Below are 70,742 nucleotides of genomic sequence, written 5' to 3'. Positions count from 1 at the left end.
ATGGCTCCCCCCGGTTTGTGCCCTCTCCCTCTCTATGTGTGGGTAGACCTCACTAGATGAAATATAGGGCATACTCTAGGCAAAGCTATGGTTGATATCCTCTAGATGCCTTCCCTCTACTAGATTGTGCTTAGGATGTCGTGGTAATGCGGTTCACTTAGCCATTGCCTCAGATCTGGTGAGAAACTGCCGCTGTTTTCGAACAGCCGGAAGTTCCGGCTACACTCGCCGGAACTTCCGCCCGGGGGCGGAACTTCCGCCGGTTCTCACCGGAACTTCCGGCCTGGCGATTTTTTCTGCTGTTACCCGATATCCTGTGCATGCTCTGGTTTTTGGCTTCCTTGCTTATGTGCACTCATTCATCATTCCTATCATATTGATTCCTTCTCCAGGTGGTTCCAAGAAGAGAGGCAAGGGTCATGTGGATGAGATCGAGGAAGAGTTTGAGCAAACTAGACCATCCAAGCTCACCGCTCGTCAGCAATCCGCTCAAAGGCAAAAGACACCCGCAGTGAGAGGCAAGAACATCCATGTATCCGTGAAGTCCATGCAATATCTTGACTACAAGGAGCTCCGTGACGTTAACCCTTACCTCACCCCTCGGAACAATAGGGTTGGGGATAAGCGGTTCCACAACAAGACCCAAGAGGAGATATTCTATGAGGTGTATGTGCCATTCAAGAAGGGGGTAGCCCCTCAACATGCCATTGACATCGGCAAGATGGCCGGTGCTAGCTACTTTCGAGAAGCCTATGCTTTGTGTGGAGAGTTTGGGCTCTATCCCATTATGGGGCTCAACAAGGATTATGATGTCGGATTGGTTCACCAATTCTATGCCACCGTCCACTTTGAGCAAGATGAAGCTAGGACATTCCGGTGGATGTCTCATGAGAGGCTCCTTGAGTCTAACTTGGCAAAGTTTGGAGCCGCCCTTGGTTACCCTCGCTTCCCGGGGGTTGATGCAAATGGTTGGAGGTGCCATGATAGCTCATGGGCTCAAACAAGGGAACTCTTGGAGCCCCTTTACATCAAAGGTTGGGGTATTCCCGGCAAGAGTGCGGATCTTCTCCCTACTTGGGACATTTTGCTTAGGGTCTACCGGGAAACCATTGGACCAAAGGGTGGCAATCTTGATGAGATACATCTTTATGAAGTGGATCTTATGGCAAACTCTTTTGCTAAGAAGGGCACCGGTGAGAAGCTTGATGTGATGGACTACATCTACCATGAGATGTGGTCATGTGTGTATGAGAAGAAGCTTCCCGCGTTTGCTCCGTACATTATGAAGCTCATTGAGGATACTTGGGTTGATACTTTTGAGAGCACCCTCATTCACTCTATTCCTCTCAATATCACATCCCATGAAGTGAAGGTTTTGAGGACCAAGCGCCACAACTCACCTATTGAAGATGTTATCCCCACGGATGAGAAGCCACCTAGCTGGGCTTCTAAGCTTGCACGCCGCATGAGACAGATTTTTTGCCTCACCTCTGCAGTCAATCACCGCCAGTATCAGTAGCATGTAGAAGCCAAGAAGTCTCGGGTTCGTCAGAAGAGCATCATGAGGGCTCTTGCGGTGGAAGTTTCTCCTCCCGGTTCCGAGGAAAGCATTACTCCGGAAGCTGAATGGGTCTCTCAGCATGGCATGCCTCTCCCTCCGGATGGTCTTGAGATTGAGTCTCCTCCTCGCACTCCTCCCTACCCCGGCGCTACATCGAACCTCCCTCCCGGCTGGGCTAACGCCGACCCTTGGGACGTGTAGTTTCTCCTTTCCCTTTTTGGTGCCTTGGTGCCAAAGGGGGAGAGTGAGATCATATTAGGTTGCTCTCGTTGGGTATTTGCATGGGGGAGTCACAAGCTCGTGTTAGCCTTGATTTTTATCGCTTGTGATTCTAGTGTGATGTTGAACTATGTTCTAGTTTATTTGCCTTGTAAACTCTATCTATGTGTATGGTAAACTCCGTTTGTGAGTCTTCCATGGTTATTTATGTGTGCATGATCCTTATATCCTTATGCCTATCACTATATTGTATTGTGCATGTTCTTATTGCTAACCCATGGAAGTTGGTTGCAAGATATAGGGGGAGCTTCTTATGTACCAATGCACATATCTAGGGGGAGCTCCTATACATCTTGCAAATTGTTGATTTACATGATTCATTCCTTGCAAATACATGTGTTGTCATCAAACACCAAAAAGGGGGAGATTGAAAGAACATTTCCCGCCCTTTTGGGTTTTGTGTGTTTGATGTCAACACTAGGTATATATTTTTGTATGTTGATGTAGACAGGTACAAGCTATCAAAAATCATGTTGGATCGGTGAATTGGTATTGCTGTTCTGAAGTTCTGCAGGTTTTCTGTGTCTGGCGGAAGTTCCGGCCCTATCAGGCGGAAGTTCCGCCCTGGCTTGCTCAGCAGATACTTCTCAGCGCAGTTCTGGCCCTGTTCTTTTCTTCCTGACCGGAAGTTCCGGTGAAGTTGGCCGGAAGTTCCGCCCGCCCAACTTCCGGGCAAGTTCCGGAAATCGGTATTTGTGGCTCAGTATAGTCCCGTAACGTTTTCTCGTTTTTCCGGAACTTGACCGGAACTTGGCCGGAACTTCCGGTCACCGGAAGTTCCGCCCAAGTTCCGCCCCTTCTTTTGCTTTGCAGGTATTTTATGAAGGGCGGAAGTTCCGGTCCGAGTGGGCGGTACTTCCGGTGGAAGCCGGAACTTCCGGCCATCATGGCCGGAACTTTCGGTGTAAGTGAATTTCGTCCCCAACGGTCAGATCTGAAAGCTTCACCCATATAAATAGCTTTCTCCTCCAAAGGGAAAGGTTGCTCAATCATTGCAAGAAAAATCTGCCAAGCTTCACCACCATTAGAGCCACTTCAAGAACTCAAGACTTGCAAGATCTCCTTCCTCCCCCAACCAAAGCTCTTGATCTTTGGGGATTCGAAGGAGAAGACACCGATCTACATCCTCACCGAAGCGTTTTCATTTCCCCCTCACTTGTTTGAGGGATCTCATGCTAGTGTTCCTATTTGGTTCCCTAGTTGATTTGTGTTGATGTGTTGTTGTTGATTGTTGTATTGTTACAGATTTGGGAGCCTCCAATTCAGTTGTGGATGTGTGCCCCAAGAACCTTGTAAAGGCCCGGTTTCCGCCTCGAGGAAATCCCTTAGTGGAAGTGGGCTAGGCCTTCGTGGCGGTGCTCTCAGGAGATCTGAGTGAAGCCTTTGTGGCTATTGGTTTGGCTTGCGTAGCAACCACACTCCTCCAAACGTAGACGTACCTTCTTGCAAAGGAAGGGAACTACGGGAATCATCTCCGTGTCATCGCGTGCTTCACTCTCGGTTACCTCTATCCCATTCTATCTCCTTTATATTGCGTAGCTATATCTTGCGTAGTTGATAATCTTGTCATATAGGTAAATTCACTTAGTTGCATATCTAGAGAATTTACCTTTGTGTCAAGCCTAAATTGAAAAAGAACTAAAAATTGGTTAGCACCTATTCACCCCCCCTAGGTGCGGCATACGATCCTTTCAGTAATGGTGTGTCCGAACGTCGTAATCGAACTCTGTTAGATATGGTTCGGTCTATGATGTCTCTTACCGATTTGCCGTTATCGTTTTGGGGTTTTGCATTAGAGACAGCCACATTCACTTTAAATAGGGCTCCATCTAAATCCGTTGAAACGACACCGTATGAACTATGGTTTGGAAAGAAACCTAAGCTGTCGTTCCTTAAAGTTTGGGGTTGCGAAGCTTATGTAAAGAAGTTACAGCCTGACAAGCTAGAACCCAAAGCGGAGAAATGCGTCTTCATAGGATATCCTAAAGAAACAATTGGGTACACTTTCTATCACAGATCCGAAGGCAAAATCTTTGTTGCCAAGAACGGATCCTTTCTTGAGAAGGACTTTCTCACTAAAGAAGTGACTGGAAGGAAAGTAGAACTCGACGAGGTTAATGAACCTTCTCTCATAGATCAGAGTAGCGCAGTGCCGGAAGAAGTTCCTGCGCAGCCTACACCGATAGGAGAGGAAGCCAATGATGATGATCATGAAACTTCGAACGAGGAAGCTACTGAACCTCGCAGATCGACGAGGGAACGTACCACTCCTGATTGGTATGATCCCTGTCTAAATGTCATGATTGTGGACAACAATGATGAGGACCCTGCGACGTATGAAGAAGCAATGATGAGCCCAGATTCCAACAAATGGCAAGAAGCCATGAAATCCGAAATGGGATCCATGTATGATAACAAAGTATGGACTTTGGTAGACTTACCTGATAGCCGCAAGGCTATCGAGAATAAATGGATCTTTAAGAGAAAAACAGATGCTGATGGTAATATTACTGTCTATAAGGCTCGACTTGTCGCAAAGGGTTTCCGACAAATTCAAGGAGTTGACTACGATGAGACTTTCTCACCTGTAGCGAAGCTAAAGTCTGTGAGGATTTTGTTAGCAATAGCTGCATTTTTCGATTATGAAATCTGGCAGATGGATGTTAAAACGGCGTTCCTTAATGGTGATATTGAGGAAGAGTTGTATATGGTACAACCCAAGGGTTTTGTCGATCCTGAAAATGCTGACAAGGTATGCAAACTTCAGCGTTCCATTTATGGACTGAAGCAAGCATCCCGGAGTTGGAATTTACGCTTTGATAGAGTGATCAAAGACTTCGGTTTTATACGGACTCATGGTGAGGCCTGTATTTACAAGAAAGTGAGTGGGAGCTCTGTAGCGTTCCTGATATTATATGTAGATGACATATTATTGATTGGGAATGACATAGAACTATTAAGCAGTGTTAAAGGTTATTTGAATAAATGTTTTTCAATGAAAGACCTTGGTGAAGCAGCATACATTTTAGGCATCAAGATTTATAGAGATAGATCAAGACGCCTAATAGGCCTTTCACAGAGTACATACTTGGACAAGATTCTAAAGAAGTTTAGAATGGATGAAAGCAAGAAAGGGTTCTTGCCTATGTTGCCAGGTAAGGTCTTGAGTAAGACTCAAGGTCCAGCTACAGCAGAAGAAAGAGAAAGGATGAGCAAGATCCCCTATGCTTCGGCAGTAGGCTCTCTCATGTATGCCATGCTGTGTACTAGACCAGATATCGCACATGCTGTTAGTTTGACCAGCAGATATCAAAGTGATCCAGGAATGGAACACTGGACAGCGGTCAAGAATATCCTGAAGTACTTGAAAAGGACTAAGGATATGTTTCTTTGTTATGGCGGTGACCAAGAGCTTGTTGTAACTAGTTACACCGACGCAAGTTGGAACACCGATCCTGATGACTCTAAGTCTCAGTCTGGGTACGTGTTTATATTGAATGGTGCGGCGATGGGTGGAGCAGTTCCAAACGGTGCACGGTGGCGAAATCTTCAACGAGAATCTGAATATATAGCGGCTTCAGAGGCTTCATCGGAAGCGGTATGGATGAAGAGGTTCATTGTTGAGCTTGGTGTGGTTCCTAGTGCATTGGACCCGTTAGTCATTTATTGTGACAACACGGGTGCCATCGCCAATGCAAAGGAACCAAGGTCACACAAGAAGCTGAAGCATATCAAGCTGCGTTTCCATTCGATTCGCGAGTACATCGAAGATGGTGAAGTAGAGATTTGCAAAGTACACACGGATCTGAATGTTGCAGATCCGTTGACTAAAGCTCTCCCAAGGGCAAAGCATGACCAACACCAGAATGCCATGGGTGTTAGGTACCTTACAATGTAATCTAGATTATTGACTCTAGTGCAAGTGGGAGACTGTTGGAGATATGCCCAAGAGGCAATAATAAAGTGGTTATTATAATATCTTTATGTTTATGATAAATGTTTATATACCATGCTATAATTGTATTAACCGAAACATTGATACATGTGTGTTATGTAAACAACAAGGAGTCCCTAGTAAACCTCTTGTATAACTAGCTTGTTGATTAATAGATGATCATGGTTTCGTGATCATGAACATTGGATGTTATTAATAACAAGGTTGTGTCATTAATTGAATGATATAATGGACACACACCCAAATGAGCGTAGCATAAGATCAAGTCATCAAGTTCATTTGCTATAAGCTTTCAATACATAGTTGTCTTAATCCTTCGACCATGAGATCATGTAAATCACTTACACCGAAAGGGTACTTTGATTACATCAAACGCCATTGCGTAAATGGGTGGCAATAAAGGTGGGATTAAGTATCTGGAAAGTGTAAGTTGAGGCATATGGATCAACAGTGGGATTTGTCCATCCCGATGACGGATAGATATACTCTGGGCCCTCTCGGTGGAATGTCATCTGATTAGCTTGCAAGCATATGAATAGTTCATAAGAGATCACATACCATGGTACGAGTAAAGAGTACTTGTCGGTAACGAGGTTGAACAAGGTATGGAGATACCGATGATCAAACCTCGGACAAGTAAAATATCGCGAGACAAAGGGAATTGGCATCGTATGTAAATGGTTCAATCGATCACTAAGTCATCGTTGAATATGTGGGAGCCATTATGGATCTCCAGATCCCACTATTGGTTATTGCTCGGAGAGGAGTCTCGACCATGTCTGCATAGTTCGCGAACCGTAGGGTGACGCGCTTAAGGTTCGATGTCGCATAAGTAGATTTGAATATGGTATGGAGACGAAGTTTGTTCGGAGTCTCGGATGTGATCCAGGATGTCACGAGGAGGTCCGGAATAGTCCGGAGAATAAGATTCATATAAGGGAAGTTGATTTCTGGGTTTTCGGAAATGTTCGGAATTATTCCGGTGTTGACTGGAAGGTTCTAGAAGGTTCCGGAAGGGTCCACCATGGGGCCCACGACCTAGGAGGCCCACCGTGGGCCGAGGGGATGCTTCCTGGCCTAATGGGCCAGGGGCACTTGGCCCCCAAGGCCCAGGCCGGCCAACCCCCTAGGGTTTCCCTGGGGGGGATCAACTTGGGGGAGGGGAAAGCCCCTCTTCCCCCCTTGGCCGCCGCCCCCCAACCCTAGATGGGAAGGGGGGCCACCTTGGCCGGCCAGCCCCCTATATAAAGAGGGGAGGGGGTGGCCGGCCACACCACCCCATCATTGCCTCCTCCTCTGGCCGCCTCTCCCTCCACCATACGCTGTCCGGGCTTAGGCGAAGCCCTGCAGTTTTCTTCCTCCACCACCACCACCACGCCGTCGTGCTGCTGGACGTTGGAGGAGATCTACCACACCTCCGCTGCCCGCTGGAACGGGAGAGGAAGGAGCTTCATCGACACCGTACGCGCGACCGAGTACGGAAGTGCTGCCGGATTGCGATGCAGGGACGATCGTCTACACCAACAACGAGATTAATCTCGTATGCTTTGGAATCTTCGAGGGTTAGTCTCATCTCCATCTCGTTGCTTCGATCTTGTAGATTAGATCTTGGGTGTTCCATAGATTAGATCTTGGATTTATTCGTCTTTGCGATAGGAAATTTTTTGTTTTCTATGCTACGAACCCCTTCAGACGGACGACGAGATGGCGAAGCTCAGCGTCCTCGTCTCCGAGAACGACGCGTCTGTGCAGCCGCCGCTGCCCCGGTACGCCACCGGCGTTATGCCGCCGGGCCTGTCGGAGGATGAAGACCTTCGACTGGCACTACAGGACTCGGCGGCGCCACAACCGCAGCCCTGGGCGCCTCCTCCACCGCCGCCGCAGCCGCAGCCCTGGGCGCCTCCACCGCCACCACAGCCGCAGCTCTGGCGCCTCCACCGCCGCAGCCCTGGGCGCCTCCTCCACCTCCAGCACCGCCGGCGCGCCCAGCGTACGCTCCCCCGCAACTGGCCGTGGGTGATACCGGAGCTCATCGTGCTCGACAGCGACGAGGAGCAGCAGTACTAGGTTTTCTTTTCATGTTTTAACTATGTAAATTATGTTTCATGTATTAAAAAAATGATCCAGCTCAAAAATGCCGCTGGAGCCACCCCGACGCAAAACGGACGCGCGGTCGATTTCGACTATTTCGGCCGACGCAAAAGGACACGCGCGGATGCCAAAATGCGTCGCGCCGCTGGAGATGCCCTTACTATATAAATTGTTTGCAGAGAATTGCAGCGTGCTCAAAATATTTTCGTACAAACTCCAAGTACTACTGTGCCGTTCGAGGGCCAACTGGCTAAGCCAAAAGGAAGCACTTGACTTTCCCAAAACTCCCAAGCTGCTCCCCAACACACACGTCAGAATAGAATACGCGAGGCGAGCCCGAGAGGGAGGAACACGGAGACGCGGAGCCAGAGTGAACCGTCCCAACTACCGACGGTACCGCCGGCATGAGGAGCACCGAGATGTTGACCGCGGCGGGGGGCGCCGCCGCCGCCGCCGGGTCGACGACGCCGTCCACCGCGACGGTGGCCGACCTGGCCGGGGGAGTCCCTCCCGCTGGCGCCGGCGGGAACTTCCCCCTCGGCGCCGCCATCCTCGCCTTCGCCATCGCCAACTTCGTCAACGTCCTCTCCATCTGGTGCGCCCCCCTTCCTCCCCTCCATCTCTAGATCCAACGCGCGACTCAGACTCGGTCCGGTCCCCCGTTGCGGTTGCCCCTCTCGTTTAGGTGTCGGTGCGAGTAGGTTGTTGCGATCGGGTTTCGTGTTCGTGAAAAGTCGGATCGAAACTTTGCGGGAGGGTTTCCTCCCGTGATGTTGAAGCAAAGGAGTTCCAGGAACCGTGATGGTGGTGATGAATTTTGCTTTCGGTAGGAGGAGGATTTATTTATTGGTCAATATATACGCGATTTGTGATATGCCATTGCAAACCAGTGACACGATCTTATTCATTGCGCGATCGATTGGGGGTTACTTAGCTAGTTAATTTGTTTGATTGTCCATCTGTGGGGGGCTGAGGTATGGCGCAACTGTAAACCTAGTGACTCCACTATTTCCACTGCACAAATTCGAGACCATTAGTACCTGAACGAATACTATACTGCTCGAATGACCAGACTGATCAAACGAAAGTCTATGACTGTATCTTCAAAATCATTGTAGTTGAGTTGAAAGTTGGATAGTTTGCTCCGCTGTTCCTTAAGCTGTACTTTGTTTCGTCCTAGACTTGCAGGTTAAAGGAGAAGAGATGGGATGCAAGGAAGTTTCTCATTTCCTCTGGAGTTATCTCGTCCCTTTCTGCTACGGTTGCAAGTTTGGCCGTGGCAGTTGGCCAACAAGAAGGCGCGGATAGCTCTGTTTTCGCCCTTGCCTTGGTTTTTTCTGCCGTCGTATGTACTTGACCCAATCAGCTTACATGCATTTCCTTTTTCAAGCAAGTGAATGTCGCAATCGAGAGAGTGCCTTTTCTCTCTGAACTTGGTATACTCGTGAATAGTTGCATCTCCATAAACAACAGTAGCATGCTTTTCCCTTTTTGGTATTGTATGTCACTTTTAAATGCACATGTTTGTCAATGCCAATTCAGAAGGCATTTGATTTCTTCTTGCTTTGCTGGGGGTGGAAATGGGTTTTGCCCCAAAAAGACACCTTGCTAAAAGATTGTCTTGTCTACTAGCTTGATATAGTGATGGATTTGGCCTTTTAGTTCAAGTTTGTGACAAATCATAAATGCACACATGCTTTCATGAGGTGGTTAACTACTTTTATGGCCAACTTGTATTCTACTGTTCTCATCTCCAGCCTGACACCATTCATTTAAAACTCTATAAAGCTGTTGGTATCAAAGTAATAAGAGCTACAAGGCAGTATTTTTTTTAAACTCTATAAAGCTTGCAAAATTAATGATGAGTATTTGTGAGTTCACAAGCTGGTTAGTAACTTCGTGTACTTTAATTTTGCAATGTAAAGTCTGCAACTCTGCCTCAAATGGTCTTCTTCAATATTACTTCTTAGTTTCCTTTTCTCAATTGTTATTTGATTTTAGAAGATCAGATATGTGTGTATCAACATAAGCTCTTTTAAGAATGGTTTTCTAAGCTTATTTATGTCTTTACAGGTTATGTATGATGCATCAGGAGTTAGGTTTCACACAGGTCGCCAAGCTGCGGTAAGCTTGTGGATTTATATGCACTATGTGAACATTGGTGACTGTCTTGTACTACTCCCTCCGATCCATAATAAGTGCTGTTGTTTTAGTTCATTTTTAGTCAATTTCGAACTAAAACCATGACACTTATTATGTATCGGAGGGAGTATTGCTTGTGTTATTACTTTCTGATTTAGTTTGCATGTTAGCAATGATCTATAATTTTCTTTCCATCCTCTAATGTAGTCTATTATTTCTGTTGCAGTTGTTAAATCAAATAGTTTCTGATTTATCACCAGAACATCCAATTATCTCTACCTTTAGGCCGCTTCGGGAATTTCTGGGACACAGTCCATTTCAGGTAGCTCTTTTCATGTCTCTTCTATTGTGTGGACACATTAAATGTAATCCATGCCCTCATGTTATTGTCATCATCAGAAAAACAAGATGGGAATAATCAGCTAACTATAGTTGGGGGTCAAATTTATTTGTTGCCTTTGGATGGCTGATGATGAAATTGACTTGAACGTGTATCAAACGTGGGTTTGACTATTTAGCAGCCTCTTTACATGCTAGGAGTACATGTATAATGATTTCCCAGTTGTCACTTTGTTAGTATTAGTGTATCGGTGACACCTGTTTGCGCCACTGCTAATTTATGCCGATTTTTGGTTCTGTGCAGGTTTTTGCGGGAGCACTTGTTGGTTGTACAGTAGCATATTTAATGGGAAAATCTGTATGAGAAATAGTTGGCATTTGCCTTGTGCTCAAATATACCACATTACTTATATAAGGGACTTCTTTTTTGTGTGCACAGTTTCATTCGTATCAGTATCAAAGTGCCACTGTCCTTGTGTTGAATTCGTTGCATAGATTGTTCTTTGCTGGGTACGGCATATATCTTGTGCTTTGTAGACGGCTGATGATCTCTCGAGAGAATCATCACTCTACTAGGGCTTAAAGTAAAACCCACTGTTCAAAAAATCGGCCGAGTAGACGATTAATCGCTCGATTAATCGCTACTCATGAGGTGACCGTGTAGATTAGTGAGATTCGGCTGGATTACTCGCCAGAGACGATTAATCGCTCCGACGGACGATTAAACGGGATGGTCCGTCCGATTAAATTGTCCGGCCCAAATGTCAAAATAAGTCCATCCGCTCGACCCACCGCCTCCCGCACAATTCCTGTGGCGTGATTAAATGTGAGCAACTAACTCGACGTTTCCGTTCCTCTAGAAATACTGCTATGATTCCACTCGCCGCCGCCCCCATTGCTTGCCTCCGGCGGCGCATCTAGCAGGCCATCACCAGGGGCAGACGTGCAGCAGCTTCTGCCTCTCCTCATCGCCTTCGCGTCGTCCAGGAACACAAGCCCGACGCGCCCAGTCGCTCCCCGTCAACCGTCGGGTTCCGGCGCCAGGACGGCAGGACCTGCTTCTCTACTCGGTCGCCTGCTTCAAGAACATCTCCGGCCCCTTGAATGCAATACACGGTATCATGTCCATCTTATTCTCCTCTGTTTCCCTGGTCAGCTATATTGGTTCAATCTCGAGAATCTTCCAATTCTCACTTACACGGTTGTGTGGTAGACCATCAGATTTTGATCCTTCTTGAAATAATTATGATGCTCATCTTATTTTTATCATTCTCATATAAGTAATCTCCAATCCACGCAGCATTATACATAACCAAGATGCCGTAGCTATTTTAATCGGAACCAAGAACCAGTACCGGATGGTATGATAATATTACTCAGAGTCGTAGCTAGTTTCAGGACAAAGATGCAAGATGCTAGATAGTCTCAGATCCGTAGCTACTATTCAGGACGTAGCTAGTATAATCTGTGTCTAGTACAGAGCATGGTTCTCATTTGAAGTGTTGTACAGAGCATCGTGTTTTACGTTTAATATGCTGCCAATCTTTGCAATACATGATGACACCAATTTACCGTTTGTAGATGGCTGCTTCGTGCTAAAGAGGTGGCAAGTTCCCGTGCCCTTAAGAGGAATTCAGATGATATGGGATGGGAGTTTGCAATATTGTTTGATCCAGATGACTTGCAAAGCATCAGATGCAAGTTGTGTGGAAAAGAGATGTCGGGAGGATGTGATGCAGCCTTCAATCTTGGGATCTAACAATCCCATTCCTATCTATTTTATCTTGCTTGTGAGAGAACTCTTTATTTTCTAGACATGATTATATAATATGGACTATTCGTGATGTTGCTGCTATATGTATCTTTGGACCTGGTTATGTAATAGTAATATGTACTGCCGTATTGGTATTTTGTATTGATTTTCTAATATGTTCAGCTACCATGATGTTCTGTATTTATCTATTTGTTGTATGGCTGCCAAGGGTCGGCCAGTGGATTAGTGGATTTGCATGTGTGGTCGATTGTCTAAGTTTGGTCAAACATTAAAGGTAATATTTCGAATATTGCTCTTATCAAGTACTGATGTTGTGCTCTTTTACAGGTTTTACTTGTTCAATATATCATATTTTAGTGCTCTGAACCTGCAATTTTGAAAAAACCTCGCCGATTAATAGTCGACCGATTAAATCAGTTAATAGGCCGATTTCCGATTAATCCCCAAACTCAAGCTAACCGAGCAGTTAACGATTACCTTTTTTTGAACATTGGTAAAACCATCAGTTCTGAAAGCAATACGGAGTGTTTAAAGACAGCACATGATTTTCTAACTGGAAATAATCAACCGAGCTTCAGTTCAGAAGCTGACTGAGCTTTCACTTAATCAGAAGTATGATGCACATCTTTTATCTGCCATTGAAGAAAAATGTCAGAAATTGTTGCATACCGAGGAGCATTATACATTTTCCCTCAACTACTACTAAATATAGAGTACTTTGTAAGTGAAAACAAATGGAACCGCTAGCCTCCTGTCACAGCAGCACAGGTATTTGAAATTTCAGGATGACAAGGCTAGATCATCGAGGAGCTTCACCTCACTTGCGCCGCTGCTGCAAACACACTCAGCAAGAGACAGCCACCCTTCAGCATCCACCCACGCCCCACTCTCCACCATCTTCTCCAACACGAAGCAGGCCTCATCCGCCTTGCCGTCGTCGCCGAGCCCTTTCGCCAGGTGCCTGAAGGTGTGCGCCAGAGGGCGGTGCCCGCTCGCCATCATGGCGTTGAAAACCCGCAGACCCAGCTCGAAGTTGCCGGCTCTGCAGCACCCGTCGGCCAGGACACGGTACGTGGCCGCGCTCGGCACTACGCCGTCCTTGAGCTGCATCTCGACCAGCGCCTTGTGCGCCTCGGCCACCCTGCCGCCGTCGTCGCAGAGACACTTTATCAGCACATTGTAGCTCGCGTCGTCGGGCTTGAGCTTGCGCCCGCGCATGTCGGAGAGCAGCCCCCTGACGGCATCGACGTCGCCCTGCCCGGCATAGGCGCTCATCAGCACGCCGTAGTTGGCCACCTCGGTCTGGCACCCCTGGTACTCCATGTCGAACATCATCTTCCTGGCATCCTCAAGCCGCCCCGCGTCGCAGAGGCCTCTCATCAGCAGCGCGTAGGTCACGGCGTTGGGCGCCACGCCCCGGCGCACCATCTCCTCCCTGAGCCGCGCCGCCGCGTCCAGGTCCCCTTCCCGGCACGCGGCGCCCACCAGCGTGTTGAATGTGGCCGCCGTGGGCCGCACGCCGCGGCCGAGCATTTCGTCGAGCACCGCGCGGGCGCCCGCGGACCCGTCCCGGGCGCAGACGCCCTTGAGGATGATGTTGTAGGACACGGCGTTGGGGCGGACGCCGAGCTTGGCGGCCCGGGGGAGCACGGCCCGGGCGGCGTCCACGCGGCCGTTGCAGACGAGGCAGTGCAGCAGCGCGTGGAAGGTGGCGTTGGAGTGGGGGCAGAAGGCCGGCACGGCGCGGTAGAAGACGAGCAGCGCGGCGTCCGGGCGGGAGGCGGCGCCGAGGCGGTCGATGAGCGCCGCGAAGACGGTGGCGCGGAGCGGGGCGCGGCGGGCGTGGAGTGTGGAGAGGAGGGGCAGGAGGAGCGGGAAGAGGCGCGCGCGGGCCAGGCGGTAGAGCACGCAGGCGGCGAAGGGGTGGTCGTGGAGGCGGCGCGGCGCCGAGAGGAGCGCGGCGGCCGCGGCCACCGGGGACGGGAGCGACTTGAGGTGGAGGAGGAATGGGTGCGGCTCCGGCGGCGGGCGGGGCTTGTAGAGGAGCTTGCTCGGGTCCCGGCGGTGGGTCGCGGCGGCGGCGGGCATCGGGGTTCCGGAAGCACCGGTGAACCCCCCAGCAGCGGCGCGCGCTTTGCCAAACTTGTGATGGACCGAAATACGTGAACGCTGTAGGTTAACGTATAGGTTTGTTTTACGCCTCTCTCGTTCGAGCGACCGGGCCCCGCCGCCGCTGTGCCGTGTCACGCCGGCGCACGCCCATCTCAACCGCCGCATCCCGCCGGCGCAACTTCGCCGATCCGGCGCGCCAGAGGCTGCTGGCCAGTCGTATGTCCCCTCCTTCCCAGCAGCGGAGGCCTCGGCCCTCCGGTTCGCGTTCGTCGCCTTCGCGGACGCGATGCAGCACTGGACGGCGCGCCGCTCGCTCCCGCAGTGCTCTGTGCACGGAGGATCTGCCCGCGGGTGGGGAGCGCAGCCGGTGCTCGGCGCCACACACGGACCGGCTCGATCGCATGCTCAAATCGCTGGTCTGCTGCCTGCTCTATAATGTGATACCGGGCACGCCGCCGTCCATGACGATGCTGATCCAGCAAGTCGCCTCCGGCGTCCGCGCTAGGTACGTACATTGCTTCAACTCTATAATGTTCCATTCCCATTTCCCAATAGTATGTTCTTCAATTTAGTTCCCGCAATTCTGGAAGCGCCACTTCATTCACTGCCTGCAAATTTTTCGTAACCTCTAGCCCCCCAAGGTCATTCCACTAGCACCAGATAGGCTGATAGGTTGTAGCCCCCCAACAAATAATCATATATTGTTGGTTGATGTATGGAATTACAATGTATGCCTACCCAAGCCTGTCAGTGGCACAGTTGAAGTTTAGATACATTACATGGCACATGCCACAATTCATACAGAAATGCCAGGTATTAGAAATGGGCGTGTAGGATTCGCCAAGGAGCCCGCGTTTTAACTAGCAACATATCTCAATCGCCTAAGCCGCCGTACATTCTAGTAGTTCGACTTGATTCCGTGGTCCAAGCCTGCTTGTATCATGTTGCACCGGGCGAAGTTTTACAAGCGAAGCATACGCTCCTCCTTCGGTGCCCATCAGGGTCTCGTGCGTCCCTTTCTCCACGATCGCGCCGTCCTTCAGAACCGCGATTACGTCGGCTCCTTGGATCGTTGAGAGGCGGTGCGCCACGATGACGGTCGTCCTGCCAACCATCATTCGATCCAACGCGTCTTGAACGATGTGCTCCGACTCGGCATCTAACGCGCTCGTCGCCTCGTCCAGAAGCAGTATCCTTGGGTCCTTGAGGATGGCCCTTGCGATGGCTATGCGCTGCTTCTGCCCGCCCGATAGCTGGCTTCCTCTCTCTCCAACTGCCGTGCTGTACCCGTGTGGCATGCTCGATATGAATTCGTGGGCGTTGGCTGCTTTAGCAGCCACAGCAATCTCTTCCTCGGTTACCTCTTCATGCTTTCCGTATGCTATGTTGGCTCGTATCGTGTCGTTGAACAGTACTGGTTCTTGGCTTACCAGTCCCATCTGGTCCCTCAACCAACTGAGCTTTAGGCTTTTGATTTCCACTCCGTCCAATAAGATTACACCAGAATCAGGATCATAGAAACGCTCTAGCAAAGCAATTACTGTAGATTTCCCGCTGCCACTTTGGCCAACAAGCGCGACAGTCTGCAATTAAACATGTTACTAGGTAAGTCTTGGAAAAAAATACTGTATTATAGTAGATTGAATCTTCGCAATAACTGTGAGAAAATGACAAAAGTTAAACTTCTGGTTTAAGCAAGACCTTTTTAGAGGGAACGCTCAAATTAAAGTCGCTGAATATTTGAATATCTGGACGCGATGGGTATCTGAAGCTGATATGCATAAAGTCAATGTCACCCTTGACAAGCTTCATGGTTGAACCTTCCCCGCTGCTGGAATCGATTTGAGATTTTCTATCTAAGATCATGAATATGGAATTTGCAGAATCTTTTGCCTTGGTTGAATCAGAAGCCATAGCGCTAGTTTGTGATGCTCCAATCATGGCCAATACTAGAGCAAAGTTAGCCTGCATTATATAATATAATACAAATCAAATATCATAATAGTATATTCTAGGCAAATATTTTTGAATTCTAGTGGTTACCTGGAAGACGCTGCCAAAAGTAGAGTTGCCTTGACTAATAAACTTTGCACCAACATAGTAACATAGAGAAGAAGTGGCATACAGAATCATATATGAGAAACCAAAGCCAAGACCTCCGACTATTCCAGTTCTAATTCCTTGATCTTTAGAAGCTTGACATTTCTGATTGTATATTGTCATCACTCTCTTCTCGGCGCAAAAAGATGCTACTGTTCTGATGCTACCAACTGCTTCAGTTGCCACTTGACTTGCTTCTTCATACATGGTCTATCAGCGAATATCAATCAGAAACATAAGGAAGGGGGAAGATAAGCATGTTCATGAGAAAAAAAATAACATGAAAAGCATAGTTAACAGCATCGTCGCACAGAGGTTACTGTTAATCAACTGTGCTAACTTATCAAACCCCTTGTCAGCATGAGGTATGTATCGAGTCTACCTTTTGAGGTTTTTTACTTTAGAAATGAATAAGGCGGAAATGCGATTAAAGTAAAAGTTCGTAGCATAAAGCTAATTCATGATTCACCTTGGCATCTTGACTAAACCCCTCTAGGAACTTAACTTGGGCGTAACCCTGGAGACCCATTAAAGGAATTACAATTAAGATGACCAATGAAAGCTTCCAGTCTGCGATCATTGCTATTACAAGGCCACAAAGAAATGATGCAGTACATTGGACCATTAAGGCCAAGTTACCACCTACAAGACGTCTCACATTAAGGGCATCTGTACATAGCCTTCCACCAAGTGCTCCACTATAAGAGGTGAAAGAGGGAGTTAGTATCTTTATTGCTCCATTCTGACTTTCCGAGAATAGATAAGGATAACTCACCTAGAATTTGCAGGATGATCAAACCAAGCAGCCTCTTGGTACAGTAAGCTTTGAAATGTCAAAGTACGAATGCGCTCTACAAGTTTTCCACCTGCTATTTCAAATAGAAGGCTATTTGCCAGCTTTGATATCAATGCAACTGCGCCCAGCCCAACACATAGCAATCCCCAAAAGATAGAATCTTTCTGTCGCTTGTCTGTTGGTAATTCATAGAATATTTTTGCGGCACTAGCCATTACCAAACCCATCATTGGGTAGACAGTTCCATCAATTACTGCCGCAAGAGAACCAAATAAAAGAACTGCCATTTCTGGTTTGTTTAGGCCAAATAGGCGGCCCATTGGGGCCTTCTTGGATGGTTGGCCATCAGTGTTCTTGTTTTGTTTCTCAACATCTGCACCATCCTTGGTGCCAGGCAAGCTCACAGGGAGGATTAAAGAATGACGACCGCTCCCACCTGGACTTCTACTAATTGATCGCTCGAGTGATTGACTTCTTTCAGATAATGGACCTGATATTCCAGCATTTATCCCCCCGTGTGCCTCTTGTAGCCGAGTAAGCTGAGAGTACGCCCCAGCAGGATCTTTTACCAATTTATCATGATTTCCTAAGTGAACCATTTCGATTTAGTTCATCTGTTTTGGCATGAAATCAAAGTAAAGTCGAGCAGGGAAAGCGTTTACCTTGTTCGACTATTTTTCCTCCAGAAATAACTGAGATGCAGTGAGCATTTCTAACAGTGCTCAGACGGTGTGCCACAACAATTGTTGTTCTCCCAACCATGATCTTGTTTAGTGCTTCTTGAACTGCCCTCTCAGACCCCAAATCCAAAGCACTAGTCGCTTCATCGAGCAAAAGGATTTTTGGATTTTTTAGGATGGCTCTCGCGATCGCAATCCTTTGCTTCTGCCCCCCTGAAAGCTGAGCACCACGTTGTCCAGCTGTTGTGTCATAACCCTGAAATCATATGAGAGCATCATTAGGACTATGTTTACATACGTGGAACTGGGGTAAAGATTGCATTTGCTTAAGTACATTAGGCAAATTCTCGATGAACCTTGCTGCATTGGCAAGCTCAGCTGCTCTCTTGATCTCTTCAAGTGTTGCATCCTCTTTTCCATAGGTTATGTTCTCCTTGATGGATGTCATGAAGAGCATTGGTTCCTGGTTAACAAGACCTATCTGCCCTCTTATCCAGTCTAACTTAAATCTCTTGATGTTCATTCCATCGATCAACACTTCACCAGCCTGTGGATCATAAAATCTCTCAACCAGATTGATCACAGTTGATTTTCCACTCCCACTCTCCCCAACTATGGCCATTGTTGTGCCACTTGATACATGCATTGAAAGTCCACCAAATATTACTTGCTCTGGCCTGCTTGGGTAACTGAAAGACACATCCCTCAGCTCTACATCACCTTTGATGTCTTCTAACACAATACCGGTAGTATCATCATAGTCAATCTCTGGTTTCCTGTTGATTGTTGTAAACAGTCTGTAAGCGGCAACTCTTCCTTCCTCAAAGGCAGCAATGCAGGGGGTTGCATCACCCAATGATCTACCCCAAACAGTTGAAAAATTGCACGTTAGAAGACATGTAGCATCTTAAGATTGGATTTATGGAAGTATTTTGCAACCTGTTGTAGAGTACTATAACTTGTCTATCTATACTGGTTGAATTTAGTTAGTAAGCTGGGAACTAACCTTGCTCCTATAATGACAGCGAACAATATGTTCATGATATCCGCTCCACTATATCCTTTGCTGAGAGTTAACTTACTACCATACCATATAATCAGTCCAAAGCTGGACAAATAGACAAAGGAAAGGAAACCCATGCCGAAACCTTTAATAGCCCCTTCCTTGACGGTGCCCTTGTATGCTTTCTTTATGAGATTGTTGTAGAGGTCCATGGTTTTCTTTTCACCATTGAATGAAACCACCTGTTATAGTATGTATACTGATTAGTTAAGGATTTGTCGTTCTTGATTGCATCATCAACAAAGGGCCTACCGTTCTTATGGATCCAATTGTCTGTTCTACAATATTTCCTGCATCGACGTATGATGCTAGGCCCTCGCTAGATACTTTGGAAAGCATCTTTGAGATGATTCCAGCTGCAACTGCTAATGGTGGTATAGTGCAAAGCATTACAATGGTTAGGAGCCAGCCTTTGATGAACGCCACAATAAACCCACCAATGAAAGTGGTGATAAGCTGTAGAAACTTCCCGACCTAGAAAAAAAGATGGGGGATGCAAAGAAATTAAACAATATTATGATGTATCCTCGTTTTCCTAAACATCAACCGAAACCTCGTTTTCTAAAAACTGACTGCTAAACCCAGTTATCCAAACAACCACATAAAGCACTGCTTGTATATGATAACTAAGCAACCCATTTTCTTCTGTTGGTGGTAAAGCAAAATAAGAAACTGCAGGCGTTGTACCTTCTCACCAATAGCATCTTGAATTAGTATTGTATCAGCAGATATACCGGAGACTATGTGTCCACTTTTCATTTCCGTGTCAAAGAATGGCATATCTTGTTTCAAAACTGAGTTGAGATACAAAGATCGAATGCGAGCTGCCTGTCTCTCCCCAGTCATGGTCCAGCATGATATCTCTGGTAAGCATAGGTATTAATTTTAAGAATGATTTACTTACAATAATAAAATATAATGACGTAGCAAAAGCATCAATAGATGATCTGATATTGAACATTAGCCGTTGGTATGCTCAAAGTACTAGATTTTGAGCATATGCTATTCGAAGACATTAATATACTCAAATCTAATGCGAGTTCCAACTATAACCAGACATACTCATATGCTATCTTGACAGACGATCAAGTACGAGAACATACAGCGTCATAAATATTTGGAACAATAAGTCGACTTCTCTACCCCCATGGCCAAAGTTCACCTCTCAACCTTGAAATCTAAAACTGTGAAATGCAGCCTTGATCTATTGAAGCAGTCCACTTCAACCTCAAGCGGTTTTGACTTATGTGGAATTGTGGATGCCATGCACATGCCACGTCATTGTCGTATCTCTGCCATGTCATCAAATCCTATATTTCTATCTGTCGTGACAACATTTTTTCCATTTCTAGTAATTTTTTGTGAACGTTTTGACGGTGTAGTTTGTCATAGATTGTTTATTCCTCTGTGGTTGTTTATTCGTGGTGGCAACATGTCAATGGCGTGGACCACACGTGACATCTGCATCAGTCAAAACCGCTTGTGAAAAGTGTGCAATTTTAGTAGTTTGAGGTGGTAAATCAAATGGTTTTGGAATTCAGGGTTGAATATCGAACTTCCGCTAGGGTTTAGGGTTAAAAGTTGGTCTTATTTCTATTTGGTATATGCTATGGTATTCAAGTTTGTCTGCAACAGTTCTTGTTGCATCTGACTCTTCTATGGTAGTTGAGTATCATACCTTGCGTGGCTGGGTGGCTTGATTAGGAATAGTGGGATTCAATAGGATCTACTTGCAGCTGGAAAGTATATAAATAATTGGGGAAGTCCATGCAAATATAGCATTAAGATCATGTGTGGAGGTCATACTTACCGAGAAAACAAGCAGGCAATGTTCCAATGGCTAAGTACACAAACTGGAGAACCACCTGAAAGAAATATGCCAGCCATATTACAAAATCTCTATTATTCTGATATTGTGCATAAAAAAAATATGACCACCTTTAATCCTATTGATGCCAGTGTCAAATCAAGGTGTCAAGTTTCATATTAGGGTCCTTTAGGCTATCAGCCGATCTGTAACAAGTTTCAGTGGTGTTGCAGGTTTGCAGATTGATACACAAGCAAAAGGGTACCTTGTTGACTCGCGGAAGGATGGTGTCGGGGGTGGCACCCCCAAAGGCATCGATCATCCGCCCAAAGATGATCGTCATGACCACCTGTGACATACCACTTCCAACCGCGGCAACCGTGCCGACCAGCATCAGCACCATGTCGGTAACATCTGCGTTCTTGAACATGTCATGGAACGGCGCCTTGCCACCCTTGGTCATCTTCTTCCTGCCTTTCTCCTCCCCTGCTTCTTCACCCTTCCCCATGGTATGCCTACCAGGCAACTGACTAGCTGTCTGTTTATTGCTCTGGCTGTAATGTAGAGAGTAGCGTAGCTTCTGCTTTTATAGTGTCGTTGTCTTGTTAGTTAGCAGTTAACTGCATTCACAAGAGTAACCATAAATGAGATGTGGTTAATAGTTGAGTAACAAAAGAAATAACACAGATAATGTGTCCACAAGGTGTGAGGACAACATAGAGACAAATAGGATAATAAAACCAGCCAGAACAGCAACATATGGTTAGCGCTCACCCTTCACAGTGCACTCCTGCACAGATGCGCTTATATCCTTCTGTTTGAATATTGCATCATCATGCTTTTTCCTATTTTTGTTGGATTTTCCGGTGAACATTAAACTCAAAAGGTGTTTGAAGAAAGTTTGTCAACAATTTTGTTTTCATCTTCATTATTCTTTTGATTTATTGTTTGATGGATTTTCTCATTTTGTTACTCTTAACATAGAACAGGTTGAATTATACACAATAAAGAAGTTTCCAAAACTTCCAGGGCTGGAGCAATTTCTGTCCCAATCCATAGTAGTCAGTAGAGCACTCGGATGATGTTTTGTGAGTGCACCTCTTATTAGTGTATACATCTTTTTCATGACGGGTGAAAGTGATCTTGGCTGTGGCTGAAAGTGATGTTGGTTGTTTAGCGGACATGTGAAAGCCGGCTATGACCAAATCCATGATGACAGCTGCTGCAATCTGAGATCTTCACCGGGAAAGCAACATCCCTCCAGGAACTCTTCTTCCTTGAGACCTTGACAGTTGACAGTGGCCTGAAGGAAATTTTACTGCTAATTTTAATATGGCCAGCTGTTTTATTACTAACTGTTTACATCAAATCATGACTAGGACATTTGGCTGCTTCTGCCAGATTTACTTGATTTTTTCTTGAACATTTTTCTAATATTAGTACCTCTCGTCGTCTGTGCCTGGCAGGATTTACGAATGTTCAGATCTGGAAATAGTTCGTCGCACGTTCGCAATCTTGCAGCCGCCGGAGTAATCCAAATGGCAGAGCCCAGGATCTATGTTTTGAATGGTTGGAGCATCACCTCTTTTTGTGTCCTACTGCGTGTTGTCGTATGTGAGAACGTCACCCAAATGGCATGGCCTGTTCTTCTTCTGCAGCTTATTATGCAGATTCTGGCCGGCGTAATGTGTACGACCTACGCCCCTTTGGCGATGATATGTACAGTGGCTGATAGCGCAGTCTTCCCTATTTAGAAACATGTAATGCATGCATACAAAATTATGTGGGGATTAAAGTTTAATTGGAGCAGCTTGTGGATAAGAGGTGCATCTAATAAAATTTAGAGAAAACCTTCCGATCAGCTTATCAGTTGAGAAAACAAAAACCTTTTTCTTTGGGGTCAGTCTCTTCCATGTTAGGCGCGTATTAAAAAATGATTTTTATTACTCCCTCTGACACATTATTTGCCACTAAAATGGATGTATGTACAATTAAAGTATGTCTAGATACATCTATTGGTAGTAATATAAATCGGAGGGAGTATTTTCAAAAGTTCAACTGAAAATGATCTTTCTTACGGAGTATTTTTTTAATCAAAATCTAACCTTTCTGCTCAATGTCATCCTCTCCAGCCCAAAAAAGTAGAGGCGTGAGACTTCAGATTTGTTTTATGACGGCAGACTATTGTGTTTGACTGTTTGAATCGTGGAATGCGAGTTGAGCCTGGCCCAGTTGAGCCCAAGGGTTGGGCCGCACGCCTGCACCTCATCAGCCAAAAATCCCCGACCGCGCCGCCGCCGGGCGCCCATCTCTACCGTAGCTCGCCGGCGCAACTTCGCCGACCCCGTGCCACAGGATAGCCCTGCGTACGATCTATCCCATCAGCAAGCGCAGGCCTCGCCCTCCGGTTCGCGTTCGCCGCGAACGCGACGCCGCACTGGATGGCGCGCCGCCGGTGTAGTGCCACGGAGGACCTGCTCCCGGAGGAATGCAGCCGGAGCCTGGCGTCGCACATGGCCTGGCTAGCTGGATCCTTTACGGCCGAGCCGCTGCCTGCCCGACGAGTCCATGGGGTTGCATTTTTGTCACGCCGCAGCCGTCCATCTCCGGCGTCCGCGCCAGGTATACCTCCTGAACCCTACGATGAACCACCTTCGCACTATGTCTGTCAGTTTAATTCGGCAATTTCGTCAAGCATCGTGTCATTCACTGCCTCGGATGTAGCCCCCAAACAAATTATTCCAAGGATTTCGATGATGTATGGACTTATTTTGATAGTAACAATGTGCCTACAGGCTGTATGCAAAGTTGCTGGCAATCCAGCTCAAGTTCAGATACACTCTCTGCTACGCTTTTTTACAATAAATCACGCATGGAACATTTTCTTGTATATCCATCAAGGCGTCTATACTCTATACCTCCATTAGTAACGTATCTCTATTGTCTAAGCAGCCAACTGTACATTGTACTAGTTCAAATTGACTCTGTTGCCGAAACATCTGCATTATGTTGCCTTGGGGTGGAGTTCTATGAGCGAAGCGTAGGCTCCACCGGCGATGCCCATCAGCGCGTCATGCCTTCCTTGCTCCACAATCGTGCCATCCTTCAGAACTGCAATTATATCGGCCCCTTGGATCGTCGAGAGACGGTGTGCCACGATAACGGTTGTCCTGCCAACCCTCATGCGGTCCAATGCGTCCTGAACGATGCGCTCTGACTCGACATCCAGCGCGCTCGTCGCCTCGTCGAGGAGCAGTATCCTTGGGTCCTTGAGGATAGCCCTTGCAATAGCTACGCACTGTTTCTGCCCGCCTGATAGCTGGGTTCCTCTCTCTCCAACTGTCGTGTTGTACCCCTGTGGCATGCTTGATATGAATTCATGTGCATTGGCTGCTTTAGCAGCCGCGACAATCTCTTCCTCGGTTGCCTCGTCATGCTTTCCGTATGCTATGTTGGCACGTATTGTGTCGTTGAAAAGTGCCGGTTCTTGGCTTACCAGTCCCATCTGATCCCTCAACCAACTAAGCTTTAGAGTTTTGATTTCCACTCCGTCGAGTAAGATTACACCAGAATCAGGATCGTAGAAACGCTCTAGTAAAGAAATTACAGTAGATTTGCCGCTGCCACTTTGACCAACAAGCGCAACAGTCTGCAGTAAGCATGTTACTAAGTTAGTCTCCTTAGAAAGTAAATTGAATCCTCGAAATATTTTTGAGAAAATGAAAAGTTAAACTTCTGGTTTGAAATTTCAGTACGACCTTTCTAGAGGGAATGCTCAAGTTAAAGTCACTCAATATTTGAATATCTGGACGGGATGGGTATATGAAGCTTATATGCATAAAATCAATGTCACCATTGACATGCTCCATGGTTGAACCTTCTTCGCTGCTGGAATCGATTTGAGATTTTCTATCTAAGATTGTGAATATGGAAGTTGCGGAATCTTTTGCCTTGGTTGAATCAGAAGCCATAGCACTAGTTTGTGCTGCTCCAACTACGGTCAAAACTAAAGCAAATAGGGCCTGCATTATATTAATTTGAAGCAAATATCAAGATAGGATAATCATGAGAATTTTTTTTGTTGATGAAATAATTCTTAATGGTTACCTACCTTGAAAACATCGCCAAAAGTGGAATCGCCCTGACTAACAAACTTTGCACCAACATAGTAGCAAAGAGCAGCGGTGAGATATAACATCATATTTGAGAAGCCAAAACCAAGGCCTCCCACTATTCCGGTTCGAATTCCCTGATTCTTAGAACCTTGATATTTCTGAATGTATTTTTTCATTACTCTCTTCTCGGCACAAAATGATGATACTGTTCTGATGCTACCAACTGCTTCAGTTGCAATTTGACTTGCTTCTTCATACATGGCCTATGATCATGCATCAATTAGAAACGAAATGAAAGGGAAAGATAAACTAAAAGTGCACCCATGTTCCCTAAATTTCTTATTGTTACAGCATTGTAGGACAGATGCTACTGTTAATGAGATGTGCCAACTTAACCACCTTTTGTCAGCATGAGGTATGTACTGAGTCCACTTATCAGAGTTTACACTATAGAAAGGGAAAAATTGGCAAATGGGCCTAAATAAAGCTAATCCATGGCTCACCTTAGCATCTTGACTAAATCCCTCTAAGAACTTCACTTGAGCATAGCCCTGGAGACCCATTAAAGGAATCACAACTAAGATGACCAATGAAAGCTTCCAGTCTGCACTCATTGCTATTATTATTCCACAAAGAAGTGTTGCAGTACAGTGAACCATTAAGGCTATGTTATCCCCTACAAGACGTCTCACATTAAGAGCATCAATACATAGCCTTCCACCAAGCGCTCCACTGTAAGAAAGAGGCAGTTAGTATCTTGAACTTGATGTTCCATTGTGAAAATTGATCAGCAAAGCTTACCTGGAATTTGCAGGATGATCAAACCAAGCAGCCTCTTGGTACACTATGGTTTGAAATGTCAAAGCACGAATGTGTTTTGTGAGTTTCCCACCAGCTATTGCAAATAGGCAACTATTTGCTAGCTTGGATATCATACCGATCACACCCAGCCCAACACATAGTAATCCCCAAAATACAGAGTCTTTCTTTCGCTTCTCTGCTGGTAATTCATAGAATGTTTTTGCAGCACTACCAAATACCAAACCCATCATTGGATAAACAGTTCCGTCAATTGCTGCTGCGAGAGAACCAAATAGAAGAACTGTTGTTTCTGGTTTGGCTAGGTTAATTAGGCGGCCAATTGAGCCCTTCTTGGATACCTTGCCATCAGTATTCTTGTTTTGCGTCTCACCATCAGCGCCATCATATTGCAGTACTGCAGTGGGGCCAGGCAAGCTGACAGTGAGGATTGAAGAATGATGGTTGCTCCCAGCTGAACTTCTACTAATTGATCGCCTGAGTGATTGACTTCTTTTCGATAATGGACCTGATCCAGCATTCAATTGGTAGCTAGTTTCCTGGTGTGCCTCTTGTAGCTGAATAAGCTGAGAGTATGCCCCAGCAGGATCCGTTACCAATTTATCATGATGTCCTAAGTGAACCATTTCAATTGAATTTATCTGTTTTGGCACAAAATCAAAGTAAAGATCAAGCAGGAAAGATACTAACCTTGCTCGACTATTTTTCCTTCAGAAACAACTGAGATGCAGTGGGCATTTCTAACAGTGCTTAAACGGTGTGCCACAACAACCGTGGTTCGCCCAGTCATGATTTTGTTTAGTGCTTCTTGGACTATCCTCTCAGACTCCAAATCCAATGCACTGGTTGCTTCGTCGAGCAAAAGAATTTTTGGATTTTTAAGGATGGCTCTCGCGACCGCAATCCTTTGCTTCTGTCCCCCTGAGAGCTGAGCACCACGTTGGCCAACTGTTGTTTCATAACCCTGAAATCATATGGAGACAGCATCAGGTTTATGTTTATATACGTGGGATTGGCCTATTGTTGAAGAGACTGCGTACATTAGGCAAATTTTCAATGAATCCTGCCGCATTGGCAAGCTCAGCTGCTCTTTTAATCTCTTCCAGTGGTGCATCCTCTTTTCCGTAGGTTATATTCTCCTTGATGGATGTCATGAAGAGCAGTGGCTCCTGGCTAACAAGGCCAATCTTCCCTCTAATCCAGTCTAGCTTAAAACTCTTGATATTCATTCCATCGATCAGCACTTCGCCAGCCTGTGGATCATAAAATCGCTCAACCAGATTTATCACAGTTGATTTGCCACTCCCACTCTCCCCAACTATGGCCATAGTTGTGCCACTTGATACATGCATTGAAAATCCACTGAATATTAGTTGCTCTGGCCTGCTTGGATAACTGAAAAACACACCCCTCAGCTCTATATCACCCTTGAGGTCTTCTAACACAGCACCAGTACTATCATTATAATCAATCTCTGGTTTCCTGTTGATTGTTTTAAACAATCTGTAAGCTGCACCTCTTCCTTCCTCAAAGGCAACAATGCAGGGGGTTGCATCACCCAATGACCTACCCCAAACAGTTGAAAAGTTCCACGTTAAAAAAGGATAACATATTAAGATTTGATTTGTGGATGTATTATTACATGCATCAAAACTAGCTAGTATTAGCAAGTTGTTATAAAATACTACAACATGTCATCTGATGGTTGAATTTAGTTAGTAAGCTGGAGAAGAACCTTTGATAGTGTTAGTACTAACCTTGCACCTATGAAGACAGATAGCAATATAATCATGATATCTGCTCCACTATATCCTCTGCTGAGGGTTAACTTACTGCCATACCATACAATTAGGCCAAAACTGGAGAAATTGATGAGGGAAATGAAACCCATGCCAAAGCCTTGGACAGTCCCTTCTTTTACCATACCCTTGTATGCGTTGTTTATGAGATTGTTGTATAGGGCCATAGCTTTATTTTCGCTATTGAATGAAACAACCTGTTATAATAGAGTACTGGTTAGTGCAGGATTTGTCATGCTTGATTGCGGGATCAACAAGTGGCCTACCGTCCTTATGGATCCAAGTGTCTGTTCAACGATATCCCCTGCATCTCTGTATGATGCTAGGCCCATGGTAGATATTTGGGACAGCGTCTTTGAGATGAGTCCAGCTGCCACGATTAATGGTAGTATAGTAGAAAGCATTACAAGAGTTAGGAGCCAGCCTTTGATGAACGCCAACACGAAACTACCAAGGAAAGTGGTAAGAAGCTGTAGAAACTTCCCGACCTAAAAAATGGAATGGGGAAATGTAAAACTATATAAGATTATGACTTATTGCAAACTGTTAATACAGAATTATATCAGAGTCTTACTACTAGTAAAATTATTGTCATTGTTATTGGCTTCCGGAGATGGTCCACAAACTCCCCTAACAAAAAGATGACACCGAGGAAGGATCTATACGCATGGGCAGGCACATGTGGTATCATGGGTATTCTGCTGAATACCCATAATTTTTGGCAAAAACTTTAAACCTAGTGCAAGATTTATCAATTCTAGTCTGTTTTCTTTGAAATACCATGCATGTCGTGACATGAGCGCTCACTGGTGTTGTTGGTTAGAACTAGTGCATGGTAACAGCTGCTCATTGGATCGACTACCAGTATATATTCACTAATTTCGGCTGTGTTTTTTTTCAACATTTTTTAATTTTAAATACCCATTGTTAAATTTCTGGGCCCGCCACTGTCTATACACTAATAGAAGCTGAATCATCACTAGAAAAGTAGCGAAGCAACATATTTATCTTTTTTACCACGTAAATCAAATTGGAAGCTGCCGGATTTGTACCTTCTCGCCAGTAGCATCCTGAATTAGAATTGTGTCAGCAGATATACCAGAGACTACTTGTCCACTTTTCATTTCTGTGTTAAAGAACGCCATGTCTTGTCTCAGAATCGACTTGAGGTACAAAGATCGAATGCGAGCTGCCTGCCTCTCCCCAGTCACTGTCCAACATGATATCTCTGTTGAGCATGGTTGTTATGGAAAAGAATGATTCCAGTGACATTCTGAAGTCTAATAATTCAGCAAAAGCGTATTGACTATGTGTGCCTCTGGTATTTATAGATATTATGGTGCTCAAAATGTTTGATTTTGAGCATATGGTCTTCCAAGATATCAATAGCTGAAATATAATACTGAGTTCAACTATTGTCAAACATAATCATATGTTGTATTTACATGGTCAAGTATCTGCAACATGATACTTGTTTGCAATAATTAACTATTATGCCATGGTACCGAAGTGTCTGCAATATTTTTCACTGTTGAGAATCGTCTGATTCCTTTATGGTAGCTGAGTATCATACCCATGGCTGGGTTACCAGAAGAGATGTTGTTAAATGAAAAATAGTACTGTATGTAGCATTTGCTAGGATCTTTTTTTTTAGGTAAGCATTTGCTAGGATCTGCTTGCTTCTTGATAGTATATAAATAATATGAAATCCATGGAAATATACCATGAAGGTCATGTTTATCGGTCATATTTACAGAGTTCTGGAAAGTATGTACATAACGGGAAAATCCATGCAAAGATACCATACATATGCATCTGTCGTACTTACGGAGAAAACAAACTGGCAATGCTCCAAAGGCTAAGTAGACAAACTCTAGAACCACCTGAAAGAAACATGCCAGCCAGATTACAAAATCAGTTTTCTGCTGGTATTGTCAAAAGAAGAACTATGTTTACATTTACAAATCAAGGGCATGCCAAATAAAAATCTATTTGCAGAATAATCTATACCAATGTTGAATTTTGTATCATTGTCCTGTAAGCTATCGGCCAATCTGTAACAAGTTTCAGTTGTGCTGCAGGCTTGCAGATTCATGAAGAATCAGAATGGTACCTTGTTTACTCGGGGAAGGATGGTGCCGGGGGTTGCGCCCCCAAAGGCATCGACCACCTGCCCGAAGATGATGGCCATGATCACCTGTGACATGCCGCTCGCAAGTGCGCCGAGTGTGCCAACCAGCATCAGCACCACGTCCATGGCGTCCGCGTTCCTGAAAAGGTCATGGAACGGCGCCTTGCCACCCTTGGCCATCTTTTTCGAGCCATTCTCCTCGTCTGCTCCGCTCATCACTCCGTCAGCGGCTCTTGCACTGGTTGTGTCTACCATGCTATCCCTACCTGGTGCTTGGCTAACTGTCGCCTTATTACTTAGCAGGCAGCTGCATAGTCGAGTAACAAAAGGAAAATGGCATAGATAATGTGTCAACAGGATGTGTGGACAACCTAGAGACGACCACTATGATAAGTCCAGGTCCGGCAATTAGCATGACCGAATGCATGGTGATAGCCACTAGAATCTGAGATCTTTTTGACCGTGGGTTGGAAATTTGGAAGCACCGTCCCTTGGGGACTCTTATTGGTTGACTGCAGACTGGAGACATTTTGAAGCTAATGTAATACGCCCAGTTGTCTTCAGCAGCTCTTTACGTCAGCTGATGGCTAAGACATTTCGGCAGAGTTTGCCCAAACATAATCGCAGGTTTCACCACTCTCCCAATATTACTACTACTAAGCAGCTCTGACCCAGTCGTTAGGTTGGCAACTCTGATGGTTACTATGTGTCGTCTTACCTGGCTTCTCTTTGTTTTGTCAGGTTATATCTGGTCCGTGATTTCCGGTGGTATTTCTCGTGCGCTTGAAGTTGCCGGTTCGCTAGCTGCAAGCCAGAGCTCTTGCAAAATTTCTATGCTGAAGGATATTACTTTTCATCGAGGTTCTAGATGCTGAGATATGTTAAGGACTGGGAGGTGCAAATCTACGAGCGGTAGGACTGGCAGATCCTGGTTTATATGCACTGCTGAATGTTGATCTTCATCGTTCCTCAGTCTTATCCTGAGGAATTTAAAGTGGAAGTCATTTTCATTATGCAAGCCCAAAAATTCACATGGTAGCGGTATCAGTATGACGTTGACCTTCCATTTTTTAGATTTTCCGGTTTCGATTTTCACTGTCGTCGAGTTAGCGTCCAAGTTTCCTAGCTATGGGCCGTGGGGTGAACAGGAAGGTCGGCTTTTCAGACGGAAGAAAGCTCCGTATGAAAGCACAAGCTATATGGGCCGGATATGTCGCTGCCCATTAGCACATTTTATATCTTCAAGTAAGCGGAGTCCAGTTCCACTCAAAAAAAAAAAAGTAAGCGGAGTCCAGTAACAATTATGTCCTTTGAGTAGATCAAGAAATGTCTTTTATCTGTTTTTTTTACAACTTGTGAGATTTCTTCATTTATACTAAATAATTTACAGTTTTGATGCATAATAAATGTTTCGTGACTTGTTTGAAATAATTTACAGTTTTGATACATAATGAAAAGTTGGTGACCTGTTTGGAAATTACAAAGTAGATCTAAGCATGACAAGTTATGTGTGTCAACTTACATAATTTTTTCAATTATATTTTGATGTAAAATAGTTTAAAAATAGATCAATTCTATCTAGGTCCAAAAATTCACTCTACTATTAAGAAAATTATAAAGCACGGGGGATAGAGTGATGGACCAGAGGCAAAAATGGGGTGCAAGATGAGAGGGGGAATGGTGTATTGTCTTTTCTCTAAGAGGAGGTGACAGTTCCAGAAAAAAATGGTGGGTGCAAGCGATAGGAAAACGACGGTGTGTGTCATGAAATTGATGGAAACAACACATGACGTCTACTTTCGTGGAGCACATAGTTATTTTGATCAACACCGGAAAACGCTGAGATGAACCGGGCGGCACATGCACCGGGCTGAAATCGTTTTCTCATTGGCTGAGGGAGAAGTGGGCTCTGCAACATCGGTGGCATTTTGTTCGACGGCAATCAACATCTCATTGGCTGATGGCGTTTGTATTCCGCATATTATAAGTTAATAAAGAGGTGGGATGCTGTTCTCAAAAAAAAAAAAAAAGGTATGAATACACAGAGTGGGACCCATCGAGACAGAGGAAGTTAAAGCAGGTTAAAGTGTCAGACGTCTTCCCCAAATCAATTTTCTCTCTCTCTCTCTTCCGGCTGTCTTTCATCAAATCGTTTTCTTCTCTCTCATGTAAACTTCATCGATCCCGGCAGGCGGGCGTAGGTGAATGCGGCTCGCTTGTCTGGTCGGCCGGCGCAAGGAGCCGTGGCGTGGTCCGCAGGCGAAAGAAACCCGGGTGGCGTAACGGGTATTCCACCCGCTGTAGGAAGGTTCCGCCAGCGAAGGCGGCCGCGCACTCAACCTGTTGCGCACCGACATGGCCTTCTTTCCCGTCATGGGCGCATCTAGAGCCACAGTGGTGCCGCTTCTCCCGTTGCTCACAGAGACCGCACACTAGTAGAAAAACCCCCCTTTAGTACCGGTTCCAAAGGGTCTTTAGTACCGGTTTTGGAACCGGTACTAATTATCCGGCACTAAAGGCCTCCCACCTTTAGTACCGGTTCCTTACGAACCGGTACTAAAGGTCCCCGCGGGGCTGGTGATCTTTTTTTTTATTTTTTTTCACAAAAAGGCTATTTCGTTTAATTTTTTTTATCCATTTTTCTTCTAATTATTTTTCACTCCCTTTTTTTCACAATTTCTAATATTTCCGTTAGTCTCTAACTACACTTAATCTCTAGTCAATTACTTACCCTTGGTCAAACTTCCCGGTCGGTCACCCATCCTCACACTACTCCAACACTAGCATGCTTAACTTCCGGGTTCCTTTCCGTCCCACTTCCAAGTGCTTCGCGCTCATGTTGTTGATACTACTATCATATCAATCCTATTAACATGTTGGTCAATGTCACACTTCTTTATTATTTGTATTGCAAATAATTTTTTTAATAAACAAAAGTAATGATGTAATAATAATGTTGAATAAATAAATAAAATTAACTTTTAATTTGTATTATTTTTATTTATTTTTAAAAAATTTAATATTTTTTTTGCCAAACCTTAAACCTAAAAATTTGAAAATCTTATAATTTGCTAAAAGTAATAGTAATATTCTGGGATTCAAAAAATCTTATAATTTTTAATTTTAATTTTTAAAAAATAAAGAAAATATAAAATTCTAAATTTTTGGGAAAAACCTAAAATCTTCCTGCTTTCATATTTTCATTTGGAATTTTGAGAATCTAAAAATTGGCTAACCGGGTAAACCCGGGTGAAATCGGATGTAACTTTTTCCACGAATTTTTTTGATATATTATATGTTTTTTTTCGACGTCTTATGCAAAAGTTATTGCCGTTTTACCATTTTTCAAAACTTTTTTGCAAAAAAAGTGAAAATTCAAATTTCTTAATTTTCCCTAATAGTAGGTTGCATAACATACAAGAATCTGAAAACATTTTATTTTTTGAATTTTCTATCATTTTCTTTTCTATTTTACAGTGTCAAAAAAGGCGATCCACGGGGGGGGGGGGGGGGGGGGGTGGCGCTGCGTGGGGGAGCAGAAAAACCTTTAGTACCGGTTCGTGACACGAACCGGTAATAAAGGTCTACCCTTTAGTACCAGTTCGTGTCACGAACCGGTACTAAAGCTCTGGGCAGTGCAACCGGTACTAATGCCCCCTTTAGTACCGGTTCGTAAGGGAACCGGTATTTATGGCTTGGATGGATGCCCATTTTTCTACTAGTGGCATCCCAGCCACTCTGCCGCATATTCTGCCATGTCGCATCGCATGCCGCCGCCTCTGCACGCCATGTTAGTGCGCCGGTTCTAAATTTCGAAAAAGAAAAGTCAAAATTTGTCTAAATTCCGATGTCGAAACTTTTGCACGTGCGACGACGACACGGCAGCCCTGGCGTGCGTGCTCGCGGGCGGGTCAGGAACAACCTGGTAGCGGGGATCGCCATCTGCCTCGTCCCCGACAGATGGCCTCGTCCCCGACCGTACTGCTCGAGACTACCATACAACGGCGGCCCGCGGCGCGACCGTGCTGCTCCTCGAGCACTTCGACCCGCTGCACCACATCGGCTGCTCCCATGGCTGTGGCGGACGTGGCGTCCACGACGGCGTGGCGGACGCACGTGGCAGGCGCGGCGTACACGCGCGGGCGTGCTCGCGAACGTCGGCGCGCGCCGATGACGACCGCTATGGCGGACGCGCGCGGCGTGCTCACGAATAGTGCGGCAACGAAATCGCGGCGGGCGCGCTGGGAGGGGCGGCGTGGCGGACGCATGCGGCGTGCTCGCAAACGGCGCAGCGACGACGATGTGGCGGTCATGGCGTGCATGCTCGCGAGCGGGGTTAGGAACAGCCAGGCATCGGGGCTCGCCGTCTGCCTCAGCTCGCTCATGCGGCCCAGCCCCGGGCGCCGCCGCCCACCCGCCCGACACCTTCTCGGCCAAGCTCTGACCGTCTGGTCGGCCGGCGCAAGGAGCCGTGGCGGCAGTGCTGTGTTGGTCCGCAGGCGAAAGAAACCCGGGTGGCGTAACGGGTATTCCACCCGCTGTAGGAAGGTTCCGCCAGCGAAGGCGGCCGCGCACTCAACCTGTTGCGCACCGACATGGCCTTCTTTCCCGTCATGGGCGCATCTAGAGCCACAGTGGTGCCGCTTCTCCCGTTGCTCACAGAGACCGCACACTAGTAGAAAAACCCCCCTTTAGTACCGGTTCCAAAGGGTCTTTAGTACCGGTTTTGGAACCGGTACTAATTATCCGGCACTAAAGGCCTCCCACCTTTAGTACCGGTTCCTTACGAACCGGTACTAAAGGTCCCCGCGGGGCTGGTGATCTTTTTTTTTATTTTTTTTCACAAAAAGGCTATTTCGTTTAATTTTTTTATCCATTTTTCTTCTAATTATTTTTCACTCCCTTTTTTTCACAATTTCTAATATTTCCGTTAGTCTCTAACTACACTTAATCTCTAGTCAATTACTTACCCTTGGTCAAACTTCCCGGTCGGTCACCCATCCTCACACTACTCCAACACTAGCATGCTTAACTTCCGGGTTCCTTTCCGTCCCACTTCCAAGTGCTTCGCGCTCATGTTGTTGATACTACTATCATATCAATCCTATTAACATGTTGGTCAATGTCACACTTCTTTATTATTTGTATTGCAAATAATTTTTTTAATAAACAAAAGTAATGATGTAATAATAATATTGAATAAATAAATAAAATTAACTTTTAATTTGTATTATTTTTATTTATTTTTAAAAATTTTAATATTTTTTTTGCCAAACCTTAAACCTAAAAATTTGAAAATCTTATAATTTGCTAAAAGTAATAGTAATATTCTGGGATTCAAAAAATCTTATAATTTTTAATTTTAATTTTTAAAAAATAAAGAAAATATAAAATTCTAAATTTTTGGGAAAAACCTAAAATCTTCCTGCTTTCATATTTTCATTTGGAATTTTGAGAATCTAAAAATTGGCTAACCGGGTAAACCCGGGTGAAATCGGATGTAACTTTTTCCACGAATTTTTTTGATATATTATACGTTTTTTTTCGACGTCTTATGCAAAAGTTATTGCCGTTTTACCATTTTTCAAAACTTTTTTGCAAAAAAATGAAAATTAAAATTTCTTAATTTTCCCTAATAGTAGGTTGCATAACATACAAGAATCTGAAAACATTTTATTTTTTGAATTTTCTATCATTTTCTTTTCTATTTTACAGTGTCAAAAAAGGCGATCCACGGGGGGGGGGGGGGGGTGTGTGGAGCTGCGTGGGGGAGCAGAAAAACCTTTAGTACCGGTTCGTGAAACGAACCGGTACTAAAGGTCTACCCTTTAGTACCAGTTCGTGTCACGAACCGGTACTAAAGGTCTGGGCAGTGCAACCGGTACTAATGCCCCCTTTAGTACCGGTTCGTAAGGGAACCAGTATTTATGGCTTAGATGGATGCCCATTTTTCTACTAGTGGCATCCCAGCCACTCTGCCGCATATTCTGCCATGTCGCATCGCATGCCGCCGCCTCTGCACGCCATGTTAGTGCGCCGGTTCTAAATTTCGAAAAAGAAAAGTCAAAATTTGTCTAAATTCCGATGTCAAAACTTTTGCACGTGCGACGACGACACGGCAGCCCTGGCGTGCGTGCTCGCGGGCGGGTCAGGAACAACCTGGTAGCGGGGATCGCCATCTGCCTCGTCCCCGACAGATGGCCTCGTCCCCGACCGTACTGCTCGAGACTACCATACAACGGCGGCCCGCGGCGCGATCGTGCTGCTCCTCGAGCACTTCGACCCGCTGCACCACATCGGCTGCTCCCATGGCTGTGGCGGACGTGGCGTCCGCGACGGCGTGGCGGACGCACGTGGCGGGCGCGGCGTACACACGCGGGCGTGCTCGCGAACGTCGGCGTGCCGATGACGTCCGCTATGGCGGACGCGCGCGGCGTGCTCACGAATAGTGCGGCAACGAAATCGCGGCGGGCGCGCCGGAGGCGGCGTGGCGAACGCATGCGGGCGTGCTCGCAAACGGCGCAGCGACGACGATGTGGCGGTCATGGCGTGCATGCTCGCGGCGGGGTTAGGAACGGCCGAGCATCGGGGCTCGCCGTGCGCCTCGGCTCGCTCATGCGGCCCCGGCCGGCGCGCCGCGCGCTGCCGCCCGGCCGCCCGACACCTTCTCGGCCAAGCTCTGACCGTCTGGTCGGCCGGCGCAAGGAGCCGTGGCGGCAGTGCTGTGTTGGTCCGCAGGCGAAAGAAACCCGGGTGGCGTAACGGGTATTCCACCCGCTGTAGGAAGGTTCCGCCAGCGAAGGCGGCCGCGCACTCAACCTGTTGCGCACCGACATGGCCTTCTTTCCCGTCATGGGCGCATCTAGAGCCACAGTGGTGCCGCTTCTCCCGTTGCTCACAGAGACCGCACACTAGTAGAAAAACCCCCCTTTAGTACCGGTTCCAAAGGGTCTTTAGTACCGGTTTTGGAACCGGTACTAATTATCCGGCACTAAAGGCCTCCCACCTTTAGTACCGGTTCCTTACGAACCGGTACTAAAGGTCCCCGCGGGGCTGGTGATCTTTTTTTTTATTTTTTTTCACAAAAAGGCTATTTCGTTTAATTTTTTTTATCCATTTTTCTTCTAATTATTTTTCACTCCCTTTTTTTCACAATTTCTAATATTTCCGTTAGTCTCTAACTACACTTAATCTCTAGTCAATTACTTACCCTTGGTCAAACTTCCCGGTCGGTCACCCATCCTCACACTACTCCAACACTAGCACGCTTAACTTCCGGGTTCCTTTCCGTCCCACTTCCAAGTGCTTCGCGCTCATGTTGTTGATACTACTATCATATCAATCCTATTAACATGTTGGTCAATATCACACTTCTTTATTATTTGTATTGCAAATAATTTTTTTAATAAACAAAAGTAATGATGTAATAATAATGTTGAATAAATAAATAAAATTAACTTTTAATTTGTATTATTTTTATTTATTTTTAAAAATTTTAATATTTTTTTTTGCCAAACCTTAAACCTAAAAATTTGAAAATCTTATAATTTGCTAAAAGTAATAGTAATATTCTGGGATTCAAAAAATCTTATAATTTTTAATTTTAATTTTTAAAAAATAAAGAAAATATAAAATTCTAAATTTTTGGGAAAAACCTAAAATCTTCCTGCTTTCATATTTTCATTTGGAATTTTGAGAATCTAAAAATTGGCTAACCGGGTAAACCTGGGTGAAATCGGATGTAACTTTTTCCACGAATTTTTTTGATATATTATACGTTTTTTTCGACGTCTTATGCAAAAGTTATTGCCGTTTTACCATTTTTCAAAACTTTTTTGCAAAAAAAGTGAAAATTCAAATTTCTTAATTTTCCCTAATAGTAGGTTGCATAACATACAAGAATCTGAAAACATTTTATTTTTTGAATTTTCTATCATTTTCTTTTCTATTTTACAGTGTCAAAAAAGGCGATCCACGAGGGGGTGGAGCTGCGTGGGGGAGCGAGAAAACTTTTAGTACCGGTTCGTGACACGAACCGGTACTAAAGGTCTACCCTTTAGTACCAGTTCGTGTCACGAACCGGTACTAAAGCTCTGGGCAGTGCAACCGGTACTAATGCCCCCTTTAGTACCGGTTCGTAAGGGAACCGGTATTTATGGCTTAGATGGATGCCCATTTTTCTACTAGTGGCATCCCAGCCACTCTGCCGCATATTCTGCCATGTCGCATCGCATGCCGCCGCCTCTGCACGCCATGTTAGTGCGCCGGTTCTAAATTTCGAAAAAGAAAAGTCAAAATTTGTCTAAATTCCGATGTCGAAACTTTTGCACGTGCGACGACGACACGGCAGCCCTGGCGTGCGTGCTCGCGGGCGGTTCAGGAACAACCTGGTAGCGGGGATCGCCATCTGCCTCGTCCCCGACAGATGGCCTCGTCCCCGACCGTACTGCTCGAGACTACCATACAACGGCGGCCCGCGGCGCGCGCCGTCTTGCTCCTCGAGCACTTCGACCCGCCGCACCACATCGGCTGCTCCCATGGCTGTGGCGGACGTGGCGTCCACGACGGCGTGGCGGACGCACGTGGCGGGCGCGGCGTACACGCGCGGGCGTGCTCGCGAACGTCGGCGCGCCGATGACGACCGCTATGGCGGACGCGCGCGAGCGTGCTCACGAATAGTGCGGCAACGAAATCGCGGCGGGCGCGGCTGGGAGGGGCGGCGTGGCAGACGCATGCAGGCGTGCTCGCAAACGGCGCAGCGACGACGATGTGGCGGTCATGGCGTGCATGCTCGCGAGCGGGGTTAGGAACAGCCAGGCATCGGGGCTCGCCGTCTGCCTCAGCTCGCTCATGCGGCCCAGCCCCGGGCGCCGCCGCCGCGCTGCCGCCCAGCCGCCCGACACCTTCTCGGCCAAGCTCTGACCGTCTGGTCGGCCGGCGCAAGGAGCCGTGGCGGCAGTGCTGTGTTGGTCCGCAGGCGAAAGAAACCCGGGTGGCGTAACGGGTATTCCACCCGCTGTAGGAAGGTTCCGCCAGCGAAGGCGGCCGCGCACTCAACCTGTTGCGCACCGACATGGCCTTCTTTCCCGTCATGGGCGCATCTAGAGCCACAGTGGTGCCGCTTCTCCCGTTGCTCACAGAGACCGCACACTAGTAGAAAAACCCCCCTTTAGTACCGGTTCCAAAGGGTCTTTAGTACCGGTTTTGGAACCGGTACTAATTATCCGGCACTAAAGGCCTCCCACCTTTAGTACCGGTTCCTTACGAACCGGTACTAAAGGTCCCCGCGGGGCTGGTGATCTTTTTTTTTATTTTTTTTCACAAAAAGGCTATTTCGTTTAATTTTTTTTATCCATTTTTCTTCTAATTATTTTTCACTCCCTTTTTTTCACAATTTCTAATATTTCCGTTAGTCTCTAACTACACTTAATCTCTAGTCAATTACTTACCCTTGGTCAAACTTCCCGGTCGGTCACCCATCCTCACACTACTCCAACACTAGCACGCTTAACTTCCGGGTTCCTTTCCGTCCCACTTCCAAGTGCTTCGCGCTCATGTTGTTGATACTACTATCATATCAATCCTATTAACATGTTGGTCAATGTCACACTTCTTTATTATTTGTATTGCAAATAATTTTTTTAATAAACAAAAGTAATGATGTAATAATAATGTTGAATAAATAAATAAAATTAACTTTTAATTTGTATTATTTTTATTTATTTTTAAAAATTTTAATATTTTTTTTGCCAAACCTTAAACCTAAAAATTTGAAAATCTTATAATTTGCTAAAAGTAATAGTAATATTCTAGGATTCAAAAAATCTTATAATTTTTAATTTTAATTTTTAAAAAATAAAGAAAATATAAAATTCTAAATTTTTGGGAAAAACCTAAAATCTTCCTGCTTTCATATTTTCATTTGGAATTTTGAGAATCTAAAAATTGGCTAACCGGGTAAACCCGGGTGAAATCGGATGTAACTTTTTCCACGAATTTTTTTGATATATTATACGTTTTTTTTCGACGTCTTATGCAAAAGTTATTGCCGTTTTACCATTTTTCAAAACTTTTTTGCAAAAAAAGTGAAAATTCAAATTTCTTAATTTTCCCTAATAGTAGGTTGCATAACATACAAGAATCTGAAAACATTTTATTTTTTGAATTTTCTATCATTTTCTTTTCTATTTTACAGTGTCAAAAAAGGCGATCCACGGGGGGGGGGGGGTGTGGAGCTGCGTGGGGGAGCAGAAAAACCTTTAGTACCGGTTCGTGATACGAACCGGTACTAAAGGTCTACCCTTTAGTAGCAGTTCGTGTCACGAACCGGTACTAAAGGTCTGGGCAGTGCAACCGGTACTAATGCCTCCTTTAGTACCGGTTCGTAAGGGAACCGGTATTTATGGCTTAGATGGATGCCCATTTTTCTACTAGTGGCATCCCAGCCACTCTGCCGCATATTCTGCCATGTCGCATCGCATGCCGCCGCCTCTGCACGCCATGTTAGTGCGCCGGTTCTAAATTTCGAAAAAGAAAAGTCAAAATTTGTCTAAATTCCGATGTCGAAACTTTTGCACGTGCGACGACGACACGGCAGCCCTGGCGTGCGTGCTCGCGGGCGGGTCAGGAACAACCTGGTAGCGGGGATCGCCATCTGCCTCGTCCCCGACAGATGGCCTCGTCCCCGACCGTACTGCTCGAGACTACCATACAACGGCGGCCCGCGGCGCGACCGTGCTGCTCCTCGAGCACTTCGACCCGCTGCACCACATCGGCTGCTCCCATGGCTGTGGCGGACGTGGCGTCTGCGACGGCGTGGCGGACGCACGTGGCGGGCGCGGCGTACACGCGCGGGCGTGCTCGCGAACGTCGGCGCGCCGATGACGACCGCTATGGCGGACGCGCGCGGGCGTGCTCACGAATAGTGCGGCAACGAAATCGCGGCGGGCGCGCTGGGAGGGGCGGCGTGGCAGACGCATGCAGGCGTGCTCGCAAACGGCGCAGCGACGACGATGTGGCGGTCATGGCGTGCATGCTCGCGAGCGGGGTTAGGAACAGCCAGGCATCGGGGCTCGCCGTCTGCCTCAGCTCGCTCATGCGGCCCAGCCCCGGGCGCCGCCGCCGCGCTGCCGCCCAGCCGCCCGACACCTTCTCGGCCAAGCTCTGACCGTCGCCGCTCCATGCAGCCGCCGCCTCCATCCCGCACTGTCGTGGTGGTAGGTGGGAGGGGATGTGGGGGTAGGGGTAAAGGACGTGGGTCATGGGTGATTTTTATGTCACCTGGCAGGTATCTATACCTATTAATTTTCAACTTTACCTGAAAAAATACCCTGCCATTATTTTGACCCCACTCTGACGTGGACCAATAAGATTTGGAGTTCCGCCGGGAGCATGTGTCTGCCGGTTCTGAAAATGCAGTCTCGATCAACACCCTATTTTTATTGTTCTTTAGCAGATCACGGTATTTAGCGGAAATTCAATTCGGCTCCCGGGTGCGTATGCTCCCTCTACTAAAAAATTATATTTCGAAATGTCGAAAAATTTGGACGAAAAATTCTACATGTACATCTATATAATATACGTGCGTTCGTCAAGTTTCACGAAAAACCAATATTTTGTGTGGTCTATATAAAAAAGATAAAGTTTATCTTGTGAAAAGCATTATTTTTAGCACTGAATTTTGTCTTTTTTACACACGTCACATGATAAGTCAATTTTTTATGAAACGACTTTGTGAGCACGTAGCACATGAAGATGTACGTGCGAACTTTTAGTTTCAATTTTTTTGAAAATTTAAAATATATGTAAGATGCATTTCAAAATATAGAGAGCATATGGACCCATGTTCCAAAACACCGCAGCTAGTTCTTACACAAGTCATATTTTCAGTGCAACATTAGACAAAATATTCACGCCAAGTAGTACCCGCCTTGTATTTGCTCCGTATTTGTGACTGAAGGCCCATGTTTCCATTCATATATATGTTAGAGTATACGTACGGTTTAGATAGTCTAGGATAGCGATAGATGTCGTGTCTTGTCTTGCACTCCAAGATGATCCATGTACGTCTATATATACTCGCTCATGAGGCTCAATAATACATCCAACATATTCTGCATATCCCTCTATCCTTCAAGATGGTATCAAAGCGGCACACTCCTTGACCTAGCCGCCGCAAAGTTTCTGCACGGCGCTGATGTCTACGCCCCCTCCTTTTCCTGTAGACAGTGTTGGGCCTCCAAGAGCAGAGGTTTGTAGAACAGCAGCAAGTTTTCCCTTAAGTGGATCACCCAAGGTTTATCGAACTCAGGGAGGAAGAGGTCAAAGATATCCCTCTCATGCAACCCTGCAACCACAAAGCAAGAAGTCTCTTGTGTCCCCAACACACCTAATAGGTGCACTAGTTCGGCGAAGAGATAGTGAAATACAGGTGGTATGAATATATATGAGCAGTAGCAACGGTGCCAGAAAATAGCTTGCTGGCGTGTAGTTGATGGTGGTAGTATTGCAGCAGTAGTAACACAGTAAAACAGTAAACAAGCAGTAGTAACGCAGCAGTATTTAGGAACAAGGCCTAGGGATTAGACTTTCACTAGTGGACACTCTCAACATTGATCACATAACAGAATAGATAAATGCATACTCTACACTTTTGTTGGATGATGAACACCATTGCGTAGGATTACACGAACCCTCAATGCCGGAGTTAACAAGCTCCACAACAATGTTCATATTTAAATAACCTTAGAGTGCAAGATAGATCAACATAACCAAATAGATCACATCAATACCATCATAGTAATAGTTAACTTCACAATCCATAAGAGATCACGATCATAAACTACGCCAAGTACTACATGATGCACACCCTGTCCACTTTACACCATGCAGGAGGAATAGAATACTTTAATAACATCACTAGAGTAGCACATAGATGAATTGTGATACAAAACTCATATGAATCTCAATCATGTAAAGCAGCTCATGAGATTATTGTATTGAGGTACATGGGAGAGAGATTAACCACATAGCTACAGCGGAGCCCTCAGCCTCGGGGGTGGATTACTCCCTCCTCATCATGGAGGCAGCGATGGCGGTGAAGATGGCGGTGAAGACGGCGGTGGAGATGGCTCCGGGGGCAATTCCCCGTCCCGGCAGGGTGCCGGAACAGCGACTTCTGTCCCCCGAATTGGACTTTCGCGATGGCGGCGGCTCTGGATGGTTTTCTCTGTTTCCGTCGAACTGGTCGATGTTTTTAGGTCAGGGACGAATATATAGGCGGAGAAGCGGCGCAAGGAGGCGGCTGGGGCCCCCACACCATAGGCTGGCGCGGCCAGGGGGCCACCCGCGCCGCCTTATGGTGTGGGCCCCCTGCTGCCCGCCTCCGACTCTCCTTCGGTGTTCCGGAAGCTTCCGGGAATTCTAAGACTTTCGGTGTTGATTTCGTCCGATTCCGAACACATTTCCTCACAAGGATTTCTCAAACCAAAAACAGCAGAACAAAGAATCGGCCTTTCGGCATCTCGTCAATAGGTTAGTTCCGGAAAACGCATAAATATGACATAAAGTGTGAACAAAACATGTTGGTATTGTCATAAAACAAGCATGGAACATCAGAAATTATAGATACGTTGGAGACGTATCAGCATCCCCAAGCTTAGTTCCTACTCGTCCTCGAGTAGGTAGACGATAAAAGATAATTTCTGAGGTGACATATTACCAACATAATCATACCATTGTAAAGCATATGAGATGAATGCAGCGATTCGAAACAATGTAAATGTAATGAGTAAACAATTGAATCATATAGCAAAGACTTTTCATGAATAGTACTTTCAAGACAAGCATCAATAAGTCTTGCATAAGAGTTACTCATAAAGCAATAAATTCTTAGTAAAGGTATTGAAGCAACACGATGGAAGATTAAGTTTCAGCTGTTGCTTTCAACTTGTAACATGTATATCTCATGGATAATTGTCAATGCAAAGTGATACGTCTCCGACGTATCGATAATTTCTTATGTTCCATGCCACATTATTGATGTTATCTACATGTTTTATGCACACTATATGTCATATTCGTGCATTTTCTGGAACTAACCTATTAACAAGATGCCGAAGTGCCAGTTCCTGTTTTCTGCTGTTTTTGGTTTCAGAAATCCTAGTAACGAAATATTCTCGGAATCGGACGAAATCAACGCCCAAGTTCCTATTTTCACCGGAAGCATCCAGAACACACGAGAACCGCCAGAGAAGGGGGACAGGGCCACCAAACCACACCCCGGCGCGGCCAGGGGGCGCGCCCCCCTATGGTTTGGGCAGCCTGTGGCCCCTCCGACTCCGACTCTTCGCCTATTTAAGCCGTCGTGACCTAAAACTTCGACACGATTGACGAAAACCACAGAAACCTTCCAGAGCCGCCGCCATCGCGAGGCCAAGATCTGGGGGACAGGAGTCTCTGTTCCGGCACGCTGCCGGAGCGGGGAAGTGCCCCCGGAAGGCTTCTCCATCGACACCGCTGCCATCTCCACCGCCATCATCATCACCGCTGCTGCTCCCATGAGGAGGGAGTAGTTCTCCATCGAGGCTCGGGGCTGTACCGGTAGCTATGTGGTTCATCTCTCTCCCATGTACCTCAATACAATAATCTCATGAGCTGCTTTACATGATTGAGATTCATATGAGTTTTGTATCACTACTATTCTATGTGCTACTCTAGCAATGTTATTAAAGTAGTTCTATTCCTCCTGCACGTGTGTAAAGGTGACAGTGTGTGCACCGTGTTAGTACTTGGTTTATGCTATGATCATGATCTCTTGTAGATTGCGAAGTTAACTATTGCTATGATAATATTAATGTGATCTATTCCTCCTACATATGCATGAAGGTGACAGTGTGCATGCTATGTTAGTACTTGGTTTAGTCTTTTGATCTATCTTACACTATAAGGTTACTTAAACATGAGCATTATTGTGGAGCTTGTTAACTCCGGCATTGAGGGTTCGTGTAATCCTACGCAATGTGTTCATCATCCAACAAAAGTGTAGAGTATGCATTTATCTGTTCTATTATGTGATCAATGTTGAGAGTGTCCACTAGTGAAAGTCTAATCCCTAGGCCTTGTTCCTAAATACTGCTATCGCTGCTTGTTTCTTGTTTCTTGCGTTACTACTGCTGCAATACTACCACCATCAATTACACGCCAGCAAGCTATTTTCTGGCACCGTTGCTACTGCTCCTATATATTCATACCACCTGTATTTCACTATCTCTTCGCCGAACTAGTGCACCTATTAGGTGTGTTGGGGACACAAGAGACTTCTTGCTTTGTGGTTGCAGGGTTGCATGAGAGGGATATCTTTGACCTCTTCCTCCCTGAGTTCGATAAACCTTGGGTGATCCACTTAAGGGAAAACTTGCTGCTGTTCTACAAACCTCTGCTCTTGGAGGCCCAACACTGTCTACAGGAAAGGAGGGGGAACGTAGACATCAAGCTATTTTCTGGCGCCGTTGCGGGGACCAGAAAGCTACACAACAGGGATTTCCTCCCTCGTCAACCACGCGCCAGTCCTGGACAGCATCAAGTATTTTCTGGCGCCGTTGCCAGGGAGGAAAGGTAAAAGGTACTCACACTCCGGACCTCGGCTACCAAGCTATTTTCCGTCGTCGTAAGTACTCAAAGCTATTTCCTTTAGATCCTGCAATTGCATCTTTTTGTTTCTTGTTTACACTAGTTTGGCATAATGGACAACAATGAGCTTTTTATTCTATTTCCTGAGTTAAGACATGGATGGTTTGATCCGAAAATTAAAAAACCCATGGAACATGTTAGTATGAACACTTTGAATACCATTGTTGCTAATGATATGGAAAATTCTAAGCTTGGGGAAGCTGGTTTTGATGAGCATGATATTTTTAGTCCCCCAAGCATTGAGGAGAAAATTTTCTTTGATGATACTTTACCTCCTATATATGATGATTATAATGATAGTGGTCTTTTGGTGCCACCTACTATGGAGAGTAAAATTTGTTGTGATTATACTATGCCTCCAACACTTGATGAGAATAATAATGATAGCTACTTTGTTGAATTTGCTCCTACTACAATTAATAAGAATAACTATGCTTATGTGGAGAGTAATAATTTTATGCATGAGACTCATGATAAGAATGCTTTGTGTGATAGTTACATTGTTGAGTTTGCTCATGATGCTACTGAAAGTTATTATGAGAGAGGAAAATATGGTTGTAGAAATTTTCATGTTACTAAAATACCTCTCTATGTGCTGAAATTTTTGAAGCTATGCTTGTTTTATCTTCCTATGCTTGTTACTTTGCTCTTCATAAACTTGTTTATTTACAAGATTCCTATGCATAGGAAGCATGTTAGACTTAAATGTGTTTTGAATTTGCCTCTTGATGCTCTCTTTTGCTTCAAATACAATTTCTTGCGAGTGCATCATTAAAACTGCTGAGCCCATCTTAATGGCTATAAAGAAAGAACTTCTTGGGAGATAACCCATGTGTTATTTTGCTACAGTACTTTGTTTTTATTTTGTGTCTTGGAAGTTGTTTACTACTGTAGCAACCTCTCCTTATCTTAGTTTTGTGTTTTGTTGTGCCAAGTAAAGCCGTCGATAGAAAAGTAAGTGCTAGATTTGGATTACTGCGCAGTTCCAGATTTCTTTGCTGTCACGAATCTGGGTCTACCTCCCTGTAGGTAGCTCAGAAAATTAAGCCAATTTACGTGCATGATCCTCAGATATGTACGCAACTTTCATTCAATTTGGGCATTTTCATTTGAGCAAGTCTGGTGCCATTTTAAAATTCGTCAATACGAACTGTTCTGTTTTGACAGATTCGGCCTTTTATTTCGCATTGCCTCTTTTGCTATGATGGATGAATTTCTTTGGTCCACTAATGTCCAGTAGCATTATGCAATGTCCAGAAGTGTTAAGAATGATTGTGTCACCTCTGAATATGTTAATTTTTATTATGCACTAACCCTCTAATGAGTTGTTTCGAGTTTGGTGTGGAGGAAGTTTTCAAGGATCAAGAGAGGAGTATGATGCAACATGATCAAGGAGAGTGAAAGCTCTAAGCTTGGGGATGCCCCGGTGGTTCACCCCTGCATATATCAAGAAGACTCAAGCGTCTAAGCTTGGGGATGCCCAAGGCATCCCCTTCTTCATCGACAAATTATCAGGTTCCTTCTCTTGAAACTATATTTTTATTCGGTCACATCTTATGTGCTTTACTTGGAGCGTCTGTATGCTTTTATTTTTTGTTTTTGTTTGAATAAATTGGATTACATCATGCTTGTGTAGGAGAGAGACACGCTCCGCTGTTGCATATGAACACATGTGTTCTTAGCTTTTAATATTCATGGCGAAGTTTCTTCTTCGTTAAATTGTTATATGGTTGGAATTGGAAAATGATACATGTAGTAATTGCTATTAATGTCTTGGATAATGTGATACTTGGCAATTGTTGTGCTCATGATTAAGCTCTTGCATCATATGCTTTGCACCCATTAATGAAGAAATACATAGAGCATGCTAAAATTTGGTTTGCATATTTTGTTTCTCTAAGGTCTAGATAATTTCTAGTATTGAGTTTGAACAACAAGGAAGACGGTGTAGAGTCTTATAATGTTTTCAATATGTCTTTTATGTAAGTTTTGCTGCACCGGTTCATCCTTGTGTTTGTTTCAAATAACCTTGCTAGCCTAAACCTTGTATCGAGAGGGAATACTTCTCATGCATCCAAATACTTGAGCCAACCACTATGCCATTTGTGTCCACCATACCTACCTACTACATGGTATTTCTCCGCCATTCCAAAGTAAATTGCTTGAGTGCTACCTTTAAACACTTCAAAATTTATTACCTCTGATTTGTGTCAATGTTTTATAGCTCATGAGGAAGTATGTGGTGTTTATCTTTCAATCTTGTTGGGCAACTTTCACCAATGGACTAGTGGCTTCATCCGCTTATCCAATAATTTTGCAAAAAGAGCTGGCAATGGGATTCCCAGTCCCAAATTAATTAACAAAAATAGACACTCCTCCATGGTATGTGATTGTTGGACGGCACCCGAAGGATTCGGTTAGCCATGGCTTGTGTAAGCAAAGGTTGGGAGGAGTGTCATCATAATAAAACTAAAATAAAAAGGCACTCCTTCATGGTATGAGATTGTTGGCAGGCACCCGAGGATTCGGTTAGCCATGGTTTGTGAAAGAAAGGTTGGAAGGAGTGCCATCCAAAAATAAAATAAAATGGGAGCCGCTCTTTGAAGGTTTGTCTGGCAAGGGGGTTAGAGTACCCGCTACCATTCGTTGACAACAACATACACCTCTCAAAACTTTATTTTTATGCTCTCTTTATGTTTTCAAAATAAAAGCTCTAGCACAAATATAGCAATCGATGCTTTTCCTCTATGGAGGACCATTCTTTTACTTTTATTGTTGAGTCAGTTCACCTATTTCTCTCCACCTCCAGAAGCAAACACTTGTGTGAACTGTGCATTGATTCTTACATATTTGCTTATTGCACTTATTATATTACTCTATGTTGACAATATCCATGAGATATACATGTTATAAGTTGAAAGCAACCGCTGAAACTTAATCTTCCTTTGTGTTGCTTCAATACCTTTACTTTGAATTATTGCTTTATGAGTTAACTCTTATGCAAGACTTATTGATGCTTGTCTTGAAGTGCTATTCATGAAAAGTCTTTGCTTTATGATTCACTTGTTTACTCATGTCATATACATTGTTTTGATCGCTGCATTCACTACATATGCTTTACAAATAGTATGATCAAGGTTATGATGGCATGTCACTCCAGAAATTATCTGTGTTATCGTTTTACCTGCTCGGGACGAGCAGAACTAAGCTTGGGGATGCTGATACGTCTCCGACGTATCGATAATTTCTTATGTTCCATGCCACATTATTGATGTTATCTACATGTTTTATGCACACTTTATGTCATATTCGTGCATTTTCTGGAACTAACCTATTAACAAGATGCCGAAGTGCCGTTCTGTTTCTGCTGTTTTTGGTTTCAGAAATCCTAGTAACGAAATATTCTCGGAATCGGACGAAATCAACGCCCAAGTTCCTATTTTCACCGGAAGCATCCAGAACACACGAGAACCGCCAGAGAAGGGGGACAGGGCCACCAAACCACACCCCGGCGCGGCCAGGGGGGGGCGCCCCCCTATGGTTTGGGCAGCCTGTGGCCCCTCCGACTCCGACTCTTCGCCTATTTAAGCCGTCGTGACCTAAAACTTCGACACGATTGACGAAAACCACAGAAACCTTCCAGAGCCGCCGCCATCGCGAGGCCAAGATCTGGGGGACAGGAGTCTCTGTTCCGGCACGCTGCCGGAGCGGGGAAGTGCCCCCGGAAGGCTTCTCCATCGACACCGCTGCCATCTCCACCGCCATCATCATCACCGCTGCTGCTCCCATGAGGAGGGAGTAGTTCTCCATCGAGGCTCGGGGCTGTACCGGTAGCTATGTGGTTCATCTCTCTCCCATGTACCTCAATACAATAATCTCATGAGCTGCTTTACATGATTGAGATTCATATGAGTTTTGTATCACTACTATTCTATGTGCTACTCTAGCAATGTTATTAAAGTAGTTCTATTCCTCCTGCACGTGTGTAAAGGTGACAGTGTGTGCACCGTGTTAGTACTTGGTTTATGCTATGATCATGATCTCTTGTAGATTGCGAAGTTAACTATTGCTATGATAATATTGATGTGATCTATTCCTCCTACATATGCATGAAGGTGACAGTGTGCATGCTATGTTAGTACTTGGTTTAGTCTTTTGATCTATCTTACACTATAAGGTTACTTAAACATGAGCATTATTGTGGAGCTTGTTAACTCTGGCATTGAGGGTTCGTGTAATCCTACGCAATGTGTTCATCATCCAACAAAAGTGTAGAGTATGCATTTATCTGTTCTGTTATGTGATCAATGTTGAGAGTGTCCACTAGTGAAAGTCTAATCCCTAGGCCTTGTTCCTAAATATCGCTATCGCTGCTTGTTTCTTGTTTTCTTTGCGTTACTACTGCTGCAATACTACCACCATCAATTACACGCCAGCAAGCTATTTTCTGGCACCGTTGCTACTGCTCCTATATATTCATACCACCTGTATTTCACTATCTCTTCGCCGAACTAGTGCACCTATTAGGTGTGTTGGGGACACAAGAGACTTCTTGCTTTGTGGTTGCAGGGTTGCATGAGAGGGATATCTTTGACCTCTTCCTCCCTGAGTTCGATAAACCTTGGGTGATCCACTTAAGGGAAAACTTGCTGCTGTTCTACAAACCTCTGCTCTTGGAGGCCCAACACTGTCTACAGGAAAGGAGGGGGAACGTAGACATCAAGCTATTTTCTGGCGCCGTTGCCGGGGACCAGAAAGCTACACAACAGGGATTTCCTCCCTCGTCAACCACGCGCCAGTCCTGGACAGCATCACAAAGCAACATAACAAATGCAATATGCAAATATGTAGGAATCAATGCACAGTTCACACAAGTGTTTGCTTCTTGAGATGGAGAGAAATAGGTGAACTGACTCAACAATGAAAGTAAAAGAATGGTCCTCCATAGAGGAAAAGCATCGATTGCTATATTTGTGCTAGAGCTTTGATTTTGAAAACATGAAACAATTTTGTCAACGGTAGTAATAAAGCATATGTATCATGTAAATTATATCTTACAAGTTGCAAGCCTCATGCATAGTATACTAATAGTGCCCGCACCTTGTCCTAATTAGCTTGGACTACCGGATCATCGCAATGCACATGTTTTAACCAAGTGTCACAAAGGGGTACCTCTATGCCGCCTGTACAAAGGTCTAAGGAGAAAGCTCGCATTGGATTTCTCGCTATTGATTATTCTCAACTTAGACATCCATACCGGGACAACATAGACAACAGATAATGGACTCCTCTTTTATGCATAAGCATGTAACAACAATTAATAATTTTCTCATATGAGATTGAGGATATTGTCCAAAACTGAAACTTCCACCATGGATCATGGCTTTAGTTAGCGGCCCAATGTTCTTCTCTAACAATATGCATGCTTAACCATAAGGTGGTAGATCTCTCTTACTTCAGACAAGACGAACATGCATAGCAACTCACATGATATTCAACAAAGAATAGTTGATGGCGTCCCCAGAAACATGGTTATCGCACAACAAGCAACTTAATAAGAGATAAAGTGCATAAGTACATATTCAATACCACAATAGTTTTTAAGCTATTTGTCCCATGAGCTATATATTGCAAAGGTGAATGATGGAATTTTAAAGGTAGCACTCAAGCAATTTACTTTGGAATGGCGGAGAAATACCATGTAGTAGGTAGGTATGGTGGACACAAATGGCATAGTGGTTGGCTCAAGTATTTTGGATGCATGAGAGGTATTCCCTCTCGATACAAGGTTTAGGCTAGCAAGGCTTATTTGAAACAAACACAAGGATGAACCGGTGCAGCAAAACTCACATAAAAGACATATTGTAAACATTATAAGACTCTACACCGTCTTCCTTGTTGTTCAAACTCAATACTAGAAATTATCTAGACCTTAGAGAAACCAAATATGCAAACCAAATTTTAGCATGCTCTATGTATTTCTTCATTAATGGGTGTAAAGTATATGATGCAAGAGCTTAAACATGAGCACAACAATTGCCAAGTATCACATTATCCAAGACATTTTAGCAATTACTACATGTATCATTTTCCAATTCCAACCATATAACAATTTAACGAAGAAGAAACTTCGCCATGAATACTAAAAGCTAAGAACACATGTGTTCATATGAACCAGCGGAGTGTGTCTCTCTCCCACACAAGCATTTATTCAAACAAAAGCAAAAACAAGAAACATACAGACGCTCCAAGTAAAGTACATAAGATGTGACCGAATAAAAATATAGTTTCAAGAGAAGGAACCTGATAATTTGTCGATGAAGAAGGGGATGCCTTGGGCATCCCCAAGCTTAGACGCTTGAGTCTTCTTGAAATATGCAGGGATGAACCACCGGGGCATCCCCAAGCTTAGAGCTTTCACTCTTCTTGATCATAGTATATCATCCTCCTCTCTTGACCCTTGAAAACTTCCTTCACACCAAACTTCTCATAAACTTCATTAGAGGGGTTAGTACATAATCAAAAACTCACATGTTCAGAGGTGACACAATCATTCTTAACACTTTTGGACATTGCTCAAAGCTACTGGAAGGTAATGGAACAAGGAAATCCACCCAACACAGCGAAAGAAGCAATGCGAAATAAAAGGCAGAATCTGTCAAAACAGAACAGTCCGTAAAGACGAATTTTTAATAAATATTTCCGTTGCTCAGATCAGAAAACTCAAAACTAATGAAAGTTACGTACATATCTGAGGAACACGTACGTAAATTGGCATATTTTTCTGATTTTTCTACAGAGAAAGCAGCCCAGATTCGTGACAGATAGAAATCTGTTTCTGCGCAGAAATCCAAATCTAGTATCAACCTTCGATTAGAGGCTTCACTTGGCACAACAAAACACAAAACTAAGATAAGGAGAGGTTGCTACAGTAGTAAACAACTTCCAAAACACAAATATAAAACAAAGTACTGTAGCAAAATAACACATGGGTTATCTCCCAAGAAGTTCTTTCTTTATAGCCATTATAAGATGGGCTCAGCAGTTTTGATGATCCACTCGCAGGAAATAGTATTCGAAGCAAAAGAGAGCTTCAAGAGGCAAATTCAAAACAAATTTAAGTCTAACATGCTTCCTATGAAGAGGAATCTTATACACAAATGAATTCATGAAGAACAAAGTGACAAGCATAAGAGGATAAAACACGAGTAACTTCAAGATTCTCAACATAAAGAGGGGAAACTTAATATTATTAAGATGCATACAACCATATTTCCCTCTCTCATAATAACTTTCAGTAGCATCATTGATGAAATCCACAATATACCCATCACCTAAAACATTCTTATCATGGTTCATATGCATAGAAGTATCATTAATTTTGGCATAAGAAGAGTTCTTCTCATTAATAGTAATTGGAGCAGGATTATTATCAAGAATTTGAACATGGTAAACAAGTTGCATATTAAGGGAATCGTTTTTGGTAACCCAATCATGACTATGACAAGTTTCATAAGGGTAGTTATAACCTATATCATAGCATTCTTTATAATAATCATCAAAGATCGGAGGCACAGTGTCATCATAAGAAATAGAATAGTTATCTTTCACAGTCGGTTTATCTATGACCATACCATCGTTGTTATTAGAAGGAGATGTATCAAACACATAATGATCAGTAGCAAAAGGATTTTCAAACACCTCTTCCCCAAGCTTAGAGCTTTCTATATCATTATGGGAGGAAGCATGGATAGCACTGACACTATGGCAATTATTATCATCATCATTTTCAGAATTAGTTTCCCAGAGATTTGCAATATCAAAAGTAGTGTGCTCATTCAAATCATGATCCCTAATGTATGTAAAGGGCATAGGAAGATCATCATATTTAGATTCATTATCAGAATAATCATTAGGAGCAACATACTTACGGTTACTTAGCGTTATCTCATTCACGCGGGGATACGCCGTTACCTCTTTCTTTTTATTCTCCTTCTTCTTCCTCTTCTTCTTCTTCGTTCCCTTCTTCTTCTTCTTCTTCTTCTCTTCCTTCTCTTCATTTCCCTCTTTAGGAGGAAGAGGCTTGAAGGGTGGCTTGTCCGCATAACCTGATTTACTTTTAGAAACAATAGAAGAAACTTGGGAGGATTCCTCCTTTTCATTAATTAGTTCAAAACACATGGCGGTCCTATCATATTTTGGCAAGGTGTCGTCTTCTAAAATATTTTGTATGTAAGTATTTGTATGGCTATTATCAATGCAATAAGAAAAACACCCATGCAAGACATCATCAATATCAAGATCACTCATATGTAACAAAGAGATTTTTCTCGACAGTTCTTCACACCCCAAAAATAAAGTAAGTTCATCATGCTGATTAGGAGTAATTTCATCATCACAATACAAATTTGCAGCACTCATTGGGTTCAAATTATCATCGGAGGAGCATTGAAAATTAAAATGACCCACTTCATGGCAAACTTCACAAATAAAAGGATAGAGGGCACAAACCTTTTTACCAAGATCATCTAGAGCCCTAAACCACTTTCTAGTTTTTTCATTAATATGATGGATGCAATATTCATCTTTGACTTGATTAATTCCACAAGGTCTATGCATTCCACAAAAATTAACATGCTTATAGGAAATAGCATTCTTAGGAGTTTGAGCATGCTTATTGCAATAATTAACAACAATTTCATTCTTCATGCAAGCCTCTTTAAAAGGTTCATGATACTTATCAAAATTCTTTTTAGGCAATTCAAAATGAGAAGCAAAGGCTTTATAAAGATTTACAGCAACTTGAGAGTCAAGACCATAAGTAGCACTCATATTTCGAAATTTATCGGTATTCATAAAAGCTTCAATGCATTCATAATCATAATTTATACCTGACTCTTTACCTTCATTGTTCTCCCATCCTTCAGCGTTGTCCTCAATCCGATCAAGAAGATCCCACCTAGCTTCAATCTCCTTGCTTGTGAAAGATCCTTCCGAACAGGCATCCAGATAGTCCTTGTGTTGCCCTGAAAGTCTCGCATAAAAATTGTTAACAATAACATTACGGGGGAGCTCATGAATGGGACATTTGAGCATTAGTGACTTCAATCTCCCCCACGCTTGAGAAATACTCTCTCCATCACGAGGATAAAAGTTATAAATATAATTCCTATCAATATGCACTTCATGAGGAGGATAAAATTTAGAATAAAAGAGAGATGCAATTTCCTCCCAACCAAGAGAATGACTATTCTCCAACAATTTATACCAATGCGCCGCTTTACCGGACAAATGAAACAGAGAATAGCTTCTTCCTCACTTCATCCATAGAGATACCTGCACACTTGAATAACCCGCATAATTCATGCAAAAACAGTAAATGATCTTTAGGATGGACAGTTCCATCCCCTTTATAGTGGTTATCCATAACACGTTCAATAATTTTCATAGGTATTTTATACGGAATACTTTCAGCAGGTGGATTTAAAATATCAGAAGCATCATTAGAGCTATCGCATATGGGAGATAAAGCATTATCAGAGCAAAATATTTCTTCCAAAGCTGAGGAGAAAAAAAGATTATTTTTATATAAACTAGCTTCCCCAAGCTTAGACTTCTCCATAGCATTAGTAGTAATTGCATTCATACTAATAACATCGCTACTAGCATGCAAATAAGGTTCCATAGGTTTTTTAATTTTCGCATCAAACAATTCTAAATCAGGAAAAAGATTAAAAAGCTCACCAATTTTTTTGTTGTTTTCCATTATGCCTAACTAGTGTAAACAAGAAACAAAAAGTTGCAATTGCAGGATCTAAAGGAAATAGCTTCGAGTACTTACAACGGCGCCGGAAAATAGCTTAGTAGCCGGGATCCGGAGTGTGAGTACCTTTTACCTTTCCTCCCCGGCAACGGCGCCAGAAAATAGCTTGATGTCTACGCCCCCTCCTTTTCCTGTAGACAGTGTTGGGCCTCCAAGAGCAGAGGTTTGTAGAACAGCAGCAAGTTTTCCCTTAAGTGGATCACCCAAGGTTTATCGAACTCAGGGAGGAAGAGGTCAAAGATATCCCTCTCATGCAACCCTGCAACCATAAAGCAAGAAGTCTCTTGTGTCCCCAACACACCTAATAGGTGCACTAGTTCGGCGAAGAGATAGTGAAATACAGGTGGTATGAATATATAGTAGCAGTAGCAACGGCACCAGAAAAGTGCTTTGCCCAGGACAGTAAACAAGCAGTAGTAACGCAGCAGTAGTAACACAGTAAAACAGTAAACAAGCAGCGATAGCAGTATTTAGGAACAAGGCCTAGGGATCATACTTTCACTAGTGGACACTCTCAATATTGATCACATAACAGAATAGATAAATGCATACTCTACACTCTTGTTGGATGATGAACACCATTGCGTAGGATTACACAAACCCTCAATGCCGGAGTTAACAAGCTCCACAACAATGTTCATATTTAAATAACCTTAGAGTGCAAGATAGATCAACATAACCAAATAGATCACATCAATACCATCATAGTAATAGTTAACTTCACAATCCATAAGAGATCACGATCATAAACTACGCCAAGTACTACATGATGCACACCCTGTCCACTTTACACCATGCAGGAGGAATAGAATACTTTAATAACATCACTAGAGTAGCACATAGATGAATTGTGATACAAAACTCATATGAATCTCAATCATGTAAAGCAGCTCATGAGATTATTGTATTGAGGTACATGGGAGAGAGATTAACCACATAGCTACAGCGGAGCCCTCAGCCTCGGGGGTGGATTACTCCCTCCTCATCATGGAGGCAGCGATGGCGGTGAAGATGGCGGTGAAGACGGCGGTGGAGATGGCTCCGGGGGCAATTCCCCGTCCCGGCAGGGTGCCGGAACAGCGACTTCTGTCCCCCGAATTGGACTTTCGCGATGGCGGCGGCTCTGGATGGTTTTCTCTGTTTCCGTCGTACTGGTCGATGTTTTTAGGTCAGGGACGAATATATAGGCGGAGAAGCGGCGCAAGGAGGCGGCTGGGGCCCCCACACCATAGGCTGGCGCGGCCAGGGGGCCACCCGCGCCGCCTTATGGTGTGGGCCCCCTGCTGCGCACCTCCGACTCTCCTTCGGTGTTCCGGAAGCTTCCGGGAATTCTAAGACTTTCGGTGTTGATTTCGTCTGATTCCGAAAATATTTCCTTACTAGGATTTCTGAAACCAAAAACAGCAGAACAAAGAATCGGCCTTTCGGCATCTCGTCAATAGGTTAGTTCCGGAAAACGCATAAATATGACATAAAGTGTGAACAAAACATGTCGGTATTGTCATAAAACAAGCATGGAACATCAGAAATTATAGATACGTTGGAGACGTATCAGGCGCCACCCCCGGGGAGGTCGATCTCCATGATCTACTCCGGGGGCCACGCAACCCGTATGAGGGCTCGTTCGCCGATCTATTGATCCGCTGCCCTCGAGTCTTTTTTTCCAATCTTTAGATTGGTTTTCTTTTTGCTCCGCCGGTCGCTCGACCGGCGTTTTCTTTTTGGTTTTACAGATCATAGATCGGATTGAGTCGCCCACCGCCGCCATCATCACGTGTCTCTACTCCAACCTCGGCATCGAACTCTGCACCGGCTCTCCTCCATCATCCGCCCTACGCCGGCCACCGCGGTCGACTTGCTGGCTGGCTGTAGCGCCTGCCTTGGTAGGCTGCCGCGGCCGGCTCGCACGCGTCGTCTCCGCCTCGGCCGGTCCGGCCTAGCAGCCGGTTTGACCGGGACTGTGGCCGGCTGGTCCGGTCCAGCAGCCGGTCTGACCGGGCGGCCGACCGGGCGGATGAGCGGAGCCTCCTGGACGATCGGGACTGTGGCCGGCTGGTCCGACCCAGCAGCCGGTTTGACCGGGACTGTGGCCAGTTGGTCCGGTCCAGCAGCCGGTCTGACCGGGACCTGGGCCGACCGGGCCGGTCGTAGAGCCGGTTGACCGGGCCTGGCACCGCCTCCATCTACCGTGGGGCACGGCTGCACGCGATGCACATGGGACGCCGTTTGCGTCGCAGGCGGCCACCTTCGTCTGCACGGTCTCCATCGCCGGTTCGTCTTCGCCGTCATCGTCCAGGACATCAACGACAACGTCGCCAACGACTCTGATCTGCGGCGCGTAGTCCACGCCATGGCACGTGTAGCGCCGCCGTCGGTCTGATCAACCGACCCGCACACGTCTCCGCCAAGCACGTCCCTGAGCACGCGCATACCACCGATTGAGCATCGGGTTGCCGCTGCGTCGCCCCTTTGGGTCGCAGCGCCGCCGCCTTTGGTCCACGCTGCTAGCCAACGACGCGCCTTCTGAGGCGCGTACGTCGCTGGTGGCATCCCGCCGCTGCACCGACTCGCGCCCTGCAGCTACGCTGGCCCCTCAGGCCGTGGCTTCGCCGCACGCGGTCACCTTCGCCGTCCCCCGCGCATCGACGTCCGAGGCCAGCACAGCGCCGCCCCTTCGGCGCGGGTCGCCTCCGTCCGCGCATGGTCTTCGTCACGCCGCTGGGTCTTCCTCGCTTACTTCGTGTACCGCCGCCGCGCCTCCATCTCAGGTCGCCGCTGGGCTCGCCAACCACTTCAGGTCGCGCTGGGCTCGCCGATCACCGCAACGCCCGTCTAGGCGTCCAGCATGACCACCCCTGGTCACCGCTGGGTTAATCGCCTTCTACGTCTTTGTACACTACAGCTTTGCCGCCAGCGTCCTCGCCTCTTCCCCGACTACGTCACCTGCTTCTCTACTCCGACACCCGTCGTCGAGACTCGCCTCTTCCCCGACTACACCACCTGCTCCTCTATTCCGACACCCGTCGTCGAGACCTCCTCTACTAGTCTACTCCGACATGGCGCGCACTTTGTAATGTTCCCTACCCCCGCACGCCCGGTACTGGCAACACTGATACGTGCCTTCTCCCCGACGCGTCCCTGGGCCTAGCAAGCTCGGACCGGCGCCTCGTCTTCATCGGCTTCGACGACGTCTTCATCGGCATTGCCTCTACGACTGCTTCGACGCGTCACCGTTGAGTTCTTCTATGCGTACTCGGTTCTGGCAAAACCAGAGTATGCCTTCGTCCCCGACGTGCGCCTGGTTCTGGCAAAACCATGGTTGCACTTCGTCCTCGACGGCCTAGACTGCATCGACTTCGGCATCGACCATCTCCACGACTGCCCCGACGCGTCTCCGTCACTCTCCTCGCACACTACCTCGCATGCGGCTACATTGACACCGGCACCCGGCCACGATATCGACCACGACAATCCCTCGTGCGGCTCCCTCGACCAAGGTTGCAGCACCCACGCTCTCGGCTACCTCGACATCGGCATAACGGGCTACCACCTCGCTTGCGCCTCACCAGCCTCTTCTACAGTCCAAGCATCCGCGACGCGACACCGTCCACGACGCTCCCGCTACGACTGCGGGGGAGTGTCAGCCTTCTGGGGTCCACTTCGGTTTATCTCCAGTCTGACCGTCCACGTCGTTCATGTTGTTCACGACGCTCCTGCTACGACTGCGGGGGAGTGTTAGAGTATACGTACGGTTTAGGTAGTCTAGGATAGAGATAGATCTCGTGTCTTGTCTTGCACTCCAAGATGATCTATGTACGCATATATATACTCGCCCATGAGGCTCAATAATACATCCAACATATTCCGCATATCCCTCTATCCTTCAACAATATATGTTGTGTAGCCACTTTCCGGTTTGGTTCATAATCTGAAAAATATGGCCGTGGATGTGGTTTCTCCACTATCCGATTGTATCCTCTCTGATTGCACTCTTCATACCCATTATTTGAATGAATATGATAATCCTGATTCTTACGGAGCAAATACTCTTAAAATTATGTAATGCCATACATTTGTAAGAGTGGCACAAACTATATATTTTCATGGCCTCACCCATGCACACCTCTAACACACGATTGACTTAGGGTTGCGGCAATGCCTGCCGAGAAGGAAAGGAAAAGCAAAGCTCTCAAGGTGCACCTGAAATCACATAATGGTTTATAATGAGCCCTGGAACACAAACTGGGTTTCAACCATCTCAACACTGCCCAACCCTACGTAGCATTTGAGTTTCCTGGCCTATGAAAGCATCTCCATCAGTCCCCATATGTTCCATATGTTCACACTTGATCCCAATATACCGCCAAACTTTCTATAAAACCTAGAAAAGGGTGCTCCATCAGAGCCCAATTATGGCTCCCCCCCCCCCCCCCCCAAAGACGGAGCTCCTAAAATCACTTCCCTTCCCCTCCGAGAAGGGATCTCCCAGAAAAAAAATCTTCCAACACTTTCGTGGACATCCAGGAGAACAATCGCCTGAATGAAATTTCACGTGGGGCCATTTTTTCCGCCTTCGGTCTAACCCTTTCCGTCTGTATGCCTTCCCATGAAATTACCCTTCCCCAAGCACCCGCCACCATTCTGCACCAATGATGTCCCTCGGTTGACCCTAATTTGGCCGACCTAGAGCTTGGGCTCCCACAACCCCGCCAGCTCTCCTCCATTGAGTTCTCGTGACCCTGACTCCTTCTCTCCAAGTGAGCTCGCCATCACAGCTATCATCATTTCATGGGTGGAGAACTAGGATGGAAAGCCCCTCAGCGGCATCGTTTGCCGAGGTGAAGTTTGTAAGGCTTGCTCGATTAGGGATTATGTGAACTTTTTTCCAATTCAAGTTGTTTTAGGATTTTCTAGTAATCTCCATGTGGTTGTGTTATGGAAGCGAAGTTTAGATTGTGTGTTGAAGAAAAATATGCTTCTATTGGAAGATTGAACACCATAGTCGAGGAGAACAACAAAGCCGATGAAAATAGAAAAAAGCATAAGAGAGGTTGGAGATAGCAAATGAGGCACCAAGGAAGATGGAGGAAAAATGAAAAGGTTTTAGGAAGTCAACAAGAGGATTGAAGAAGAAAATATGCAGAATGAGCAACATTGGGATGATATTGTTAATGAACACAATATCAAAGCAAATACAGCCAAATTAAAGGCGAATAAAAAAATGCTCCTGGGGTATCATCCCAATGTTTTTTATCCTAGTCATGGTTGCATTCACAATTTTAGGATATCTAGATGCACGAAATAGTTGTATAAAGATTTTCTTTAAGAAACATAAAAATTACAGGGAGCAATTTTTAGGAAGTTGGTGGATAACATCACTCTTTGCTCCCCAGGAAATCATCTCACCTCTCCCAAAAACGACCTTTTGGAAGCCTTTATAGGAGTCTAGTAGAGATGCTCTAACCCTCTTTGCGCACTGAAGTAGCGACTCCATATGACAGTACTCAATGAGCTTATCATATCTCATCCAATTCAATAGGGCAGACCCAATATTCAAGGCGGGAAGATCTAGAGGACGCCAATAGACCCTTTGTAAGACATTCACATGGCGCATGCATGCCCCACAAGAAAATCATAGCCATTGATTGCTATGTGTGAGCAGTGGTCGCACGGTACAACCTACCAACATTGTCTTTGAATCAAGAGATGCCCCAGTGACCATCCACTGGTGAAGGTGTGCTGCTTATATCTCTGCCATGTGGGGTGTAGTCCATCTCTGTTGGGGGATTCTATAGACTCTCCTAGCCAATTGTACGGCTTTGTTGATTCGTCGTGGTGCGAGATGACCTTCTTCATTCCAAAGCACAACACCAATCTCAGTAATATCATATTTTTTTAGACGGAAGGCTAAAGCTAGTAATATCAATTGGAATGGTGGTAAGAAAATAGAGAAATAATAGCATCTTTGGTACCACACGATCGTACATGTGCCAAGCTCGTCTTAATCGATTTTACGGACATTGCTGTGTTGCAGCTTGCGGGGGAAAATATTATACAACATATGTGTCTTTCAGTAGACATCAAGAAAGACTCAGTACTCCATTAAGGGTGTCGAATGAGAATTAAATTATTCATACAAATCTATTAATAAAACGAATCAAATTATTCATAGAAATCTAATGAAATTGCTAAGTTTCAGCTAGCTGAGACGTAGCTTATGCCTCAGTCACGTGTTTGTGCGTTGGATTTTGTTTGTGCTTGAAGATTCGTGCTTGCTTCTGTTTGTACTTTGTTTAGGTTCATAGTCCTAAAAAGTAATTCGACTAAAACATAAGTTGAGTCTCAGTCCACTAAACATTAGAGACACCCGGAATCTAATAAGGTGTTCACCATGGTACACCATTTGTTCACCTATTAATTAAAGTCATATTCTATTCATGCAGTGCTCACTTTAGTGTGTAATAAAAGCTCCTGCCCGGTTTTGGAGATACGTACCAAAGTGCGTTGTTGCGATAATTAGTTCAGCCACGTGGTGGCGTGTGAGTGGAGCTGAAACAACAAGGAAAGTTCTTCCTAGCTAGGTCGAATCTCGTACCCGAGTCGAACTCGCGTCTGTGTCCGTGACGCGCACGGCCCACCCACCGCCGCGTCTCTCAACCGACCTACTCCCTCTATAAATGCCAGCCCACCCCCCTCTCAACGATCCTCTTTACTTTCCCCACGCCTGCCGCCGCCGCAGCCTCGATTCGTCCCCAAATCCAGACGAGCTCGCGCGCCGCGGCAGCAGCAGCAGCAGCGGCCATGGTCGGCTCGGCCGCGGACGAGCGGGTGTTCTGCCCGGACTGCCACCGCGCCACGGAGGTGGTCCTCGACCACGCCACCGGCGACACCATCTGCACCGAGTGCGCGCTCGTCCTCGACGCGCACTTCATCGACGAGGGCTCCGAGTGGCGCACCTTCAGCGGCGACGCCGGCGGCGGCGGCGACGACCGCGACCCCAGCCGCGTAGGCTCCACGGGCGACCCCTTCCTCGACGCCAAGCTCTCCACCGCCATCGCCTACTCCAAGAACCCCAACGCCGCCGCCGCAGGCGACAACACCAAATCCCTACCCAGGATGTCGGTGCCCTTCGACGCCGCCTCGGCCTCCGACAGGGCCCTCGCCGACGCCTTCCGCGGCATCGCCGACATGGCGGACCGCCTCGGCCTCGTCGCCACCATCCGGGACCAGGCCAAGGACACGTACAAGCGGCTCGACGACGCCAAGGGCTGCCCGCCGCGCGGCCGCGGCAAGGACGCCCTCTACGCCGCCTGCCTCTACATCGCCTGCCGCAACCTCGGCATGCCGCGCACCTACAAGGAGCTCGCCTCCGTCACCGCCGACGGCGCCGAGTCCCGCAAGGCCATCGGCAAGATGACGACGCACATCAAGCGGGTCCTCGGCGAGGAGGGCGGCGGCCAGGTGCTCGACATCGGCGTCGTGCGCTCCGCCGACTACCTGCGCCGCTTCTGCTCCCGCCTCGGCCTCGGCAACCAGGAGGTGCGCGACGCCGGGGAGGCCGTGCGGAGGCTCGAGCAGGGCCTCGACGTGCGCCGCAACCCCGAGTCCATCGCCGCCGCCGTCATCTACATGGTCGTGCAGCGCACCGGCGCCGGTAGGTCCGTCAAGGACGTGGCCGCCGCCACCGGCGTCGCAGAGGGCACCATCAAGGAGGCGCAAAAGGACCTCACCCCGCACGCCCAGATGCTCTTCGCCTGAACACTTGCCGGATGCTCGGTCGGCCGGCCCGCGTCCATGACATTATTAACGCTTTGATTTCTTGATTCTTGGCAGGTCCTTGGCACATGGTTGCCATGTCCCGTCATTACGTTTAGTATGTTCTTTGCAACTACTACGTATCTTGAGCTCGGACACATGTCAAGTTTGTGTTGGACTCCGTTTCTGAGTACTGAATCATTCGTGAATGAATCTGTGCTTGATTCGATGCTGTGCCATTCAAACTCATGAACTGAGGTCCGAGACAGGGTTGCTATTGCTAAGCACAGCAAATTCCAACAAATGCTCGACATTTGTCATCGGAATTTCAGTGACTTTAGTGAAACCCAAGAACGAAACGTTCCGGGTTTCTGCTTAAAATGGACGGAAACAATCCAATACCGGTTAAGTTTTCATTGAAATTGAAACCAAAAGTTGCCGAATGAAAATTTGGATCCAAAACTAAACCCAGAACCCTCAAGTTTAATGACTTCGAAAAACATGTTCCGGGTTTCTGCTTAAAATGGACGGAAACAATCCAATACACCGGTTAAGTTTTCATTGAAATTGAAACCAAAACTTGCCGAATGAAAATTTGGATCCAAAACTAAACCCAGAACCCTCAAGTTTAATGACTTCGAAAAACATACGGGCATGGACATGTGATGATCATCGAGTCATTCTTGCTAGATCATCTGACAGATGTTCAGATACATATAGCAAGGTCTTATAATTTTCAGCTCAAAAGAAGCCTTATAAAAAAATTAAAGTCCAAAGACCCAAGAGGAATAAGCTCCCGAAGGTTCTCACGAACTTTCACCTCCACGTATCACTGTGGATAACTCAAACCAATGCACCAAATGCAATGACAATAACACCACAAAGATGCTTAAATCCTTCTCTTTCAAATTACAATAAAGTTACAAAAGCTATTGGGGGATAAGAGAGGAAGAACAAATAGGAGCAGGAACACCAAATTTCTCCAATGTTTAGATCTAGTGGATTCCCCTCACAAAGAAAGGGATTTGATTGGTCAAGATGTAGATCTAGATCTCCTCTCACTTTTCCCTCAAAAGAATAGACAGGTAGGGCAAGCTTTGGAGGTCAACAGTGGAGGAGAGAGGTCAGCGATTGAGCTCACAATCCAAGGGGAAGAAGGGGGCCCTTTATAGGTCTCCCCACGAAATATGACCGTTTTGGGTATTTTAGACCGGACACTCCGGCCTGGAGGGCCGGAGACTCCGCCCCCCCATAATGATGCAAGGCACACTTCGAAACTGAGAAAAATAGGATTCATGCCGGAGTCTCTGTCTCCCCGAGGCTGGAGTCTTTGGCCCTAGGAAAGACGGAAATTATCGAAACTGAAACTGGCATAACTTTAGCATCCAAACTCTGATTTTAACCTATCTATAAGAGACAAACCGGAACACATCCAAAATGGAAAATGCAATAACTTGAGTTAGGAAACTCGGGTTTACGTGAAACCAACCTTGTTGGAAAGATGATGACAAGAGCTACCCCACAAAGAGTGTAAATATTAAGAACAAGCTGGGTATATTTTTCCAAGAATATAGAGGTGAAACCTCTCAATTCAAAGAATGTACAAAATCCGCTCTCTCATACCAATGAATAGGTCTTATAATTTTCAGCTAAAAAATAAGCCTTATAAAAAATTTTAAGTCAAGCTATGTAAACTTTGACTAAATGTTTAGATAAATCTTGTATCTAACGATATTGATTTTGTATTGTACTACATGTTAATAATTTATTCTAAAACTCCGGTGAAACTTTACATAGTTTGAATTTTACAAAAATATCTTTACTTATTAGAACGGATGTAGTAAATGTTGATATTTTTTCTATATATTTGGTTAAAGTTTACGAAGTTTGACTTTGACTCAAACTATATGCATCCTGATTTTTTTTGATGTGTATGCATCCTGATTTGGAAAGGAGGAAATACGTGCACTACTCCCGACACTTCTAGAGGCTTCACACACAACTACATATCGGGTTTTTTAAGGTCCCACATCGCAGACGGAAGGGCTAACCCGTGTGCAATGCGAACAATCCCTTATGGCCTAAAATATGCATGGTGTGTTCGTAGCTCTACACGATTAGCAAATACGGAGAAAGACATCGCACACTGTCAACATTCATGATGCTCATCGCACACGATTGCAGTAGTTGAGATCGTGTGCAATCGGTTTGATATGTGTCACATATTTTGAGCATTTCGGCTTCTTCATGCCATCTCAGACAATGGGAAATATTGGTCGTGCCTATAGTGTGTTTTTGGAAAGTTACTCCTGGGATTTCGTTGGAAGCATGTATCTTGTTCACCTTCCTCCCGCATACCACGAAGCACGTTGGCGACGATGAAGTTTCTTGGGCCACTTCACCAAGTGCAATAAATCCCCACCCCGCCGCCATGTTGTAGGTGCTGACACACTTCTTCGCAGGGGCATCGCATGCGGCAAGGGTCGGTGCCGGATCACAGCTGCAACGAGAGATGACGTCGAAGCTGCAGATATGGAAGACGATCTTGTCGCCGATCGGAGGGAGTGATCCCGCTAGGAACATGAATCCACATGCCATCTTTCCCGTGGTGGGTCCCAACTATCACTGTATTGTGGAGACATATGCTACACGGGTGGCTTAGGTGAGGTGAAAGGTGATGGAGACATTGGAGATTGTTGGCACAAAGTTAGCACACACGAGGTACCTAGGTTCGGTCCCTCTTGATGGAGGTAAAGACCTACTCATGGTTGAATTTTTATTTCTTAGATCGATTACAAGGGGAACCGAAGGAGGTAGTAACGACTAAGATGGGAAGGAATGTGAATGGAAGGTTAAGAAACATCTTGCACGGACTAATATATACGACCTAGGTAGGGCTTAGGAAGATATTGTAAGGGTACATTGCCCCTATGTGTGATTTTGATAATTATTGACAATCCTATGCACTAATTTTTTCATGAGTTTATATGAAGGAATATTCCATAGATTACGCTTGTAGTCCATGTGTGTTGGATTCAAGTATAGATTCCATAAAGAGAAATATATACTTTGAGTATTAGCATCAAGTTCATCGATTTGAAGAGATAAATATGATATAATCAAGAATATGAAATGAAGATAGATTTCTTGTGTGAAACTCAAACATGCCATGCTCTAGCATATGTGTTAATCCACGGATGATCAAGATATTGATAGTTTGATTTCAAGAGAAGAATTCAAAATATGACTCTAAGTAGGTGTCATAATAGACTCATGATTTGAGTTATGGTTGGCCAAGATTTAGAGCATGTAATCAAAAGAAGAATTCTTTTTGTACCGCAAGATATTGTGATAGAGCATGTGAAGATACAAATTTGACTAAGATAAAGTGTGAATATATGATTGAAGGTCATCAACACATGAAGCATAACGAATGTACCACATATGATCAAGCGATGGTATGGTAAGCTTTTTCAGTTATTCTTTATGAACTAACCCTTTATCTATATGTCTTGGTGTTTCTATATGGGTTAGGTATCTTTCCATGGGCATGCATCAAAAGTAAGAGCTCATATGGGCCTTGAGGATGACATCAAGTGTCCATCGTCATCAAGGTTTAGAAGGAAAAGTTCAAGATAAGTATCTCGAGAAGATCATATGCTTAAAGCTTGACATCCACTTTGTGGCAATAGACATGTGAAGAGATGTCTTAATGAAGCTATCTCATAGTGGTATATGTGGAGCAAATTATGAGACTTCACGAAACAAAAAGGATCAAGTGAAGCATTCCGGCATGAATGAAGTTTAAAGCTTCATCATCAAGATCAAGTGGGATGCCCAAGGAAAAGGTATGACCTTTATAGGATTTCCTTTTACCAGTCTCAAGGTAGTTGTTGGGAGATCGGATTATAGGATAGATAGCCACAATATATCAAGAGGGGCTTTCCGTTGGGTAACTTGATCATATGTCTTAGGGAGCTCAACCCATTGCATACTATGCATCCCATTATTGTTGTTGATTCTTGGTGTTTCTATGTGTGAGTTTCTTTAGATTCTAGCTTTACAACAAGCCTAATTTCATTGAAAAAGAAATTTGTATGCATCTTCTATTGCGTTTTCAAGTTTGGGGGTTTTATTAGTTTGTTTTTTTAGATAGGTAAAAACTCCCATCTTGTGGTTTTAGCTCCATAGTTGGACTATAATGGTTATATGTATAAAGTTTTAGATCTTGTTTTTGTGATTTCAACGATCCTAAGACCGTCAAAATTAGAGTCTAGATGCAAAAGATACCGTGTTTTAGTGAAACTCTTTGATACGTCCAAAACGTATCTACTTTCCCGAACACTTTTGCTATTGTTTTGCCTCTAATTTGTGTATTTTGGATGCAACTAACACGGACTAACGCTGTTTTCAGCAGAACTGTTGTGGTATCTCGTTTTTGTGCAGAAATCCAACTTTCAGGAAAATCTTCGGAATTTATGCGAAAGGTCCTATTTTTCCAGAAGACTCACGGAGCCAGAAGGGCAAGTCAGGTAGAGGCCCGAGGGCCCCACACCCTAGGGCGGCGCGGCCCAGGAGGGGGGCGCGCGGCCCTAGCGTGTGGCTCCCTCGGCCGGCCTCCGACGCCCTCCTCTGGACTACTTAAGGGGTTCGATCTAAAAATCGCGACCAAGAAGTCGAAGTCGCCAGAAACCCTCCATAGCGCTGCCACATCGCGAAACTCCGTCTCGGGAGCCAGAAGTCTCCGTTCTGGCACTCCGCCGGGACGAGGAATTGGAGGAGATCATCGCCATCATCACCACCGACGCCTCTCCATCGACCAGCCATGTTTCCCCATCCATGTGTGAGTAATTCCCCCGCTGTAGGCTGAAGGGGATGGTAGGGATTGGATGAGATTGGTCATGTAATAGCATAAGATTGTTAGGGCATAGTGCCTAGTGTCCGTAATTGGTACTTTGATGATATTGTTGCAACTTGTTATGCTTAATGCTTGTCACTAGGGCCCGAGTGCCATGATCTCAGATCTGAACATGTTATTGTTTCATCATGATATTCATTGTTTTATGATCTTACCTGCAAGTTGTATACACATGTCGCTGTCCGGAACCAATGGCCCCGAAGTGACAGAAATCGGAACAACCGGAGGGGATGGTAGTGATGTGAGGATCACATGTGTTCACGGAGTGTTAATGCTTTGCTCCGGTACTCTATTAAAAGGAGTACCTTAATATCCAGTAGATTCCCTTGAGGCCCGGCTGCCACCGGCTGGTAGGACAAAAGATGTTGTGCAAGTTTCTCATTGCGAGCATGTACGACTATATATGGAACACATGCCTATTGATTGCTTTGTACTTGGACACCGTTTTATTATTATCTGCAAATGCCCTGCTTTGATTGTTATATGAGTTTCTCTCATCCATGCAACGCCCGTTATCCGTCCCCGTGCCTACAGTATTTTAATCCTGCTGTTTACTAAAATCACTACTGCTATCTTTGTTACTCTGCTGCTGTTATTTCACTACTGCTACTGCTATAAAACTGTTACTACTGATAAACTCTTGCGAGCAAGTCTGTTTCCAGGTGCAGCTGAATTGACAACTCCGTTGTTAAGGCTTTCAAGTATTCTTTGTCTCCCCTTGTGTCGAATCAATAAATTGGGTTTTACTACCCGCGAAGACTGCTGCGATCCCCTATACTTGTGGGTCATCAAGACTGTTTTCTGGCGCCGTTGTCGAGGAACATAGCTTTATTTGGAAGTTCACTTGGATTGATATTGTTCGCTGCAAATTCTCCATCATGGGTAAAACTCGCGATCCTAAAGTCGCCATATTACCATCCACTACAAGAAAAGGTACAACTCTGAGTACCTCTGCTACACTTGATTCACCATCTGTGATAGGTCAACTTGTTTCACCGCCGCAAGCTTCACTTGCTGGTACTTCTGCTGAATCTGAAAATTCTCATAATATTGATAATGTTTCTGCTGTGCTTGATGATAGTGGTTCATTGGGATCCTTTCTAGATGCTACAATTGCTAGGTCTAGACAAATTGAAAATACTGAAACTCCTAATGCTACTACACCTGTTAATTCACCTGAACTTGATTATTCTAGTGATGATTGTTGGAGATATGCCCAAGAGGCAATAATAAAATGGTTATTGTAATATCTTTGAGTTTATGATAATGTTTACATACCATGCTATAATTGTATTAACCGAAACATTGATACATGTGTGTTATGTGAACAACAAAGAGTCCCTAGTATGCCTCTTAACTAGCTTGTTGATTAATGGATGATTAGTTTCATAATCATGAACATTGGATGTTATTAATAACAAGGTTATATCATTGTATGAATGATGTAATGGACACACCCAATTAAGCGTAGCATAAGATCACGTCATTAAGTTATTTGCTATAAGCTTTCGATACATAGTTACCTAGTCCTTATGACCATGAGATCATATAAATCACTTATACCGGAAAGGTACTTTGATTACATCAAACGCCACTGCGTAAATGGGTGGTTATAAAGGTGGGATTAAGTATCCGGAAAGTATGAGTTGAGGCATATGGATCAACAGTGGGATTTGTCCATCCTGATGACGGATAGATATACTCTGGGCCCTCTCGGTGGAATGTCGTCTAATGTCTTGCAATCATATGAATAAGTTCATAAGAGACCACATACCACGGTACGAGTAAAGAGTACTTGTCAGGAGACGAGGTTGAACAAGGTATAGAGTGATACCGATGATCAAACCTCGGACAAGTAAAATATCGCGTGACAAAGGGAATTGGTATCGTATGTGAATGGTTCATTCGATCACTAAGTCATCGTTGAATATGTGGGAGCCATTATGGATATCCAGATCCCGCTATTGGTTATTGGTCGGAGAGAGTACTCAACCATGTCCACATAGTTCGCGAACCGTAGGGTGACACACTTAAGGTTTGATGTTGAAATGGTAGAACTTGAAATATGGAATGGAGTTCGAAGTCCCGGATGGGATCCCGGACATCACGAGGAGTTCCGGAATGGTCCGGAGAATAAGATTCATATATAGGAAGTCATTTTATAAGATTTAAAAATGATCCGGTGATTTTGCGGAAGGTTCTAGAAGGTTCTAGAAAAATCCGGAAGGAATCACTAAGGAAGGAGGAGTCCCGGAGGGACGGCCAACCCTAGAGGGTGGAGTCCAAGGTGGACTCCACCAAAGGGGGCCGGCCACCCCTCCACATGGAAGGGGGGAATCCCACCTCAAGTGGGATTCCCACCTTGGGTAGGTTTCCCTACTACATGGAAGGTTCTAGTGTTGTGGTCTTATTCGAAGACTTGTAGTCCAACACTTGGGGATCCACCTATATAATGAGGGGCATAGGGGAGGGGGCCGGCCACCACAACCACCCCACCTTGGCCGCACCCAAGGAGGCCGGCCAACCCCTCTCCCAAACCCTAGCCGCCCCCTCTCTCCTCCTCTTCTCCCGCACGCTTAGCGAAGCTCCGCCGGAGATCTCCACCGCCACCGTCACCACGCCGTCGTGCTACCGGATTCAAGGAGGAGCTACTACTTCCGCTGCCCGCTGGAACGGGGAGAAGGACGTCGTCTTCATCAACACCGAACGTGTGACCGAGTACGGAGGTGCTGCCCGATTGTGGCATCGTGATCAAGATCTTCTACGCGCTTTTGCAAGCGGCAAGTGATCGTCTACCGCAGCAATAAGAGCCTACTCTTATAGGCTTTGGAAATCTTCAAGGTTTAGTCTCGTTCATCCCCTCGTTGCTCCCATCTTCTAGATTGCATCTTGGCTTGGATTGCGTTCTCGCGGTAGGAATTTTTTTGTTTTCTATGCAACGAATCCCTACAGTGGTATCAGAGCCGTGTCTATGCATAGATGGTTGCACGAGT

The 70,742-nt window shown here is 45.3% G+C and overlaps 5 protein-coding genes and 1 long non-coding RNA gene across 6 annotated transcripts; 3 read left to right on the top strand and 3 right to left on the bottom strand.

The window, feature by feature from the left end:
• The first annotated feature begins 8,186 nt into the window (after positions 1-8,186).
• LOC127327423 (uncharacterized) lies at positions 8,187-10,850 on the top strand. Its single transcript, XM_051354197.2, has 5 exons — positions 8,187-8,481; positions 9,075-9,231; positions 9,960-10,010; positions 10,255-10,350; positions 10,672-10,850. The coding sequence occupies exons 1-5, from the start codon at positions 8,291-8,293 to the stop codon at positions 10,729-10,731; spliced, it is 555 nt and encodes a 184-aa protein (XP_051210157.1). The 5' UTR covers positions 8,187-8,290; the 3' UTR covers positions 10,732-10,850.
• Positions 10,851-12,686: 1,836 nt separating this feature from the next.
• Positions 12,687-14,309, bottom strand: LOC127327420 (uncharacterized). The gene has a single exon (XM_051354196.2). It carries the CDS (start codon positions 14,227-14,229, stop codon positions 12,922-12,924), a length of 1,308 nt encoding a protein of 435 aa, XP_051210156.1. The 5' UTR covers positions 14,230-14,309; the 3' UTR covers positions 12,687-12,921.
• A 557-nt stretch (positions 14,310-14,866) lies between these two features.
• LOC127327418 (ABC transporter B family member 5) lies at positions 14,867-21,207 on the bottom strand. The gene is made up of 12 exons (XM_051354194.1): positions 20,965-21,207; positions 20,703-20,757; positions 19,580-19,755; positions 19,145-19,366; positions 18,836-19,074; positions 18,164-18,689; positions 17,812-18,085; positions 17,129-17,735; positions 16,823-17,051; positions 16,297-16,563; positions 15,955-16,218; positions 14,867-15,836 (listed from the first exon to the last, which is right to left on the bottom strand). Exons 1-12 carry the CDS (start codon positions 21,205-21,207, stop codon positions 15,135-15,137), a joined length of 3,804 nt encoding a protein of 1,267 aa, XP_051210154.1. The 3' UTR covers positions 14,867-15,134.
• LOC127327422 (uncharacterized) lies at positions 19,626-30,574 on the top strand. Its single transcript, XR_007868541.1, has 4 exons — positions 19,626-19,758; positions 20,933-23,321; positions 29,514-30,190; positions 30,305-30,574. It is a non-coding gene; the product is annotated as an uncharacterized lncRNA (long non-coding RNA).
• LOC127327419 (ABC transporter B family member 9) lies at positions 23,422-29,818 on the bottom strand. Its single transcript, XM_051354195.2, has 12 exons — positions 29,546-29,818; positions 29,261-29,315; positions 28,485-28,660; positions 27,699-27,920; positions 27,391-27,629; positions 26,674-27,199; positions 26,324-26,597; positions 25,616-26,246; positions 25,318-25,546; positions 24,811-25,077; positions 24,458-24,721; positions 23,422-24,348 (listed from the first exon to the last, which is right to left on the bottom strand). The coding sequence occupies exons 1-12, from the start codon at positions 29,816-29,818 to the stop codon at positions 23,704-23,706; spliced, it is 3,801 nt and encodes a 1,266-aa protein (XP_051210155.1). The 3' UTR covers positions 23,422-23,703.
• Positions 30,575-61,800: 31,226 nt separating the features above from the next.
• On the top strand, positions 61,801-63,065 carry LOC127327417 (transcription initiation factor IIB). Its single transcript, XM_051354193.1, has one exon. The coding sequence runs from the start codon at positions 61,878-61,880 to the stop codon at positions 62,832-62,834; it is 957 nt and encodes a 318-aa protein (XP_051210153.1). The 5' UTR covers positions 61,801-61,877; the 3' UTR covers positions 62,835-63,065.
• Positions 63,066-70,742: the final 7,677 nt, after the last annotated feature.

Source organism: Lolium perenne, chromosome 1 (assembly GCF_019359855.2).
Source record: "Lolium perenne isolate Kyuss_39 chromosome 1, Kyuss_2.0, whole genome shotgun sequence".
In the NCBI taxonomy this organism is placed as follows: domain Eukaryota; kingdom Viridiplantae; phylum Streptophyta; class Magnoliopsida; order Poales; family Poaceae; genus Lolium; species Lolium perenne.
Note: the sequence above shows the minus strand (reverse complement) of the source record. Positions and strands in the feature narration are given on the sequence as shown.

What these genes read in the sequence shown, in the direction of transcription:
- LOC127327419 (XM_051354195.2), bottom strand. Translation starts at nt 29,818, where the DNA reads ATGGTAGACACAACCAGTGCAAGAGCCGCTGACGGAGTGATGAGCGGA. An exon ending in CTTTTGGCGATGTTTTCAAG is followed by an intron (nt 24,722 to 24,810) that starts GTAGGTAACCAT and finishes AATATAATGCAG; the next exon opens with GCCCTATTTGCTTTAGTTTT. An exon ending in TGAGCATTCCCTCTAGAAAG is followed by an intron (nt 24,349 to 24,457) that starts GTCGTACTGAAA and finishes TGCTTACTGCAG; the next exon opens with ACTGTTGCGCTTGTTGGTCA.
- LOC127327417 (XM_051354193.1), top strand. Translation starts at nt 61,878, where the DNA reads ATGGTCGGCTCGGCCGCGGACGAGCGGGTGTTCTGCCCGGACTGCCAC.
- LOC127327418 (XM_051354194.1), bottom strand. Translation starts at nt 21,207, where the DNA reads ATGGGGAAGGGTGAAGAAGCAGGGGAGGAGAAAGGCAGGAAGAAGATG. An exon ending in AGGAAAAATAGTCGAACAAG is followed by an intron (nt 17,736 to 17,811) that starts GTAAACGCTTTC and finishes TGGTTCACTTAG; the next exon opens with GAAATCATGATAAATTGGTA. An exon ending in GGTTTAGTCAAGATGCCAAG is followed by an intron (nt 16,564 to 16,822) that starts GTGAATCATGAA and finishes ATTCGCTGATAG; the next exon opens with ACCATGTATGAAGAAGCAAG.
- LOC127327420 (XM_051354196.2), bottom strand. Translation starts at nt 14,229, where the DNA reads ATGCCCGCCGCCGCCGCGACCCACCGCCGGGACCCGAGCAAGCTCCTC.
- LOC127327423 (XM_051354197.2), top strand. Translation starts at nt 8,291, where the DNA reads ATGAGGAGCACCGAGATGTTGACCGCGGCGGGGGGCGCCGCCGCCGCC. An exon ending in GTCAACGTCCTCTCCATCTG is followed by an intron (nt 8,482 to 9,074) that starts GTGCGCCCCCCT and finishes CTAGACTTGCAG; the next exon opens with GTTAAAGGAGAAGAGATGGG. An exon ending in TGGGACACAGTCCATTTCAG is followed by an intron (nt 10,351 to 10,671) that starts GTAGCTCTTTTC and finishes GGTTCTGTGCAG; the next exon opens with GTTTTTGCGGGAGCACTTGT.